We start from the raw sequence: 63,316 nt of genomic DNA on the forward strand, positions 1-63,316 counted from the left end.
ATTTGTTTGAAGAATTCTGACTCTTGTCTTTGAACATCCTTCTTTGAGAATCAAGCTCACCATATCGAGTGGGTCATCGCCTCTGATTCGGGATACTTCTGAATTTGAAGGTACATGGCTAGAGGAAAATAAATCCTCTTGCCTTTTGATAGGTACAGTGTCTCTGAACTGGAAGGTATGTGGCCAGAGGAAAATAAATCCTCTTGCCCCTTGATAGGACTTTAGTCCTTGATAAGAGCACCTGAAATTGTGCGCCCTAAATCTCTAAGATCCTTGAAAAGGGTTAGTTAAATCATGTTATGCTTATGATGTCATGATGTTATGCAAATGTGATGCATCAGGAAAAACGTAGGGTAATAAGGACAACGCGTCCTACAAGGAAAACCTGCAAGGAAACCAAAGGTTAGTATATTATGTGAATGTAGCTCATTAGGCACATCGTGGAATAGTGAGGGCAAACAAGTCCTTTAACTAAACCTACAAGGAAACAAAGGTTAGTAGCAATCGTAAACAAGTCACACAAGTGCCCTTAGGTTTAGAGGCTTGCATGAAGTTCGTACGTAAGTACCCTCCCCACTGAAGTTAAGTTGGTTCAACCTGTCCTATATAAAGATCGGGTTCTAGGGAGCTCATATCATTGACCTTTCTCGAAGGCGCTTATCTCAGTTCGGCGATCGAATCACCAACCGAGAAGGTCCTGAAAGTCCAGTCCATATGAGTGTAGCATCGAGTATCAACCAACTTCAGTCGGAACCAAAGCCAGCCACCTCGCTACTTTCTAATAGGCCAAAGTCAAGTTCAACTAGGGTTCTAGGGCAAATTAGTGCTTAATGACACCACGCAGCAGCCAAGTGTTTCCTCGAGTCGGATCCCAAGGAACACCAGGACAAACAAATGTGTCACACTAACGATGGCCACCAGATCAACCACATCAGTATACGCTGTGCAGTCTCCTTGGTCTCATGCCATTTACCTATGGTTCTCAGATCCGGGTTAGGATCTTTCACACAAGTAAACACCCAAAACAGCCTTTGAAATATAAAGCAAACAAATCAAACAATTTAAAGTGATCCTAAACTTTAAGGTAACCCCTCTTTTATTCGAAAGCATCCCCAGCAGAGTCGCCAGTTCTGTAATACGGTGAACTGACTTTTTATAATTGAAAATGTCGCGGTAAGCAAGAGTCGCCACCGACTTTTATTTTATCCAATTGGAAAGGCTAAAAGAACAGGAAAGACCTTTTAAAGATTTTGAGTTCGGGGGGTAAGTTATGCAAAGGGAAGGTGTAAGGCACCCTTTGTATCCATGGTTATCCATGGGCTCTTAATTGCTTAGCTCACTTTGTTTGAAATGTTTGATCTGTTTGAAAAGCAGTGTGCGAATAGTAAAAGATTTTGTTAAGGACTTTAGCTTGTAAATAAGCGTAGCCTTGTTTGAAATTGTTTTGAAATAGGAAGTGTGAAAAGTAAACCTTTGAAGAAGAACTTTAGCTTGTAAATAAGCGTAGTCTTTTGAAAAGTATTTGAAAATTAGCGGGAAAAGGAGTTTGAATTTGAATTTTGAATTGAGCAAGCAATTAATAGCAATCTTACCCTAAGTTAAAAAAATTGTTCTTTTAGCTTTTCGAGGCGAAAGGATCTATCCATACCATAAAGGGTAGGAAGTCTTTCAATTGGATGTTAAGGGTCATCGAGCTTTATCGTTCGCCACAAGACTGTCCCTTGCCATAAAGAGGGCAGGTAGTCTAAGGGAAGGATAGAATAGTCATTTTAACCTTTAGGCAACAGGCGAGGATACCTTAGCAATAGGACAATCATCTTTATTTTTCCGAGGCAGCATCGAGGGACAACATTGATGATAATGAACTTAAGGCAACATTTGTTTTGCTTTAGGTATCCTCGGAATCGAGGGACTTTGACTATTTAGTACACTTAAAGGCAACAAGGCAACAGGCAATAGGCAACAAAGGCAACCAGAGGGATTACCCTAAAGGTGTGTGGGTGCAACAATCACGTGGTTGTATTCGATTATTTTATCTTGTAATGTTGTGTGATCTATCGTTTGATTAATTAATTTTGTCACTCCCTAAATTACTAACCACGCAGTTAAAATAAAACAAAGGCAGAAATAAAATTTCCTACGCTATTACAATAAACACCTGCGGGGATGGGGGAAATTAAAAGGCGGAAAAATAAGAGGGGTCAATAATTAATTTTAAATATCTTCCTCGAACCCTGAAAATTAAAAGGAAAATAAATAAAAGTGAGTGCATTACAGATTCAATGGCTACAGAGGCAAACCCTATTAAAGGGCAGAATAAAATAAAATGATATTTAAACAAGAGAAATTAGAAAACTTATCTCTTTTGATCTGGTAGCGCGTGGCTGAAGGATTTTGGTTAACCCTGAAAAATGAAGAAGAGAAAGGGAAAGAATTGGGCGCGAAAATAAAAGCAAAATAGAATATAGTAAAAAAACATGGCGAAACCTTATGGCTAAAAAACCTAGACAAACCCAAAGATTAAAACCTAAGGGTAAAAACTTATAATTAATAGACAACTCTTGCATTATTGATATTAACCTACCGTTAATGGGAACAATTCACATAAAGGTTTTCCTTAGTTATCTACAATTTGTGAAATTCGAAGGCTAAGCCTAAAACTAATTACTAAATTATTTAACCTAATTAGTTTAAAAAAACAAAATTATTAAATCTAAAAACAATTTAAAATTAATAACCTAAATTAAAATTACTAACCCTAATCAACTTAAATTAAATTAATTAAAATTATCTTTATAAAAAAGAAAGGTTGAATCTTAAAAGAATTTTTAAAAAAAAAAAGTTTTGAACAAGGTTTTGTAGTGGAAAAGAAAATAAATAAAATCACTTAGAATAAAAGAGAATAAAAAAACTTAGCTTAATGATTCTGTGTGGTTGTCCATTGAGTACCCATGATAGTCCTCCAATCCTGGTGTGCTGGATCTGTCTTGCTTGAAATCTTATGGTTGAGCGCGGAGGTATATGGTGCACCTCATACAGTCGTACGTAGGGGATCTATAAGACCAATGTAACAAATAAACCAAATTCAATAAACAAGGTCAAACCGGGCCCACATATTGTTGACGGACGAATTGGAGGAGGAAAGAGAGAGTCGTTCCACAGATGGCCAATAGCAATGCGTGGAGACGCCACGCCATCTTTGACCGAGCCTGTAACCTTCAAACCACCGCCGGCAGCCGCACTTCTTCTCTTCCGGCGAGGATCCTTTCCTAAAAACTATGAAACCAAACCAAAACGAACGAGGAAACAATCCAGATCCACTAACCTGCGTGCTGCGAGTCCAATGGCATCGTTGTTTTATTCTGAAACTCGCTGTAGCTATGGTTTCCGGACTTGCCCGACCTTGAGACTCATCAATGGCAGGTCGTGATCTACGGCCTTAGACCTCTATGTGATACGTTAAACCTGCATTGTTTATTCTCAGGAACACGTTAGACTCATTATATCTCGTTAAAACATAACAACAAGTAGACATAAAATTTTTAACATGAATGATGGAGATGAATATGGCAAACAATGTTTCGGGCACTGCAGCCTTTGTTTCCAGGTCACTGTCCGTTCTTTGAGATCTCAGGGAGAGGCTGGGATAGTCGTGGATGTCTGCAACTTGATGTGCAAGCCCTTTTTTCATGCCTTAGCTTCTTGATAATCTTTACACTCTTGAACCCTAATCTCTTTCACCAATTTTCTCCCCCCCGTATTCTGATGGCTTTAGGTATATATTAGGAGCAAATTAGGTCAATTTTTGGGCTTGGACCTTTGCTTATTAGGTTCCTTGAAATTTTGAAGAAACCATAATATAAACCTTTCTATCTTGGGATTTTTCCTTCATGAACAAACTTATCACGTGTTTGGGCTTGTATGAGATGTTATTTGGGCTTCCAAATGACTGAAACCACAGCCATATGAATTGATTTGGTTATTTTTGTATTTTTAATTAATTTATCTTTCTTTTATTTGAAATAGAATTCAAACAAATGTCAAATAAAATAATAAATATGGGAATTGCTTTAGAGGTCCTCTTTTAGGTCATGGGAATGTTTGAAGTCCAAAACTTGGGCCCAAAAGTTTAGAAACCCAAGAACATGCAATTAGGGTTTCATGTGCTTCTTGATTTTTAGCCAACTTGTGCAACGCGTATCTCCCTCATTTTTAATCATATGAAGGTGTTCTCATACTTTTTAGAAAGCTTAAAGAGTCCTCTAAAGGATCCTATTGGTCTCATCTCAATTGAGTCTACCATGTCCAAGTGATGAGCTTTGAGGAAAAATGGCTTTTTCGCGATCCTTTAGAGGGACCTGTAATGTATTGGCTTATATCTTCCAAATGAAGAAATTCTGGACCTGGCATGTGAGAGGCAAAGTTGTAGAGAATTCAATTTCCTTCAAGATGAGCTTTGGATGGGTAATTTTTGATGTTCCATGTGAAAGTTAAGGCCGGTCAAAGTTTAGTTGACTTTTCCGATACAAAACCCTAATTTAGAAACTTTTGGAATTGTTGATTTATGATCTTTCCTTGATGAACCATGATCAATCCTTAATCAAATGGTGAATGGTACTTCAAAATGATGATTTTGACAAAAAATCGGAAGTTTTGACTTTGCTTTGACCACAGTTGACTTTTAGGTTAACTTAGTCGACCGTTGACTTCCTGAACAATTGAGTGACCAATTATTTGAGATGAGACTTGATATTTGTCATGGAGATTATGTGGGATATATTGAGCCATATGAGATGCCTTGGGGCCATTGATCCACTGTTTTTCCTCAAAACCTAGTTCTCTGGTCTTTGCTTAGGAGAGTGTGTCTAGGAGCTTTGTGTATTGATTTGTATTTGTATAAAAGAAAATGTATGGGCAAATTTTGGGGTATGACAATGATTATAGCCGCTGGACATGGGTAAAGTTCTTAAAACACAAGGGTGAGTCTCATTCAGTGTTCTTTGAATTCTGCACTCAGATCCAAACTGAGAAGGAGTGTAAAATCATAAAGGTCAGAAGTGATCATGGTGGTGAATTTGAGAACAAATTCTTTGAGGAGTTCTTCAAAGAAAATGGTATTGCCCATGATTTCTCTTGTCCTAGAACTCCACAACAAAATGGAGTTGTAGAACGAAAGAATAGGATTCTACAAGAAATGGCCAGAACCATGATCAACGAAACCAATATGGCTAAGCACTTCTGGGCAGAAGCAATAAACACTGCATGTTATATTCAGAATAGAATCTCTATAAGACCTATTCTAAATAAGACTCCTTATGAATTGTGGAAGAACAGAAAGCCCAACATTTCATATTTTCATCCTTTTGGATGTGTTTGTTTTATTCTGAACACTAAAGATCATCTTGGTAAGTTTGATTCTAAGGCACAAAAGTGTTTCCTTCTTGGATATTCTGAACGCTCTAAAGGCTACAGAGTATACAATACTGAAACATTGATTGTAGAAGAATCAATCAATATCAGGTTTGATGATAAGCTTGGTCTTGAAAAGCCAAAGCAGTTTGAGAATTTTGCAGATTTTAATGTTGATATATCAGAAGAAGTAGAACCAAGAAGCAAAGCTGCAGAAGCTGATAGTCTCAGAAGCAATGGATCAGAAGATCAAGTTGCTGCATCTTTAGAGAATCTCAGGATTTCTGAAGAGCCAACAATCAGAAGATCATCTAGATTCACATCTGCTCACTCAGAAGATGTCATTATTGGAAAGAAATATGATCCTATCAGAACAAGATCATTTCTAAAGAATGACAATCAGGAGTAGTGATCAGAATTAGAAGGCGTAAAGCTTTTTCAGAAAAATACAGCTGTATCTAGCTTTCCAGATGGTAACACGTGTCTACCCTATTTGGACAAACATGCGTGCAGTTGAGGAGGCGCCTTTCCTAGGTAACTGTTCTATCACTTCATTTGTCATAATTTCTCTCTCCTCTTGTCACGTAACATTAAATGCCATTCATCATTTCTTTTATTTTTTATTTTATATTCTTCAAACGTTTCAGTTTTTCCCTCTTTCATTTCTCTCTCTTTGCGTTCAGTTTTTCATCGTTCACCATATTTCTCTGTCTTTCTGCATTTCTGCATAAACCCTAGTTTACTCATCTTTCACCTAGCATTCATCATGAACCCATCTTCAAGTAACTCTCGGTCTGAAGAAATGTCTTCATCTCAACTGGTTCTCAACAAGTTTGACTTTGTTCCTCTGAAAACTTGCTCTTTGTCTCCATCGGAATTGGAAGTACTGTGTGAGTCCCCTGTGGACTTTGTTGACTTGGCTGCATATGCTTTCAAGCCAGAAGCTAGGTTTATAGCTCAAGGATGGGCTAACTATTTGGGTAGATTGGTTGGACCAGTCTTTCCCGCTCTTGTGAAAGATTTCTGGGCACACGCAACCGTCACTCCAACCGCCATTCTCTCTTTCGTGCTAGGGCATGAAGTGGTGATCACTGAAGCTCTGATCAGAAAACTGTACAATCTTGATGATGAAGAAGGTGAAACTGGTCCTCTTGCTGGAAGGGTTGATTGGAACAAAGTTGAGAAACTTATCTCAACCGTCACTGGTATTAACTCCAACATGACTGGCACGTTGAGACCTCTATTTCAGGTGTGGGCTGAGATCATCATGGGTTCTCTTCACCATAGAAAGAAGTCTCTCTCCTCCACTTTCATCAATCCAGATCAGAAGTATACTCTCTATTGTATTGGAAAGAGCATTAAACTTAATATTTCCAACATACTCTTTGAAAACTTGAAGCTGGCTATTGAAGAGTCTAGGGATGAGTATCGGGAGCAGTATCCTCATCTTCCGAAGAATATTATTCCTTTCGGCAGAATGATCTCAGATATTCTGATTGAAAGTGATTTGCTGGAATCTCTTAAGACTTGTGGAACTCCTTCTTTCTTCAGAATTGATCAAGGCAATGTCTTCTCTGGCTTTGATCTTTTAAGAATGAAACTGGTGAAGGAAATAATTTATGTTCAAACTGTTCTCTCTGATATCCCTATCAGAAGAGTCCCTGTTCAAGGCTTCTCAACCATGTTTCAAGCTGAACTGGTTAAAACTGTTAAGCACTATCTGGAAGATTATGTGAAGACGCAAGCTTTCGTTGATCCTGCATGGATACGTGGAAGAGTGCTTCCCTCTCAGACTGATCTTCGGAAGAAGGATCGGAAGAAGAGAGAGAAGAAACTGAAAAGAAAAGCAGCAGAAGATGCTGAGAAAGAAGCTAAAAAGAAGAAGGTCACCTTTGACCCTCTTAAGGTGGATCCTTCCAGAGCTAAGAAGACAGGTATTTACTCCAGGCAGGAATACATCCCAACCCCCTCAGAATCTCCCTCATTCATTCTGCTGTCTCCTACTGAAACATCAACTCCCATCACACCCCCACAAATTAACCTGCAACCACCCTCACCCCCTATAATTCTGAACCCTACTCCCTCAACTACTATACTTCCCACAAATATTCCATCCTCATCACACCAAACTACAGATATTCCATCCTCATCTTCTAACCCTCTTCCTTCTGACCCTTGTCTCTCATATCCCATACCTACCAGGACCCCCAATCCATACTCCTGTCTTTACCCTGATTACAGCTTCACCTTTCGCCCTCCTGCACCTGCTACTCCTGTCTTTCTTGAGCTCTTACACTATCGTGTGAACCGTTGGTTAGAGCTTCTGGAAACTGCCTACCGCCATAATCTGGATGAGCGTTCTCTTCGCAACCTCTGGAGAGCTCTTAGACAGAGTTTCCAAGTTGAAGCTATGAATGTGCAGAGAAGATTCACTGCTGAAGCACGTGGTGCTCCTGGACTCTTGTTAGAATTTGATGATGGCAGATATCGTCATGTCATCAGAAACAGAAGAATTCTTGAGGAAAGGATGCCTGAAGATGAGTTAACTGGGAATCCCTGCAGAACTCTTGTGGTCTGGCAACCAAAGTTCATGGTTCTGACTGGTGACTTTCAGGGGCTGTTCAATTGGTTCAGAATAAACCCTTCTGAAAGTGCTCCTGATATGGACTTTCCAGTAGTGGTCTATCCTGCAGCTGCAGCTGGTCCTCCTTCTCCAACAAATCTTGCAACCATTCTTCAAGCCCTGGAAGATGGAAATTCTGAGTTCCCAGAACCAGAATATGCTGAAGCTATTTCTGAGTCTGACTCAGATGTAAAGATGGAAGATGCTGAAGAGATTGACTGTTCTCGTTCAGAAGATCATCCTGCTGAGAATGTGGTGGTACATTCTGATGATCTCCCTGAAGAGACTACCATGGAAGCAGCAGTGGAGAATGCTATGCCAGTCAACAGAAGTCTGGAAGTTTCTTCTTCTGGTGAACCCTCCTATCTGGTGCGGACTTTGGAGGCCATGCAGAAGAATCAAAACGACCTGGCTTCTCGTCTGAATAGGCAAGATGAGACCAATGCAGAGTTCAGAGCCTTCATGGCAAGGCAGACTGAGAGCAACAATGGGATTCATGAGACACTAGCCAAGATTTTGTCAATGCTAGGGTCTTAGTCTTTGTGTCTTAGTTGTTTTCTGCTTGTTTGTTGCATCTGTTTTTTGTATAACTCTTGTACTTCTGCTTATTTTATCAATGACTATTTGTTTCTCTTTCCATTTGTCTTGTGCTTACATCTGAATCTTTTACATTCTTTTTGATGTTATGACAAAAAGGGGGAGAAATAGTGATAAATGATTTGATTTATATTAGCAGTTGCCGGGAAGAAAGCCCCCACATTACTAACAGAAGCTGCAAGCTTCATATGTTTCTAAGTTGTGTTGTTGCAGGAATTGAAGATTCAAGATCAATAAGCAACAAGATGAATCAAGTTCTTGGATTCTTGAGGCAAGCTGAGTGCTATGAAGCTTCAGAATCAGAAGCAAGAAGGAAGAATGTTCAGATATTCTGATGATAGAATATGTTCTGATACATTCTATATGGCTTATATGGCTCTGATACATATTATGTGTTCTGAAACATATTTTATGTTCTGATTCATTCATGCTGACTTTTGTCATTTAGTTTTGTTCTGTAACATTTCAGGATGTAGAGATGCTCTGATGATGCTCTGGTACATTTAACAATGTTCTGATACAATCTAGCATGAAGTGATGTAAGAAGAAATTCAAGCTCTGAAGCTGTCCGATGGAAGCAGAAATCAGAAGCTGTGAATGTTCTGAGGATCAAAGAAATTCAAGTTCTGAAGCTGTCCGATGGAAGCAGGAATCAGAAGTTGTGAATGTTCTGAGGATCTAAAGAAATTCAATGTTCTGAAGTTGTCCTATGGAAGCAGAAATCAGAAGCAGTGAATGTTCTGAAGTTCAAGCATATGTGAACGTCTCTACTGAAATACTCAGGGAAGTCTTTTATTTATAAAATTCTTCTAGTATTAATTTCAGGGGGAGATTATTCATCTCAGGGGGAGATTGTTAATCTCAGGGGGAGACACATTCACATTATGTTTATATGCTTATGCTATAACTGTGCAATTGTCTTTTGCCGTCTGTTATTCTGATTGCAAATTCATATCATTTATATATGTTTTTGTCATCATCAAAAAGGGGGAGATTGTTAGAACAAGAATTGTTCTGATCAATAATCTTAGTTTTGATGATAACAATGTATATGAATTTTGCTCAAGATAATGTGGTACTCTAATCCTATGAAATTTCCCTTTCAGGAAATATATAAAGAGTATGCACAAATCAGCGCTAAGAAGCTTTGACTCAGAAGGTTCAGTATGCAACTTCAGCACATGGTCTGGCAAGACATCAGAAGTTGGTCAAGCAGAATCAGAACATGGTCTATTAGAAGCATCAGAAGAACTTGAGTTCAGAAGCAGAAGCACTGAAGTCATGGAATCACGCTCAGAAGCATATCAAGATCAGAAGATCAGAAGATGGTCTGCACCAAGCTGTTTGTACTCTGATGATTTTCAACGTAGTATTTACAAAGAACAAATCAGAATCAAGTACTAGATGGCAGGCTACGCTGACTGACAAAAGGAACGTTAGAAGCTATTAAAGGCAATGTCAGTAGTCACAGCAAAAGCAAGGCGCGAGGTAGTTGACAAAACATTGAACCATTAAATGCAATGCTGTACGGAATACGCAAAGCATTAAATGCTCCCAACGGTCATCTTCTCAAACGCCTATATTAATGAAGTTCTGATGAGAAGCAAGGTTACCAATTCTTAACAATTTCTGTGAATATTAACTTGCTGAAACGCTGTTCAACTCAAAGCTCAGAAACTTCATCTTCAACCTCACTACATTACTGTTGTAATACTTTAGTGAGTCTAAGCTTAAATCTATAAGAGAAATATCACAGTTTGTGATTATAGCTTTTCAGAAGCAATTGTAATACTCTTAGAATTGATTACATTAATTTGTAAGTAACTAGAGTGATCAAGTGTTGATCAGGATACTCTAGGAAGTCTTAGCTTGTGTCTAAGCAGTTGTAATTAGAGTGATCACGTGGTGGTCAGGATACTCTAAGAAAGTCTTAGCTTGTGTCTAAGCATTTGTTCCTAGAGTGATCAGGTTGTGATCAGAAAACTCTAGAAGACTTAGAAGTTGTCTAAGTGGAAAACCATTGTAATCTCGTGTGATTAGTGGATTAAATCCTCAGTTGAGGTAAATCACCTTGTATAGGGTGGACTGGAGTAGTTTAGTTAACAATGAACAAGGATAAAATTACTTGTGCAAATTATTTTTATCTTACGAGTTTTGAAACTACACTTATTCAAACCCCCCCTTTCTAAGTGTTTTTCTATCCTTCAGATTTCACCACAATGTCATCTATGTAGATTTGCATGAAAGTTTCTATAAAATCATGGAATATAGAATTCATTGCTCTTTGATAAGTTGCTCTAGCATTTTTTAGACCAAAAGGCATTACAACCCATTCGTAGGTGCCTATGGCCCCTGGGCAACGAAAAGCTGTTTTAGACACATCTTCTTCTGCAATGAAGATTTGGTTATACCTAGAATATCCATCCAACATACTTAGATATTCGAAGCCTGCGGCTGAATCTACTAACATTTCTGCCACAGGCATGGGATATTCATCCTTAGGCGTTGTTGCATTAAGATCACGAAAATCTATGCATACTCTTAATGAACCGTTCTTTTTAATAACCGACACAATATTAGCAATCCATTCGACATACCTCGTAGTTCTGATGAACTTGCATCGTAGAAGTCTTTCGACCTCTGCTTTGATCTTCGAATGAATTTCTGGTGCGAACCTTCTAGGAGTTTGCTTGATGGGCTTTTTTCCTTCCTTTATGGGCAACTTTAATTCGACCAAATATCGCCCTAAACCAGGCATCTCGTCGTAATCCCATGCGAAGCAATCTTTGTTCTCCTTCAACAACGTGATGACTTTTGCCTTCAAAGTTGGCTCTAGTTTCGCACTGATGTATGTTACCCTCCTCTGATCTCCATCTCCGAGATTTACTTCTTCGAGTGGGTCTTGGGCTAACATTTTGATATTTGCCCCCATTGGGTCTTTCTCGAATCCCAAAGGCTCTTCGTCGTAGATTGCATCCAACCTTTGACTCATCTCCTCTCCTGAGATTTCTTTGGCTTAAACTGGATCTTCGAGGAACTGGGGGGTAGGATGTATTCCAGAATCCCTCGTTTCTGCTTCACTTTGAACCGTACTGACCGTCATGTGTGATAACTCGGCTTCGAGAGTCGTGTTTCTTTTGTTCTCGGCTATGTAAGCCGAAATCTTTTCGAAAAAAGATGCTTCAGACATGACCAACATCGTCATCCCAGCCTGTTGGCCGTATTGTTGGTGAATGCTCCAACGGTGAGGTATCTTCTGGACCGTCTATTATCTCTCTATTCCATTGGAATCCATTAGGATGTAAAGACAAATAGTATAAAGCATTTCTGTTTGGAGTGTATATATTTTCAGCAGCATGGCAAGGTCCTATGTTCGCCAAATTCCTGTCGAAACTAGTTTTATTGACCTGATTGACTTCAGCCATGTAGTAACTTTGATCTCCTTCGATGTTCTCTACTATGCCATCTTCTCTCCAAATGGTTAGTCTTTGATGCATCATCGAAGGTACAGCCGCCACTCCATGGATCCACTCTCTTCCAAGCAAAAGATTGTAATTAGCCTTTGCTGGTATCACCATGAACATCGTTGGCCTGGTGACGGAACCCACAGTTAAATTCACTTGGATTACTCCTAAGGTTTGCCCTATCTTTCCTTCGTAGTTGGATAGAACCATGTTATGTGGTCTTATATCAGTATCGAACATACCGATTCTCTTCAACATGTATTGAGGCATTAGGTTCACTGCTGCTCCCCCATCTACTAAGACTTTGTTAATGCCAACATTCTCAATCTTGGCTCTTATGTAGAGTGGTTTCAAATGATTCCTCATAGCTTCATCAGGCCTTTCGAAGAAAGCGTTCTGCTCTTCGACTGCCCCATTGTTCAGCACATAATAACACACAGGTCTGTGTCTTGCCATCTCTTCCTCATCAGCTTCCTCACAATCCCCAACTTTAGTTTCTTGGTTAAACTCATGAGGGAGTACTGACACATCATTGCAATTTAAGTTTATCGACGATACTCCGTCTGAGTCGAAATCGTTTGTCATCCCATCGTCTTCCTTCCAAGGGCTGGAATGCATTTTTTCTTCTTCTTTCTCATTTTCATAATCGAACAGCTTACGCTCCACTTGAGGTTTATTTGTCCTTGCCCCCTGCATTGGGATTTGATTGCTACTTGATTCTCCAGTCTCCCTTGGTTTGTATTCCCTTTGGGCTTTCTTCATCCTCTGGTGCCTTCTCCATTGTGATCTGGACATAGGATTTTTGCCTTTGTAGTTCTCCAACCTGTACATCTCTCGATTGGAAGTCTGGAATTGCTTCCTATATGCCATTGCAGTTCTTCCTCCTTGGTCCCAACTTCGCCATTTGTTGGTTCTGGCACCAGCTTGCATCCATCTATCCCTGGGTATGTCGGCAGGAACTTTGAACGCGACCCTTCAAGCTCTAGGGTGTGGGTTGTCAGGCCTCCTCGATGGGGTCCTGATATCGAACCCATACAAGTTGGGGCGAAGTCCTTGAGTTTCCCGACCCACATAGAGATACACCCTTTCGAATGATCTTTCTAGTAATTCATCATAAACTGCTCTACACCTAGGGCACAATGCAATCTCAGAGTTATCGTTGTGACATCTGACCAAGAAACCCACCAAGCTTTCTTCAGTCCTTGGGTACACCTTGAGCAATAAGTTTCCTCCTCTCCAAGGCTGCTCCATTCTTTCTCGCAGGGCCCTCTCGAAATTGGCTTGAACCCTTCGATTCAGCATAACTGAACATCTTGGGCACATCAACATTTTTCCACCATTTTTCACATGAAAATCCCAGAGATAATCCTTCAGACTGTTCCCTCTTGGTGGGATTTCAATATTTCCTTTCTCCCTTATCAGCCACTTTTCTAGTTCTTCTATTTCAGATAAAGGCCGTCTAACATTGACCATGTTAACAACTGCCGGAGGAGCCTCGGAAATTCGTATCTGCTGAAGCTTCACTGTGAGGTCTTCAGTGACCTCACTTGTTTTTCCTTTCAGATCTTCAGTCATCTTAGCATCAAAGGATTCTTCAGCATCAGTATTGAAGATGGAATTGGTATTTAGGCTTTCAGTAGCCTGCTTTCCACCTGAATTTATCTCCGATTCAGCAGCATCAATTTCAGATACTTCCACCATGTTGACGTCAAATGGTTCACACAAGTTAGTGTCAGCCACACTCAAAGGATCTGTGTCAACCTTCATATGGTTCTTGGTTTTGTCAGCAAATTTCAGACGTCCATCCTTGATAGCATTCTGAATTAAATCCCTGAAAAGAAAACATTGTGAAGTTTTATGGCCTAAAAAACCGTGATATTTGCAAAAACGTCGCTTCTTCCGTTGTTCTAAGGGAGGAACTTTTGAATTGGGAGGTACTATCATCTGGCCATCTTTTACTAATAAATCAAATATTTCGTCACATTTAGTGACATCAAATGTATAAGTTTTCTTAGGAAATCTATCGCTTTTATCATTCTCTACTGGATTTTTTCCATTAGAAGGGGAGAGCAATTTGCAAGAATATGGTGGCGCCTCTTTTAACTCAGCAAGATCTATTTCGACCTCTTCCATACTGTATGAATCTTCGAAAGGTTCGCCATCAACGTCGTCTGCTTCGACGTATGCTACTCTCTCCTTCGTATAACTTTTACTTGCTCTGGCCTTTTCTGCTTTTAATCGTTCGACTTGTCGAACCCTGTCTGCCAATTGGGCCATATCTTTTAGGTATTGAGTATCCAGTTTCTTTCGAATTGAATAATCTAGGCCACCTGCATCCATTTCAACTAATTCGTGCTCCGGGACAGTCGTGAAGCATCTTGACTTCAATAAACGGAACCTGTTTAAGTAATCATCTATAGATTCCGTGAACTTCCTCTTGATGCTAGCCAATTCTTTCAGACTTATCTTGGTTTGACCCATGTAGAATTGTTCATGGAATAATCTCTCCAAGTGTGCCCATGCATCTATGGAATTTGGGGCAAAGTAGTGAACCAAACAAAAGCATTTTTTGTTAGCGAACTAGGGAAGTATTTAATCCTTAAATCTTCGTTCCCTGCTAGATCCCCTGCTTCCGTCAGATACCTGGCTATGTGCTCCACGGTAGACTCATTGGTGTCCCCTGAAAATTTAGTAAATTTTGGTATTTTGGTACCCCTTGGCAATTCCGTTTGCATGATATATTCTGCTATTGGGGATGTATAATTTGGGCGTCGAAGCCCGGTATTAAGGCCATTGTTAGTCATTATTCTCTCTATCATGGCAGTGAGATTGTTCTCTGTTGCCAAATTGTCTCTCCTAACCCTATGGACCACTTCGTCAGGATGTTCGTTTCTTCTTACCATCACCAGATTAGGCTGTTGCTGGGCAACTGCTTGTTGGCCAACGTTAGTCGTTTGCCTTCGAGTTTCTAAGTCTATCACTTGGTTTTGCTCGACTGGTGTTGGTCTAGATGGTGGTGTTGTGGCTCAAACTTGTTCTAGAATGGGTTCCCCTTCCTGATAAGTTGATTGGTTGTTCCTTCGTCTATTTTGTGGAACTCCTAAAAAATCTGCCATTCGATTTATTTGAGATGATATTTTTTGGAAAGTTTCCACATTATCCTGGTTAGTCCTAGCAATGTTTGTCGCTAACGGATTCATGATGGAGCCCAATTCTTTGGCAAGAGTTCCTAACATATCATGGTTCCTTGCATCCATTTCCTGTGGGAATGCTGCTTGACTATTTATGGTAAAAGGGGGTATTTGGGCAGAGAAGCCAGTATTCTGTGCGCTTCGACCTATCGAACTGACATTCGACAAAAATGTTGTCGGGTTAGTTGTAGTGTATGTAGGCCCTCGTAATCCTGTCATATATGTGATCAGTTGTTTTTACACGTTTATTTACCGTTGATTTTAGCCATCTTTGCTTTATATTGTCAAGCGTTTTACTTCATTCTTCTACATTTTATGCTTTGGTTGTGTATTTTACTGTTTGCAGGCTCAAAGGAATAAATCGAGACAAATCAATGCGAAAAAGTACAAAAAAGGGAGTTTCGAAGGAAGTGAAAAATCATGCTACATGAGGCTCGACACAACCACATGTGTCACCTGAAACTGGCCGTGTTAGGATGAAGCGTGGCCAAGAAAATGCAACAGAGATGAAAGTCAGGGGGCTAATACGGCCCGTGTTAGCAAGTGCGAGATCTAGAAATTTTCAGCATGTTTCTCATTGTGACAGGCGTGTAGTATTTTGATCATAACTAGAGCTTCGTAACTCCGATTGACGCGGTTCCGGTGGCAAATGTTCGCTAACGAAAAGGGCTACAACTTTGATGAAGAACTCAAAGCCAAATTCTGAAGTTATGGTATGACACGGGCCGTGTTACCTGACACGGGCACCCGTGTCAGGAGGCCTGGGAGAAAAAAAATCAAGTTTTAAGATGACAGAAGTCTGACACGGGTGCCCATGTTGTCTGACACGGCCCGTGTCTGCATGTGACGCTGATTTTATGATTTTTTCATATTTTTTCCATGGGTTAAGCTGTGGGGGCGTTTTGGGTACTTCCAACCAACCTAAGTGAGTCTGCACTATTTAGAAGAGTTTTAACGATGAATTAGGGGACTTTTTGGCAAGGAGAAGATAAGATTGAAGATTGGAGAAAACAAGGGTTTGGGAGAGAAGAAGGTCTTCATGAACGGAAGCGATTGAAGATCAACTTTCATCTCAATTCTTGTAATGTATCTATTTTATATTTTGTTTTCTGTGAACAATATGAGTAACTAAACCCTAATGCTAGGGGGTGTCCCTGATTTGATTCTGTAATGATTTTGAATTCCTGAGTTCATCAATAGATTTGTTTTCTTATTTAATTTAATTGTACAAGGTTTTTATGCTTTCTTTGTCGGACCAACAAGATTGATTTACGGTTAACAACCAGCTGGACAGCGGTTGTTAAGGTTTTTGTACGATTAGACTATAGTAGATATCACCTAGGACTAGGGATACCCTATAGTTACCGGTTAACTCTTGATAACATAAAGGCTTGATTTCATCATAATTCTCTAAGGACTTAGGATTTAGGATGAATGTTCAAAGGTTTTCCCACTAAGGACTTAGGGGAAAATAATCTAAAGGGCGGTAATTAAAGGTTATGAACTTGTTGAAGAGATCTAAATCCAAGGTTATTACAGGAACAATCACACACTTTACCCTAGCATAATACTCATATTTGTCAAAAAGTCAATTTACTTTTCTGCTTATTTTAATTATTTTTAGTCACAATTTGCAAACAAAACTCCAAATATAGTTTTTGTTTAATTGAACCATTATTTAAACTCGATATTAACGTGCAGTCCTTGAGATCGACATTCGGGAATTTCCATATTATTACTACAGAGGCAAAATAGTACACTTGCTATTTTACCGATCAAGTTTTTGGCGCCGTTGCCGGGGACTGCCAAAATATAGAGTTTTAATTTTTGTTCAATTGAAATTTTGTTGCTCGTCAACTAAAATTTTGTTTTAAATTTTTGTTTATTTGAATTTGATTTTATTATAAAAAAAGAAAAAAAAAGTCAGATTATTTTTGCTTCATGAATTCTTCTATACTTTGCTACTAACAAATTCTGTGAGTTTTGTAGCTATGTATTGTTTTGATACATTGCCACCTGTATCTCCTGCATGTTGGTTGCCTGATTCAGGAGTCACCTTGGAAGAGACGACTAAAATTTTTAAAGCATATAAAAGAGAGGTAAGAATCCTTATGAATGAATGTAAGGAAGCTAACTTTTATCCAGATAGGTTTATTTGGAGAAAGTTAGATTTGGAAGAAGAATATGTGGAACCAGATGAAGAGGATGCAGTAAGAATAGAAGAATTTGAGGTAAAAAAGAAATATGGGGAAGAAAAAATAAGGAAAGTTGAAGATGATCGAGTTTTGGATAAAACCACAAATTTAACAATTTGTGAAGATGTGGTCACCCAACAAGAAAATCTTCATCAAAAGAGTATCCCCAAGAACTATTTTTATAACAAGGCAGATGAAAGACAAGAAATTAACAAAGTATTGGAAGACATTTATGCCTTGTTCAATAAAATCAAACTAAAAAGGATTTGGCAGCAACATCATCAGTACTTTAAGTTCATGGGATTGCTACCAAACAAAAGAAAGAAAAAAGTTGATGTGTTCTTTGTGTCATATATGCCACCCTAACAAGGGGAATGGACCGTCGAGCCATGCGACGTTAAACGAAGCACTTCGTGGGAGGCAACCCACGCTTTCAATAACGTAATTTCTTTTTGTGTTTATTTTGTTTTTCAGGAAATAAAAGGGGCATTTCGGGTGAAAGCTAGAAAGCGTCAGCTGAAGTGCAGTACCCTCTGTGAGTCACCCCTCTCGGGCTTGTTCTTAAACATTGCGGACAATGTTTAGTTCAAGTTTGGGGGAGGATTTACTCTTGCATTTTTCTTTTATGTTGTTATTATGATGTGTAAACCCATACATTGAATTCTTCCCAAATTTGACCGAAATTTTTATTGTTCATAAGAGTTTATGATCTAAATAGCAATCGGGAATAGTATATAGAGATGAAGGGATGGTTGGTTGAGCGCAGGAAGTTCGGAATAATGTGACAGAAAGGGGGTTTGTTTGAACACCCTTGGTTCCCTAAAAAGTGAGACGAGTCTAACATGTAGATTTGTACCATAGTGCTTGAATCTTGAGAAGTACTCCTTGAGTAGTTTATTTTGACAGTCTGGCATAATTTAGATTCACATGCATGTATGATTGGTTGAGAATAAAAATAAAGTTGGCACCAGATGATGAAAAGGCGGTAAAAGGCAACCGACTCGCTAAGTTGGGTAACCCTCACCCGGTTATTCAGCCCAAAGGAGGTTGATCCCCAAACGTCGTCCAAATAAGGACAATATATAACTGCAAAGTTTGAAAATTTCATCGGTAAATAAAAGTAGCAAATGCTGCTCATTTGGTGTCGGGAAAAAAATGAATTCTTGACTAGTCTTGTGCATGTGATGATCATCATAAATTCCCATTGCCTTAATTTGATTGTCCTAATGAAAAAGAAGGAAAATCGGAAAGAGACTTAAGTACAAAGCATAGTTAGAGAGGTATCCTAAAGGGGAACTCAGGGTTTAAATGTTCTTGCAGAAACTCTTCGCGTCATGTGAATGCCGGACTAACAGTCTCTTGATCAAAAGGAACAGAAATCTCACGTATGAGTACCGGTATGCTGTGATGTTCATTTTCTCTTGTAATTGTCGCTTGAGGTCAAGCAACGGTTTAAGTTTGGGGGAGTTTGATCAGTTGTTTTTACACGTTTATTTACCGTTGATTTTAGCCATCTTTGCTTTATATTGTCAAGCGTTTTACTTCATTCTTCTACATTTTATGCTTTGGTTGTGTATTTTACTATTTGCAGGCTCAAAGGAATAAATCGAGACAAATCAATGCGAAAAAGTACAAAAAGGGGAGTTTCGAAGGAAGTGAAAAATCATGCTACATGAGGCTCGACACAACCACATGTGTAACCTGAAACTGGCCGTGTTAGGATGAAGCGTGGCCAAGAAAATGCAAGAGAGATGAAAGTCAGGGGGCTGATACGGCCCGTGTTAGCAAGTGCGAGATCTAGAAATTTTCAGCATGTTTCTCATTGTGACAGGCGTGTAGTATTTTGATCATAACTAGAGCTTCGTAACTCCGATTGACGCGGTTCCGGTGGCAAAATTTCGCTAACAAAAAAGGCTACAACTTTGATAAAGAACTCAAAGCCAAATTCTGAAGTTATGGTATGACACGGGCCGTGTTACCTGACACAGGCACCCGTGTCAGGAGGCCTGGGAGAAAAAAATCAAGTTTTAAGATGACAGAAGTCTGACACGGGTGCCCGTGTTGTCTGACACGGCCCGTGTCTGCATGTGACGCTGATTTTATGATTTTTTCATATTTTTTCCATGGGTTAAGCTGTGGGGGCATTTTGGGTACTTCCAACCAACCTAAGTGAGTCTGCACTATTTAGAAGAGTTTTAACGATGAATTAGGGGACTTTTTGGCAAGGAGAAGACAAGATTGAAGATTGGAGAAAACAAGGGTTTGGGAGAGAAGAAGGTCTTCATGAACGGAAGCGATTGAAGATCAACTTTCATCTCAATTCTTGTAATGTATCTATTTTATATTTTGTTTTCTTTGAACAATATGAGTAACTAAACCCTAATGCTAGGGGGTGTCCCTGATTTGATTTTGTAATGATTTTGAATTCCTGAGTTCATCAATAGATTTGTTTTCTTATTTAATTTAATTGTACAAGGTTTTTATGCTTTCTTTGTCGGACCAACAAGATTGATTTACGGTTAACAACCAGCTGGACAGCGGTTGTTAAGGTTTTTGTACGATTAGACTATAGTAGATATCACCTAGGACTAGGGATACCCTATAGTTACCGGTTAACTCTTGATAACATAAAGGCTTGATTTCATCATAATTCTCTAAGGACTTAGGATTTAGGATGAATGTTCAAAGGTTTTCCCACTAAGGACTTAGGGGAAAATAATCTAAAGGGCGGTAATTAAAGGTTATGAACTTGTTGAAGAGATCTAAATCCAAGGTTATTACAGGAACAATCACACACTTTACCCTAGCATAATACTCATATTTGTCAAAAAGCCAATTTACTTTTCTGCTTATTTTAATTATCAAAACTCCAAATATAGTTTTTGTTTAATTGAACCATTGTTTAAACTCGATATTAACGTGCAGTCCTTGAGATCGATATTCGGGGAATTTCCCTATTATTACTACAGAGGCAAAATAGTACACTTGCTATTTTACCGATCAATATGAATATGGCATTCCATATGGATTGTTGGGTCTCCAACCTTCGAAAGTCGATGATGGTCCTGGGGAAAATAACTGACTTGCAGCGTTTGTCGAGAAAGGTGGTATCTCGCTTGCGCTAATGAATGGGGGCGCGGTAGTCGAACTCGAAACTGGTATAGTCCATGTTGTCCCTGTAGTATTTTCGGGCATCGCCTGGGAACTACCTATGGGTTCAGATCCTGTCGAAACTGGTATAGCCTGCGCCTCTTGAGTAGAAGTCGAAACGTGCGTAGAATTTGTCGCTACTGTTCCTGACCCTTGTGGGGGATCTTGGTTTCCCCCTCCACTGGCCGCATTGACCATTTTCTTGTTGTACCTTCGTTTAGGAATTGGTTGTGCACTGTTGGTTAATTTACCGTTCCTAAGGTTCATACAAGGTCTTGATATTTTCTAGACAAAACAAAACAATCAATTAAAACAATCTGTTTGACACTGTCCCACCGGGCGTGCCAATTTGTTTACGGTGATTTCCGGTAAACAACCGCTAGTCTTCCAAACTATAATAAATATGATTTGGTTACTCGCAGGATCGACTAGATTGATCCTAGGACATAGTCAAAAAGGTTGTTATTCATGATAGTTCGAATTATGTCTATGGTTGGCTTGTCTCGAAATAAGAAATACTTAATCAAAGAATAAAGATTAGTAATCACCTTGTTATACACGTAAATATAACATCAGCGAAGGGTAAGATAAAGATAAAATATAAGACAAAACGGTAAAGTGCAAGAATCTTAAAGTGTAGAAACTTAAATGCTTCGAAACTAAATAGAATGAAAATAAAGAGTGCAGAAACGTAAATGACAGAAAGTAAACGAAATGCAGTAATATCAAAAGGTACTTGAATAAAGAAAGATACAAATGTATTTAAAATGGTGTTGGTGTCATACGTACATTTCTCAGCGAAACTCGTTCTCTTAACACTTGATACTTGAGCAATATGTGAGTGATTTGTACAAAATGAACACACATAATCCTAATACTAAGACCCTTATTTATACTAATTTCGACCCTAACGGTCCTACACTAGTCTGATGCCACGTTACTCACGAGAATCCTTGGGATGCCATCTGTCTTTGTGCAGTTATATAAACTACTTCGAAATTCAAATCCTCCCGCCTGAATCCTCTTTCGACGTGTGGCAACGTAATCAGAATCGAGAATGCCACGAAAATACGCTAAGCTTCAGTACTTTACATATTTCGTAATAACGTTTAAGTCCCAAAAGATGATTCTTTTCAAATTTAGCTTCAGTGCTAACTGTCTCCGTTCCAACTTAAACCATTATTCTCGAACATGGCCATCAGTAGCCATTTTTCTGATCTCAAAGATGGTCATCAGTAACCATCTTCCTTCGAATTTCAAACCTTCGAAGGATATTCTTCCCAAACAAAATCTTCAGCTAACACATACACAAGCATACAAATAATTCCCATCATAGAATTATTCCACCAATTGCACAACATACAACCAACATGACTTCATCACATCAAGGCAACACAACGTCATCATTAAAACAGTCCCAAACCATACATGAACATGAAACAATACAAGAACAAGTCATGTAATTCATCGCCTCATTCTACACATATATAATTCCACACAAATGCATACAAATAGCAGTTATTATTCCCAAACATCCAACTTATATGAAACAAGGTAACATTCATATATCATACCAATTCACACTCACATACATGATTCAATGCAATATATTTAATTACCAAAACATATTCCTAACCATTTATTCACCTGAAGTTACATAAGGTATATCATGCAATCCATCTCCTTCTCATCAAACATGCATAAAAAAATTATTATGCATTCTTCACCAAGTGCATCCAAATGTATCTCATATATGTTAATTAATCAAGTAATAACACATAACAAGCATTTAAAAGTGGTAAGCATACATAGCATACCCCAAATAAATGAGAAAATAAAACAGTTCTGCACTCAGTTCGTGCCGTCACCCTACATTCGCGTCGCGAAACACAAGTCAGTAGCCAACGTTTCAAAACTGACTCTATTCGCGCCGCCACCACATGTTCGCGCCGCGAACACAGGTCAGAAGCATTTTTTTGCACGAGTTTAGCATAACCCCTTTCTCATCCCAACATCCAAATCCATGTTCCAGCTCAAAATTGCACACGAAATTAACATACATATCATATATACAACTCATTAATCACAAAACCTCATTAATCATGCAAATCTATGAATTTCACCCAAATCCAAAAATTTAGGTTTTCACATTCTTTCCACCAAACATGCTATAATTCAAAACTCACACATAGAATCATGGTAAGAAGCATTATAACATATCATTTCCATCAATTACAAGCACAAACACAAGCAATTAGATTGAAATCTCAAGAAATAAGAAAAATCCCCAAATTTCAATTTCATTTCCCAACACACACAACATTACCCAATCATACTCATTAAGATAACAAGGATTCTCCCCCTTACCTCAATCTAGATGGAAACTTTTGTCCTCCCTCTTCAAGAATCCAATCCCTTAGCCTCCTCTCTATTCTTGCCTCTTCTATTCTCTTTTTTACAAATGATTAGGTTTCTCTCCTAACCCTTACTAACTCTATTCTTATCATTTGGGCTTAACCCAACTCACTCACTCATTCTAACCAAATTAAGCCCATTACTAGATCATTGCTAATTCTAACACCCAAGTCTCATTATTTAAACACACAAATATTCAAATGATGCAAATATTCATCAAAACACACAAATTAATTAATTATCACATAATATACTAATTAATTAAATAAACATCAAATAAAATAATACAGACACGAAAAACGGGCTGTTACACAAGCCGCCCAGTCCGAATCACACCAACCTTCCAATGTCAACTCACTATCTGCACGAAGCAAAATACCCTGACCGGGAGTCCCTTTCAAATAAAGAACGACTCGAGGGGCCGCCTCCCAATGCTCCATGCGAGGTTCTTGCATAAATTGAGACAATTTCTAACTCTCAAATACGGGAGGTAATTTCATGTACACCTCTTCATCTAGATTACCGTGCAAGAAGGCATTATGGACATCCATCTGGTGCAATGCCCAATTTTTTAAAGCTGTTATTGCTAAGAAGACACGCACCATAGTCATTTTGGCCACCGGGGCGAATGTTTCATTGTAATCAATACCCTCCAGTTGGTGATTGTACAATACTACCAATCTTGATTTGAGGCGCTCAATATCCCCATTTGATAAATATTTGGTTTTGTACACCCATCGACTACCAAGAGCACGTTTTCCCGGCGGGAGATGTTCCAAAGTCCATGTTCCATTGTCCTCAAGAGCCTGGATTTCCTCCGTCATTGATTGTCTCCACCCGTCTTACTTCATAGCCTCTTTGAAGGATTTAGGATAATTGCCCTTGATAACAGCTGCAAGAAATCTCCGATAATTTACAGAATAATTGTCACAATTTATATAATGTGCTAAAGGATAAGGAGTACCTTGGGGGAGATCGGAGGAGGAAGAGGATGAGGATGTACTATTAACAAAAATCGTATGTGTCATAAAGTTCTGATACAAGGTGTTCGGGAATTTTTCTTGAAACCCGCGATCCATTTCCTGCTCATGGACTGCTGGAGCTGCTGATGTAGACGAAGGCCCAACAGCTTGATCAGATGCTGGTACAGGTTGTTCTTGATTCGGCCCAGCCGCCGCTGGTGAGGTCTCAGGAGATGGTGGGTCTGATGTTTGAACGTTGGGTTGGGTTTGTTGCTGACCCAAGAATTCTCCAACCTTAATTTCATTCTCCAAAATTAATTCAGCAGAATCCTCATGAATTTCTTGATCAACATGTTGATTATCTGTGGTGTTTACATCTTCCGGACACCCACACGGGATCACCTCCTCAAAGAATTTTACATCTCGTGAAACAATAAATTATTTTGTATCCAAATCAAACAATCTTCAACCCTTTTTACCGAACGGATATCCAACAAAGACACATTTTTGACTTCGACTAGCGAATTTATCTCCCTTAGTTTTCTGATTATGTGCATAACACAAGCACCCAAAGGTTCGAACAACATCAAAACAGGAGGGTTTATCAAAAAGTATTTCAAAAGGTGTTTTATTCAGTAAAAGAGGAGTAGGGGTACGGTTGATTAAGTGAGCAGTAGCAAGAACACATTCCCCCCAAAAATAGATAGGCAATTTTGCTTGAAAACGCAATGCCCGACCAACATTCAAGATATGTTTATGCTTCCTCTCAACTCTCCCATTTTGTTACGGAGTACCCACACAAGAAGTTTGAAATAAAATTCTGGTTGCATAAAAATATTCAAGCAAACAATTAAACTCAGACCCGTTATCACTTTAAACAACTTTAATTGTTTGAGAGAATTGTCTATCAACCATTGTAACAAAAGCCATAAACATTTGAAATACTTCTAATTTATCGACTAACAAATAAATCCAAACCGCTCTCGAAAAATCATCAACTATTGTCAAAAAATAACAAGCTCCACACGAGGAAACATGTCTATACGGTCCCCACAAATCACAATGTATTTTCTCAAAAATTCAAGAAGCTTTATTATTACTTAAATGAAATTTATCTCTAGGATGCTTAACACGCATACACACTTCACATCCCTTATCCAAATGATCTTTATTACTACTGACATGAGGAATCATCTTAACTACTTTTTCCGAAGGATGCCCAAGCCGACGATGCCACAACTCCAAGTTTGATGTAGCTTTAGCAGTAGACACGAATTTCGGTTTGCTAAAGTAGTACAATCCATCTCTCTTAATTCCCGTTCCAATCAGCTCATTCGTTTGGTCCTCTATAGCACAAATATGAGAATCAAATTGGACAATACTTTGTAAATCACCATTAAGTTAAGAGACAGACAGTAAATTGCAACTCAAATTTGGAACATAAAGGACTCCGATGAGAGTAATCTTGTCCGATAAACGAACAGATCCCACCAAAGTGGAAACTACTTTTTCACCATTCGGCAAACCAATCGGGCATTCAAAATTTTGTGTGTCAAATAACCAAGAGCTTTCTCCTGTAACGTGGTGAGTTGCTCCGGTATCAATAATCCAAGACGATGCATCAAACTTACCATTCAATCTATTATCGGGGATTTGAGCATTACTAATAAGACCTGATATAGCCTTCCATTGCTCGGGTGTGAACAATTGCCCCAACTTCGAAGGAGACGAACTTGCAGCAGCATTAACACGCACTTGGTCACGTTCCTGCCCCATTGTGGGAGTCTTACTGCTCTCGGGCCAGCCATCTGGATAGCCCACAAGCTCAAAACAACGGGTCTCCGGATGGCCCTTCTTCTTGCAATGACTACAGACCAAGTTCGCCCAGCAACTCGAGGCTTCATGACCTATTTTCTTGCACAGAGAACACACTGGCCTGGCTGAACCTCGTCCCCGACCATGGTCAGCCCCTGCCCCTGCTCGTACAGCGAACCCAATTGCCTCAGATGGTTTGGACTCGACTTCTTGCTTCGATGTACGCACACGTTCATCTTGTGTAACCAACCGGTATGCTCTATCAAGACTCGGAAGAGGGTCTTGTGATAATATGTTTGTCCGTAAGGAAGAATAAAATTCAGGATACAATCCCATTAAAAAATCATGTAGGCGCGCTTGTGCTCGACGCTCCTTGTGCAATTCCCCGCCGAACACGAAGTACAACAAAAACACGAGATCAAGGGCTTGTGTCGATCAAGTTTCTGCCACAAAGTATGCAACTTGCCGTAGTATACAGAAACTTACATTAACTTGGTTTGTTCGCACTTTGCGATTGAAGAACGCGATTATTGAATGCGAGGACCATTAGTTTGTGCGAAACGCTGCTTTAGGTGATCCCAAAAGGGTTTAGCCTCTCTGAATTTGGATAAGGATGTCTTCAAATCGGGGTCTATCGTATTCGTGATCCACGATATGAGCATCGCATTAATCGTCGTCCAATCAGACTTCGTGCAAGGGGTGACGATTTATTGATCGAGTCATCCAAAAATTCGAATTTCCTTCGAGCTTCTCATTCCATTTATATGTTGGCTGCCCAAGATTCATAATTATCTACTGTTAGGCGGGTGGGTGTGATGAAATCTCCCGGTCGGTCTTGTGATCCGAGGTAATATGGTGAATTAGGTTCAATCTTAGGTGTTGTTGGTGGTGGTGGGGTTTCACCGCCAGCCATATCAAATTTTTCTTGAGAAGAACGTTCTTAAGCTCTGATTTCATGAAGAATTGGTAAATTGGCTTGTTTATTATTAATCACAGTTAACCATATTTATAATACCAGTACATCAAATATCATATCTTTAGAGATCTGAAAATTAGGAAACAACTAGACAAATATATAAAGATACATTCTAGCAATTATTTTTCTAAATATTTCTTTTCCTAAATTTATCTCAATACATATTTGACCGTGTAAAATATTTTATGGTTATTTTTTTGGTACACTCTTGTAACATCTCGTTAACTATATGTAAAATTTGATTTATTCAATTCGACATATAATTACTTAATTTGTCATTAAAATTACACTTAATTCAACTATATAAGTTTATTATATCTCACAATATAAATTAAATTAACATGGGTTCAACTGAATTATCTCTTTTATATATAGTTAATTAGATGTAATGCATAAGTACCAACTAAAAAATGAACGAATGTTTAGTTAAAAATTGGCGTTAGAGTTCAACAAAATAAAGGTGTATAAATAAAATAATATTTAGCTCTTAATTCTATAATTTTCACTAAATTCTGGATGATGTTTTTGGCATCATTCTCAACATCTAGATGTATATTTTTTCTATCACATGACTTTTGAGATTTTACATTATCATTATACAAATTATTTAATCAAAATACGATAGCTGCTATATTTTTCTTGTGGTATTTTTGTCAAAGCGGCATGATAGGGAATAATTGACAACCACCTTTCAACTTTATCCTTAGTGTTGGAATATAGTAAATGTAATATACTCCAACTACTTTAATAGTTAGAATGGTGGTTAGAGTTAGATATATTAATGAACTCATTCTAATAAATACAAGATCTTGTGAAATCTCTCTCTCTCTCTCCATTTATCATAGTCCATTCATTATGGTATCATTAGTCTAACAAGAGACTCCTTCCGATACTAATTCACCATCTTATTTATTGTTCTCTCACTGCAAGTTCAGCTTCTTTGAAGCTCTCATCCGTTGTTCAAACATTTCTACAAATTTATTTTTTCATCAAAGATTAAGTTATTTCAGTGCAAGACACATAATATGTGGTTTGATCTTCGCAAACACTCTAATAGGAAAAATGTTGAATTCTAGCTCGATAAACACGTTTGCTCCAAAGCTATTAACCAAACACCAAAAAAATAACTTCATCTTGTGGAGTCAACAGGTTGAAGGAGTTGTTTTTCATACAAGTTTCACAAGGTGCTGGAGAATCCTCACATTCCTCTCATGTTCAAAATTAATAATTAATAATGATAGATTAGTTAATGTTGTTTCTAAAGATTACGAGTCTTGGATTGTACAAGACCAAGTATTATTTATTTGGCTTCTATCAACGATCAATAAAACCGTGCTACCATGTGTGCTCTCGTGTAAACATGCATATGAAGTATGGGGCAAGGTGTTGTCGCTGCAAGAAAATTAATATTAAATTATTGATTAACTTAACTCGCAAATAAAATAGAGTCGCCACCGATCTTTATTGTTTTCAAAGGAATGGAAAAAAGAACGAATAAAAATCCACAGAAGTTTTAAAACAAAACTAGTAAAACAAAGAGAAAGGGGTATGGAAGGTATTAACACCCCTCATATTTATAGTACTCTACAGGAACCTCTTTTTAAATATGTTTCAGTGTGTTTACAGTGATTTCTGGTAAACAACCGCTAGTCCTTCAAACTTTTATATGTTTGGTAACTTATAAGATCGACTAGATTGATCCTAGGACATGTGTCTAACTTACAGGATTATGTATACTAGAAATCACGTTAAATTTCCATTTTTCATCCATTATATGGTATCCGCGTAATTTAAAGGACACTCACATTTCCTCAATCCCATGTCATTTCATTTCAACTTCCTAATCCTTTGGTGGTACGTGCCACGTTTTTCGCATATCATTGATACAAATGCTTGTCTTCTATCTGAACCACTGTCAGACCTTCCGATTACAACATCAAACCCCAATTTTCCAGCCTCCCTACGAACCCAATGTAGCATATGTTCACGAACAATAAACACTTCTTTATTTGTAAATTGTGCACGAACATCTATATCGACAACAATCGGTTGAGCACTCGATTTAATATCATAATTTGCTTCGTTTTGTTTAACATAGTCATTCGCTTCATTAAATTTAACATCATGCTTCACTTCGATCGATTTAACATTCATACTCAAAATAGCTTTGGAAAATATATCCAGGTGCAACATATTTATTACCACCAATAACAGAAAAACAATGTTAAAATTCAAACTAACTGGACCCTCCAGATATGCACATTTGGACCACACCAAACTTTGTTCGGAGATGCATATCCGGATTCAACATTCATTTTTCATCTCAAACACAAGATTAACGCAAGGAATGAAGGATAAAATGAACGATTTTTACTGGCAATTACAGCTTGTTTTGTTTTCTTTGAAGTTATGAAATGCAATAACGATGTTTGGGTGTTGAAAAGTTGATTGAGAATGAGAGAAAGTTTTTTAAGTTTTACAATGAAGTTACTCTTTTAGCATGAAGAACAAAATCATGCAATGTGGTATTTTATCAACTTTCTTATTGGACATTTTCGGAGATTCATCTCCAAAAATATCACTAACTTGTTATTTAAATCAATTGTGTGAATAGAAAAACCCCATAAATGAGTGTAGGAGATATTTTGAAGATGCATTTCCGAATACACCCAAACAGTATACAGAAATGCATCTTCAAGTCATATTTTTTAAAAACTAGAGTGTAACTCAGAAGAAAAAGATATGGGCGTGATTTTTGGTGCGTCCGAATATGCATCTTCAAGCACATAAAGGCAATTTCATATTTTCAAAGGTGTGGTATACACATATAAGGGTGGAAAGAGTATTTTCACATTAAAAAAACATTGCTCCTTCAGCGTCGAAGGCTGCTTTTGGAGACTAGACCAAAGTCCAATCCACATCAAATTGGGTCAACCAAATCTTAGGAAGTAGGATGGATCAGGAGATTGATACGCCCTAGTCTCACTAAATTTGGATGATTGACCTCTATACATCGTCACATGACAAAACTTACAAGATCTTCTAACATATGTTTCTAGAGACAAATGTCCTAGAGAATATTCTAAGGCCTCTAAACCATAGACATATTCTATAAATTGAAAAAAAAATCATATTATTGTTAGTTGGAAATTTCGACGACATGGAAATGTTGAGTTAAAAGAATGATTGTTGAAAGAAGAGTTAGTTCGAAAAGGAATTTAAGTTTATTTCGTGAAGATTTCGATTGGCAGACTCATGGGAGGTCTAATTTCGTAAAGTATTGACGAAAAGTCTTGTTTTTATGAATAAATGGGACTTCAAAGAGAAAAACTTCGACAGTCACGTTGGTTGATTTGGCGCTTCGAAAGGATGGAGTTTTCAAATTTAAAAGATTGATCTTATCCAAAAGGACACGTGGAAGCCTGAGGATTCGAAGGACATGCAAACAATGAACGTGGCATTTTGTTAGAAAAAGACCGTTATGGTCGAATTAGTATAAATTAAAATCTTAGCATTAGGATTTTGTGTGTTCAAATTCTGTACAAACACTCAATATCACTCGAAATAACAACGTTTATCGAGAAAAGAGTTTTTTGAGAATGTACATATGATTCACCAAATTTTATTCAATTGTCAATTTATCTTTACAAAAGTCATTTTAATTCCATTTACGTTTAAGTCAAAGTCTCTTTATTTTCCATGTATTTACTTCCCATAGTGTTACAATTACTTACAAATTAACCATAACATTCGATAAGATGAACATTCAAAAGACATAGATCACCAAACTAAACACATCATCCTAGGATGAATCTAGTCGATCATGTGAGTAACCAAACATCTTTGTTTTGAAAGACTATCGTTTGTTTACCCAATTACAGAGTAACCAATTATGATACACACAATTCAAAATTTTAAACATGCATTATTAGTTATATTGAGTTGATTGTGTGTTTGTAGGTACACGGTCCCCTCATAAAAAATAAAATCAACAATTATTGTCTAGTATTTAGTATCGCTTTCTTCCTTCGTGTCCAACCAGATCAAGAGGAAAAGAAGAGTAGAAAATCTTCAAACTTACTTCTTTCTTCACTGAACTGAATTTGAAATTCGAAAGAAAAAAAAAAGAAAGAAAAAAAAAACAAATGAGATATTCGAATTGTGTTTTAGGAGATGTAAATAGATGATTTTGAAAGATTGGAGGAAGGGGCTGAGTGTGAGAAGCCGTAAGAAGAAACTCGATTTATTAGAGACTATGAGTCAGATCTGTTGAATAAAATTTATATTTCATAAAATATGTGTGGATTGTGGATATATATTTTATCATTGTCTAACATTGTAACAAAATATTGAACCATATGATGCATCCCATTTTGCAGTCTCATAGTCTCATAACCTTAGACATGGTAACAAAATATTGAACCATATGATGCATCCCATTTTGCAGTCTCATACTATCATAACCTAATAGCATATTTGGATTGATTTTTAGAAGATCAAGACTCAATTCTAAAAGTGTAGAATTGATTTTAAGTGATTTTGAAGTGTTTGTTTTATCAAAAGTATAATTAATTTTGCCTTTAGAATTGATTCTACTTGGAGTTAGAATTTGTAGTTTCTACCTCCAGAATTGATTCGGGGTAATTTTTACACTAAAATTTATTGTTCAATTCACTTTTACACAAATGTATCCAAACATAAATCAATTCTACTAAACTCAATTATGTTAAAATCAATTCTAACAAACTCAATTCTGTTAGAATCAATTCTCTTCACCGCCTATCCAAACACACCCTTAACAAAAGTCTATTTTATCAATGGAATTTTTTTAGAGTCTATACAATTTTTTATTTTATTTTGAGTCTATACAATGTTTTCTTCAATTAATAGACCTCAAATATTTCTAGTCAACAAAGTCGGTCATTGCTGTTGAATATGATACTAACAGAGAAATTAAAACATGCTGTAAAATAATATATTTATGAAAAAAAACTTATTTTTAACATACATTTTTACCTTACAATTAAATGATACTAAGGTAGTGTTTGGCCCAACTTTTTATCTACTTTTCTTCTTATAAGGAGATGGAGGGCCAAACACATTTTTCATAAAGCTCTTATGAAAAAAAGTAGCTTTTTTTTCAAGGCAAAAAATTAAATAAAAGGAGCTTGTAAAAAAGGCGGTGAAACCAACTTTTTCAGAGCTTAAAACATGTGGCCGCGGTTCGAATCCCAACGAAAGCATTTTCTTTAAAAAAATTGCGCTAGTGCAGTAAATGACAATTTTTCAATTTTTTCTACGGTTCATAACATCTAGAGTTATGTTTTATTTTATTTTTTTCTTCTGTCTGTCTACAACATCATTTTTGTAGATACTAGTTTTGTCCAACTTTGTATTCGTTTTGTATATTATATCTTATTTTATTGTATAATGATTTTCAATAATAATATTATTAAACTATACTATATATATATATATATATATATATATATATATATATATATATATATATATATATATATATATATATATATATATATATATATATATATATATATATATATATATATATATATATATATATATATATATATATATATATATATATATATATATATATATATAATGAAAAAAATAAAATTAAAAATAACTCTAAAGTTTATTAAATAATCATAACCAAACAACTTTAACTTAATTTTAAAAGCTCTTATTTTTAACTTTAACTTTAAAGTAACTTTTAAGACTTAAAAAAGTCGGGCCAAACGAACTCTAATAGAGTCACCCATGTTATCGAACAAATAAATGATTTTATAACAACTAATAAAGGTACAACCTATACAACAGTATACACTCAGAAAACCAAACAGAATGATCAACATGTAGCACACACCGGAGTTGGCAGTACCCTAACCCTCAAAGAGCTTCCAGTATTGAGGCCACCAAGCAAAACTAAACTTGGCCAGCATAATAAGACTACATACTTTGTGAGAGTTTCATTATCTTGCTTAGGCTTCCATATGTATCCCCCTCACACAGGCATTGATTATGTGGGGGCAGTCTCCTCAAAAGGTTTGAGATAAAGCACCGAGAGACTAATGTAAAGACTTTGCCGTATTTATACTCAGCAAATTAATCCTAGAGAGAATAATCATCGAGGAAAAATATATAATATTGAGTCCAACAATGCACGTACGTTTACTAAGGAAGCATAGGCCTTTACATTCTCATAGGGCTTCACTAAATTGTAACTTAATTGCAAAAGTCTTTTTCAATATAGAATCTTAATTTCATTGTTGGTCACACATTCCAGAACAAATATGGATTTATCAATAAGCATGCACGACTACACTTTGACAAATTCCAACAAAACAGTTTCAGCATAAATGAAAGAAATGAGAAACAAAGAATGAAACAAATCCTTGTATATTAGAAAGAGGCTAAGCTAACACCTAACACTAAAGCAAGTTTATCATCATCAAAGGAAAACCTCTAACTAATATTATGCTAGAAGAACAAAGTCATCACCTCCCAATCGCATTTGTGGATGATGAACATTTACATAGAGGGTGACTCCATGCACAGTTTCTGCCCACCAACATATCAGGCAAGAAGGATATCATATATTATAGGACAGAGCTTTTGTCATACCAGGCAAGAAGGATATCAGTATTTTAGGGCATAGCTCTTATCATGTATATCATATCATTTCCAGGAGTTGTGGAGTTTTTGCAGCAGAAAAAAAAAAAGATCTGAGTAGTTCAGGTCAATGAGATAATTTAACAATAAAGGGCGTACTACTAGAATGATAGATGAATTAGAAATCACATCACATACACATGCCAAGAGAATGGCTCATTAAATTTTATAAATTTCAATAAGAAATATGACACATAATACACATGAAAAAATGCACAAGAATGTCCTAAGATGGTTGGTACGCATGAGGTATATGCATCTCTCAATGGCTCAACTAATCCTACTAAATCTATCTTACAAAAGAACGGGTAAGTGGTACAAACATGGAACAAGTCAATATCCAACACCTTATAAAGCATCAAAACCAATCAAATAATATAATTTTTCCAGGGTAATAGCAGCAAAAGAGTGATCTGAAGCTAATTTCGAAGTTGAGAGAAGGTAAATATCTACCAGGGAATCCTCATCGTAAGTTTTTTATACCCTACTCAATACGAGAATTCATGACCCCGAAGTGAAATATATTTCTTGGTCCAGATTGCAATGTCCTCGGCACAAACCTGGGCCTGAGGGCTTTTGAGAAGTACATCAAGTGTTGCAAATTCGTGCACTGCATCTTTATACTCGAGAACAGGTGCGTCAACATTCACCCTCCGGAGCTCCTCTGAGTAAGCAATGGCACGATCCCTCATCCAGTCATGCTCTGCCACCACTGTCAATGTTGGAGGCATCGACTTTAAAGGAGGAGACCGACCTGAGACCAGGGGATTAGCTGCTGGATGGTCCAAACTAAATTCTTCCTCGGGTAGGAAAAGTTTCCAAGCAAGCATGCACATAGCCTTGTCATAAAAGTAGGAGTTTGCCAATTTTATTTCAGAACGCGTGGGAACGCTGCCAACAAAAAATGGATACATCAAGACCTGGGCTACCACCTTGACAGGGTCGAAAAGCTTGCCTCCCTCTACAGCTTTTCGAGCCACGTAGTCTGCAATATTTGCACCACAACTCACTCCAAGAAGAACACATCTGTTTCAATATTAAAGAAATAAAAAAAGGTCAATTACAACTGGAACAAAAAGGAAGCATGACAGCGAGAAATGACAAATAATATAACGGCGTCTATGTAAAAGTGTGATTCTGCAACTTATGATGGTATTATAGTTTTTAATTCACACAAAAAAGGGCCCTGTTAGAGGAGAGACTCTTAGGTATTCCAAGACTTAGAGAGTATCACACCAGTCCACTAAGAATGTAACATGCAACACCATATACCCAACAATGCATGTTGGAACAAAAAAGAACACTATAAAGTTGATTTGAACAGTTATAGTTATAGAACTAATAGAGTATTAACCTGCAAGAAAATAGGGAAGAATACTCTGGAAACAGGAAAGTACAACACTACAGCAGACATTTGAGGCACAGCCTACGTCCCAAATGCTCTAAGGCCACAACTATTTACCAAATGACAAGATGATTTCCCTCTAAACCCTTCCTCTTATTTATATACACTCATTACTCACTGTTTCCCCCAAACTAACCAATCCATTAACTGGCTAGCTAATCAAGGTTACCTATCAATATCATAGTATGTTACACCACATGCCCAAACAAAAGTCTTAATTCACCTAATCACTTAAACAATAGCAAAATATGCATTCCAATAATAAGCAGCTTATTATTTGTAAACCACTACTTCAAAAATAAATTGATATGAACTCGTTGCACAGTACAGAGAAACAATATCAATAGTGGAAAAACAAGTTGTATTAATGCTGAAAATAAAAAGACAACTCCAGAACAATGAATATCATGTTGTACACAGAGTTGAGCTCCTCCTATTGAGAACAATGTACTATGCCCGTAACGAACCCCGAAAAAAATTTCCAAGATACTCCTTCCTTCTCTCTTCTATGTTCCCATATAACTGTATCCCCTAAGCTTGATAACACTCTCTCCTCACCCCCATGCCACATTAGCATTTCCTTCTTTCTCTCTTACTTTTTCTGTAATGAATTTCCCAAATTGTTGGCTTGGGTCCTAACAAAAAATTATAATATTTGATCATCAACATTATTAAATATTCCCTAACAAAACTTTGAAGTATAAACATTTGGGATGTTAAACAAAGGCATCCTAGAAATCAGCTTAGTATAGAAGATAATGTGGGGATACCGTGTCCAGATACAGGGGAGACAAGATTAAAGATAACACAATATTCTTAGCCATATCTATAAGATAAAGAAGAGCATCGGAAAAAAAAAACAATTAAAAGTAAACCAGAAAACTCCAAAAATGGTTATAGAATCAACTAAAATAAAAGAGAGAATAAAAAAAAATTAATGGGAAGCATGTCATTATTCTTCTTTGTGGGCCCCTACTATGGGCCTACTACATATAGTAATTTCTTAGACAATATTGTTAAATAGCCGGTATAACAGCACTATACCGGCGTAGTGTGGCAGAATTTAGACAAACCACCATATTTAGTACAAAATTTTGGCAAATAGCCGCTCTAGCACTATTGCATAGCAATCCTCTATTTTCCGCTATCCGCAATTGAAAACACTCTACTTACCCTTTTGTCAATAAAATGGATAGAGTAGAATAAGGCCTTACGGGATGCATTTAAATTACTTAACTCGATTAAAAGGACACACTGATCATAAAACGCATAATAGTGCCAATGGATGCTATTAAATTAGGATAGAGACATCTTGTGGGCACAGCTAAAAAACAGCATAAACATACTAAATAGAAGGAAATAAAATTTTAAAAAGGCACTTCACAGGCATAGTATGGATGATGCTTCCTTCTAAAAAAACTGGAAATTTGATACCCCGACCATAAATCAATAACGAGTCTAGTAAACAAACTATCAGATAAAAACAAGAAAGAAAGAACTACGGATATGCTAGTTCATTTCTTCCATCTACATTTTTGTAACAAGAAAATGCAATGAAACTCGATTTTAGCACAGAAAGGGTTAGATTAAGACCACATGAAAATTTGCACATCAGTAGAAACAAGATAATAGGTTAAATAGCAAACAATTTGCCCGACAAATCAGAAAATGCCGAAATATGTGGCTTATCAAATAAATAAAACAAAATGCCAAAGATTACTCACATAATAGGCTGTTAGTTGTTTATCAGACAGCACCTCTATTCAATCAATTCATGTCACACAACAGAAAAATTGGATTTCAACTAAATTTAGCATCCATCATAATCATAATCAGAGTTTCGCTCTTCAGTATACTCCCCTCCCCACCTCTTTCCCAAAACTCAAAGATCCCTTGACCTACCTTATTATAGTAGGTTCTCTAATGAATCACTATATATCTACAAGAGAAAATAATAATAGAAGGCATTTCACTCACAAACAAGCAAAGTATAAAAAAAAAAGTTGTGAAATAGTGGATATAGTGGCACTATAGAGTAGCAGAACTTAACAAACCAGTAAAGTTTTGTGACAAATGATTTCGTAGAAAATGTTGCCAAATTCAAATAGCAGATATAACAATTAAGCCTCGCAGAATTAGAACAAACTGCTACTCTTATTGACAATACGAGCAAGAAAAAGACTACTCGTCAATCTTAAATTCTAAATCTTGAAATTATTAACGAGATAATAATGCAAACAACACAGGCTAAGGATCATGATTCATGACAGTTAACATAAAAATAATGGAATAGAGCAATGAAATAGTGAAAACCTTGTTGGATCTCCATGACTAGCCAACCAAGGCTCAACAACTGAAGCACCAAAAGAATTAACAATATGCCTATGATTATCTTTGTTAAACTCGCCACCGCCACCACCACCACCACCATGGCTTCCTCCACCAACCCCCATAGATTTACTACACTCGGCCAAATTCGCCTGCTTCGCCAACCAATTCAACACCTTCAACCCATCCTCAAACGCAGCCGGATACCTACTCTCCGGCGCCAACCTATACCCAACTGCAACCACAATCACATCACAAAGCTTGGCGATCCGCCGGCAAAACAAATCATTCGCCACCGAATCATTACTCCCACTAACCCAACCACCCCCATGAAACTGCAACATCACCGGCAGTTTCCTCCGTCGATTATCCAACGCCGGCGAGTAACCACGGTACAATCCAGCGCCGTTTTCAACACCAGCGCCCATCAAATTCAAACCCTCAACACCGTTACTATTCCTCCCTCGGAGCTCTTCCCTGAACGGAGGACCATAGCTACTTCTTCGGAAAGTGGTAGATCCAGTGCCAGGTTCGGGATCTTGTTGTTTAGGGTTGGAGTTAGGTTTGGAATGAGGGTCGGGAGGGGAAAGAGCGGATTGAGGAAGGAAGATTCGGATAGAGAGAGAAGTGAAAGGATCGATGTGAATGTCTTTGGTGGCGACGCCGTCGGTAAAGGAAGGGTTAGAGTTAGCGACGGATTCTTCGGGTCGAGAAGTGATACCAAAGGAGTTGGAGTTATTATCGGGTTGGGCTTGGATTCGGTTTTGTAAACGGTGCTTCAAGAGGAACTTGAAGAATACGCTGTAGAGTTTTACAGCCACACTTGGCATTTCTCAGGGAAGCAACTCCAGTTTTGAAGTTTGGATTGGATATTTATTTGAATAATGATAATAATATGGGTTTTTTTGTTGTTGTTCAAGTTTAGAAGATTGGGAATAGGGTTTATGGAAAAGAGAAATTGGTTGAAGAAGATGATGGAGTGAGGTGAGAGAGATGCGTTCGTTGGATTTGGATGATTTGCTTTAGATGCAGCTTTTAGCTGGGATGCCGGTGGCTCTAGTTGGCTTTTTGGAATTTCAATTATTCAATAATATAAACAATTTCTAGTAAAAACAATGATATCATTGATTTAAAATAATAAGTAATGCTAACTTCGACTCTAAAGGCAGAAGTTAAAAAAAAAACTTATATGTAAGTTTTTTATGTATAATTATTTTCTTTTTTTTGTATTGATTGCATAATTATTTTATGTAATACAAGTTAGTAATGTAGTATAAATTAAATTTTTATTTATATATTTAATTAAGAACAAAAACTGTTCATTACACTTTTTATATATTTAAATAATTTCTTTTTTTCTTTGTTAGATTTAAATTGGAAGAAATGAAAAGAATTATTTTATAGAAAAATATTTGCTTAGTTGGTAAGAAGTTGAAAAAAAAATCCAAATAACCATGTTTAATAATTTATTTACACCAAAAATCATCTTTTCGGAAAAATTACCGGTATGACCAGGTTTCAGAGGTGGCGTCCACATAGGAGCCACCTCAGGTGGCGCCAACCCCCAATTTCTCCTAACCTATGCGCCACCCAGGGTGGCATCAATGTACATTTTTTGATTTTTAGCCACCTAGGGTGGCGCCTATGTACATTTCCCTTTTTTTTTTTATTTTTTTTTTTGTTTTTTTTTTTAATTGTTTATATACTAATTTTTTTTTAATTTTTTTTTGTTTTTTTTTTTTAATTGTTTATATACTAATTTTTTTTTAATTTTTTTTATTTATTAATAAAATTGTTTTTAACATAAATAAATAAGTTATATTTTAGTTTTTTATTTATTAATAAAATTGTTTTAACAATTAAATAAATAATGAAACACCACATGTCATTTATTCCAAACATTACAAGTACAAGAAATGCAGAAACAAACTTAGAAATACGGTCATACAGTTCAAACATTACAAATACGGTACAAATAAGATAAATAATAAAACATGGATATTATGCTATTCACGACCCCTCCGACCATGACCCCTCCGACCCGGCGCCGGACCATGACCCCTCTCACCGCCAGTTCCGCAATCTGGAACTGTTCGAATCCGGTTGGAAGGATCTCGACGAGCCACTTCTCCACGACCCCCCCTATTCCTTGGTTGTTCTTGTTGTGTCTGGGTAGGCGGTCCTCGGATTAGCCCCTCCATGCGCTCATTGGACATGTATTCTTGTATGTTGCTGTCAAATAGTCGGGTCCCCATGCCCTCAAAGATTTGTCTTGGCGGTGGAGTTGCGTCACATGGTCGGTAAAACCCAGCGCTTGATTGACCTTGAAAAAATGGCATTGTTTGCTGGGGTGTGGTGTACCCATATTGTTGGTGTTGTGGAAATTGGGGTGTGGGGTATCCATGTTGTTGGTACTGTGGCGATTGAGTGGTCATTTGCTCGTTTGGGTCGTAATTGTCATCTAGACCCATGTCGGGGCTGGGTTGCCTATTGTAGCTGGAGGGGCCGGCGTCGCCGTGTTGTTGGGTGAAGGCCCATGATTGTTGCTGGATGGGTTGCCTAGTGGAGGAGGAGGGGCCGGCGTCATAGTGTTGTTGGGTGAAGCCCCACGATTGTTGTTGGACGGGTAGCCTAGTGGATTGTTCGGCGTCACGGAGTTGTTGGGTGAAGCCCCATGATTGTTGTTGGAAGGGTTGACTTTGGTAGGGCGTTGTTGGTGTTGTTTGAAATTTTCCTCATGGTCAGGTTGCTCGGATGTTTGGCGTTGTCGGCGTTGTTGGCGTTGTTGTCGTTGTTGGGGTGGTTCTTGGGGTGGTTGTTGGGGTGGTTGTTGTGCGTATTGTTGGGGTGGTTGTTGTGCGTATTGTTGGGGTGGTTGTTGTGCGTGTTGTTGTTGGCGGGGGTCGTGTAGGTAGTAGGGGTCTGACACATACATATCGGGGGTTGTGACTGTTCTATACCAAGCAAGGTATCTCGCGGTTGGAAACATGGGGAGTTGAGCTACAGGGAATTGTAACAGACGGCTGCGACGCTGCCTCCACATCTCACAAAATTCAGGTGCGAATGTACGATAATCTGCGTGGTCCCATTGATTGTTAACTCTTTTAATATGCCAGCGACCCAAATCAGTGGGGGGGTCCGGGATTGGTTGATGCATGCCAAACTGCAGTCTCACACGGTCAGATTGGTGCATCTCAATGATGTTGAACCTTATTATCGGTACTACTGCAGTCCAAACTTCCCGGTCACTCTCGTTTGGCTCATGGTCCAGCAACAAGTATGGTCTCCAATTAAACTGCGTGAGAGAAAAAATAACATATTATTAAAAAGCATGATGAATTGTAATACATCTATATGATCATATAAAAGTTTAGGGATAATACATCTTCAGCTCGGAGGTGATCAATTAGGTCCCGATATAAAACAACACTCCCCCTCGGATTCTTACTGTAATCCAATTTAGGACCACAGAACCTAAAAAAAAAAGAGCAAAAATGTTATTTCAGATTTTTATGAAAAATATAGTTAGCATTCAAGGAATAGCGTTGAAAAAGAGAAAAAGACGTACCTTGTTGCATAAGGGAACGTGTAGTTGTTCCTGCCTACCGGGGACAGCGTCGGCATTCTCCACCAACCCCATACTTGTAGGAGGAACGCACATCCATAGAAGGTGCACTTCTCGGCAACCGCGTTCTTACAAAGAGACTGGTATAACATCGCCAAAACGGCGGACCCCCAACTATATTTCCTAATCTTGCTAATACTGTCAAATTTACTTAAATAGAAAAAGTTGACAGTGTTACCTGTCGACTCCGGGAATAAAAGTTTACCAAACATCAACATTATATAAACCTTAGTCATTAACCAAACATGCTCCTCAGTAAAGTTGTCCATCATGACGAGTTCATCATAGTAATCTCTAAGGGAGACCAGACTGATACCCTGGCCTCTTGAACCTTGAGTAGGCACAACTAGATCTCTTCCCAACACTCTCTCACACATTGAATTAGCATGTTGAACAGATCCATTAACAGCCTTGCCATCAATGGGCAGACCAAGTAACATATAAACATCCTCTAGAGTAATAGTACACTCACCTATTGGAAGATGAAACGTGTGGGTTTCAGGCCTCCATCGCTCTTGCAAGGCAAGGATGAATTTTCTGTCTATGGTGTTGTTGTTAACTTTTATGATATGTCCGAAGCCACATGCTTGGAGATTCGGAATAATCCTCTCGTCGGGTTCAACATAAGCGTGAGAACGTGTACGGAATCGATCAACAGCCTAAGAACAACAAATAAATCGATTAAACTGGATATCACATACGCATAGATGTTTAGAAATAAATAAGTATAAACTTACATAGGTCGCCAAATTCGCTCTAGTTCCTCTGTGTGTTTCACCCATGGTAAGAAGTTGTTGTTGAGCCATTTTCAAGAACTCTTTAAGTTTTCTGCGGATTTGAAAATGCAAAGTGTTTTTTTGAAGAAGAAGAATATATGTTGGTGAAAAGAAAGCAAGTCTATAAGAGTATTTATAGAGGGTTGGTGGTTGCTGATGTTAAGTGCATGAGGGCCAAGTGGTGAGCATGCATGTGATACATATATCAAAGTGATAAAGATGGGTTCACATGCATTCTGTGTTGAATTGAAATGACCATGCATTCCCGTGTTTTGTGCTGACTTTGTCTAAGCATGCATGCATTAATTGTTTCTGGCAGAATAGACTAGGCCTGCATCCCGTGTTCGGTGCTGAATTGTCTAGGCATGCATGCATACAGTATTTCGATGCAGGTAAATCACATGCTGGCGGATCAGATTAGGGTTTTGGCAGTGGGGACCACTAGACAAAATTAGGGCAAAAAAAAACAAAAAAAAAAAGAAATAACACTAATGCGCCACCCCAGGTGGCGCCATGCTGGGAAAAATTGGTCTAATGCGCCACCCCAGGTGGCGCCTACATGCTACTATTATTTTTTTTTTTTGAAAATTTAGGGTTAGGGTTTGGTTAGGGTTTTGTTAGGGTTTTCTATGTTTTTTTTTGAAAATTTAGGGTTAGGGTTTGGTTAGGGTTTTCTGTGTCACCGAAAATAATTAGCATACAGTCTTCGCATGTGATTGTACAGTGTACACTGTTCAGTATGGTTGTGTCTGGTCAAGTCGACTGTAGTTCACCAGTGTCAAGCACACCTCAAATCAACTCAGGCATTCATTTTCCGTCAACTTTATTCGCATGTGATTGTACAGTATGGTTGTGTCTGGTCAAGTCGACTGTGCAACAGTTCAGCACTGTCATGCACACCTCAAATCAATTGTTAAACAGTCTGGTGTGCAGCAGTGTCATTTATTCATCAAATCAACTCAGTACGCATGTGATTGTATAGTTTTCGCCTTCATAATTGTCATCACTCAATGTTCGTCTACATAAAGGAAACCTATAACGTGTAAACTAACACAACACATTACACATCTGATTACATATTTGAAATAAAACTCTCTACCCACTCAACAATGGCCCCTCCACAATACATTATCAACGCTCATATTTTTGGCGAGACCTATGACAACGAAGAAGTTGGTTTTCTGTTTAGAAACACTGAGGTTAAACGATTTTGTTTAAGCAGAAAAGCAAATTTCAGTTACTTCAAAGGGAGATTAGAGACGAAGCTTGCAATGGGTGGTGTATCCCAGATTTTTTACCAATATCAATTTCTTCGTGGGGACAACCCGGTCAAGTTTATCCAAGTTGAGATCAAAGACGATGAAGACATGCAGAATATGTTTGCCAATCATGAGTATTCTGGTTACGAATGCATAGAACTGTATGTTACTCTACCCGAAGTTCAACCCACACAGATGGTTGAGTCACAGGTCATTGATGCACTTGGAGACGAGCAAGCAGAGGTCGACGTTGTGGATGAAGAAGAAGAAGCACCGGAAATAGAAGTTGATGACCTGGTAAACGAGGAATGTGAGGATGAACCGGAAGTTGTTGTACCACGAGATCAAGTGCATATGCCTCCAGTGCACATGAGGAACCTGAATTTTGATGGGGATGACGAACCATCGACTGATATTTTCTATGACCCATACACCCAAACAGATCAACGGTTAAAAGTAGGAGACAGATTTCGTTCTAAGGAGGCATGTATCATGGCGATAAAAAGATTTCATATGGCAAACAATGTTGATTTTAGAGTTGATCGCGCCAATGTCGAAAGGTACAAAATTTACTGTAGTAACACTGATTGTGGATTCAGGTTGCATGCATCATACAGGAAGAGAAGTGACTCATGGGTTATAGGATATATTTCCCAAGATCACACATGTGTTAACACAAACGTTTCACAAGATCACCGTAAGCTCAGTTATGACATCATTTGTCAAGAAATCCTGCCTCTAGTTGAAAAAGATCCATCGTTAAAGGTGAAAACAATAATCTCTCATATCGTTGCAACGTACAACTACACTCCGTCTTATAGAAAGGCGTGGCTGGCGAAGACCAAGGCGATCGAAGTTGTGTATGGAAATTGGGAGGATTCGTATAAACGACTCCCACATTTCTTATATGCGCTTCAAATGTATGCTCCTGGGACTGTTACTATTTTAGAGACCCTTCCGGCGCAATCTCCAGACGGAACATCACTTCAAGGAAATGTGATATTCCACAGGCTCTTCTGGGCTTTCCGCCCATGTGTACAAGGATTTTCATATTGCAAACCAATTCTTCAAATAGATGGTACTTGGTTGTACGGAAAATATAAAGGCACCATGTTGATGGTTGTGGCTCAAGACGGAAATAGTAACATCTTTCCTGTTGCTTTCGCTCTTGTGGAAGGAGAAACTGCTGGAGGCTGGGGTTTCTTTCTCAGAAATCTTCGGACACACGTTGCCCCCCAACCTGGACTTTGCTTGATTTCAGACAGACATGCTGCCATCGAGAGTGCGTACAACAATCCAGCAAACGGGTGGCAAAACCCTACATCAACGCATGTTTACTGTATTCGACACATTGCACAAAATTTCATGCGGGAGATAAAGGACAGGGCTCTTCGGAAGACTCTTGTCAATGCCGGATATGCGTTGACTCAACCGACGTTCCATTATTATCGCCAAGAAATTGTAGCGGCAAATCCAGATGCAGGTAGATGGGTTGACAGTCTTGCTAGAGAGAAATGGACCAGATCATACGACAACGGGAAGCGATGGGGGCACATGACTACGAATCTTGTGGAGTCTATGAACGGGGTGTTTAAGGGCATCAGACACCTTCCGATTACTGCCTTGGTGGAAGCAACATACTATAGGATGGCTTCTCTTTTCGCAAAAAGAGGTGAGCGTTGGAATGCAGTTATACAATCCGGACAATTATGGAGCGAAACATGCGTCAAATTCATGAAAGAGCAATCTGCCAAAGCCAACAGCCACATTGTGACATCTTTCGATCGATTCAACCGGACCTTCAGTGTTAAGGAAACGATTGACCATAACGAGGGCCTTCCGAGACAACAATACAGGGTTCTTATAGATGAAGGGTGGTGCGATTGTGGAAAGTTTCAAGCCTTTCGGATGCCATGCTCTCATGTAATTGCAGCATGTTCGTATGCGCATCAAGATCCATTAGCACTTTTATCTCCCATTTACAAGACAGATACCTTGCTCGGGGTGTACAACAACTCATTTCAAGTGATGGCAAAGGAGGATTATTGGCCTACGTATGAAGGGGACGTGGTTTGGCATAATGATAACATGCGGAGAAAGAAAAGAGGCCGCCCGAACAGCACCCGGATCACAACCGAGATGGATCATGAGAAAATGGTACGAAAGTGTAGCATATGTCGTGAAGTCGGGCACAATAGAAATACCTGTCCTAACCGTGGATCAAATTCCACCAACAATTAGTTGTATGTCATATGTATTTTTATTGACAATGTTTTTCTATTTGTATTAGTATTCGTATTTGTATTTGTATTTGTATTTGTATTTCTATTTGTTATGTATTTGTATTATCCTTTATTAAATCAACTAGTTATGTCTTTGTCTCGTAGTGAAATTGTCTTCATGGCCCATACTGCCACTCTTTATTTTGGACAGTCAGTCAAATACGCATGCTTTCGTCTAGTCCCATCAAGTCAGTCATTGATCAGTGTGTCTGCATTTATCATACATGTTAGGCGTGCTTGTAAACAGTACGCAACATCATTAATTTTTTCTACCCACTACTATTATAAATTAGGGGCTCCTATGGTTGAGTTTACACACAGATACACAAACTCCAAATACCAAACAATCACACAAACACAACCATGCCTCGCCGGACAACCACTAGGCCAGATGGATGTCACCGGACAACAGAGTTGCCGCCCCGGAGATCAACATGGCGTGCCGAACCTGAGCCGGAGTATCGCAGAAGGAACGGACATGTCATATTCTCCGCCGTCAAACCTCCCATGCCGGTTATATTTTGGAATATCTCTTCCGTCGAGCAACTCAAGAGGACTCTCCTGAGATTTTTAGAGGGGGAGTACGATGTGACACCCCATGTTTTCCCTTAATTAATTTAAATTGAAATTAAATTATTTATTGGATTTATTTGGCATTTTATTGGATTTATTAGAGAATTATGGAAAATGAGGCTAATGGGCCAGTGTCGCAAGTAGCAATTGGGGGGTGTGTCAGTCGCAAAGCCTTTTACTAAACTAAGGTTATATTTTCCATAAAATACAAAAGAGGAAGATTTTGTGAAAAGGGAACCAAAAAGGAGAAGAGAAGATTGAACGTGAAATTGGGAGAAGAGCAAGTGCGAAGAGCAAGAGCATCCAAGAATTCGACATCGAGGTAAGGGGGGATTCTTCTCATTAACCTCTATTATGGGTATTATGAATGATTCGATTGAATTCGTATGTTAGGATTCTGAATTGGATTATGTGTCGGTGTTTGGGGTTTTGGGGTTTATAGAACTTTGGTTCAATTTATGTTGTGAATGATGTTTGGTGTTGAATAATGATGTTAAAGCATGATTAGAAGTATGTGTAAATGTGTATTTTCATGTTTGTTGGTGCTGTTTGATGTTGCAATACGTTGTGGTACGTTCTGGTATGGATTGGAATTGTCGCAGGTGCTGAAAAATGGAGTTTTGGGGTTTCTGGTACGAGGTAACCGGTTACCTGGGGAGTGGTAACCGATTACCTGAGGTTACGTCACTGAAATGGCCTATTCGTTGTGAAGTAACCGGTTACTTGAGTTGGGGAAACCGGTTACCACTGTTAGAAATTGTGTTCTGTGGTTCTGCTGGGAGGCAGTAACCGGTTACTGGTTTTGAAGTAACCGGTTACCGCTGTTACGAATAGACTTGTTGGTTACTCCGTAAGGTAGTAACCGGTTACTTGAATTGGAGTAACCGGTTACCACTGAAGCTTTTTGGAAAAATACTTATTTTAAATATCCGTAACTTTTAAACCGTTAATCCTTTTTGTACGCCGTTTCGAGTACCTGGTAGATGAATTAATTCCCTATTTTATGATGTATATTAGGGGATTATAATTTTAAAAATCATTTTTGTTGGTTTTGTGGATTGTATTTGGTGGTAGATTGAGTAACAGTACGAACATGCTATGCGGTGTTTAGCTAGTATGATTGCTGAGGTGATAATATATTGTTGTGTTAAATGTATTATGTCGTGGTGAATATCAAACGGTTGTGATATTATTATGCTTGTATGTTGTGGATAAATGATTATGAATCGTAGTGGTTGTGATTGATGATTAATATACATGTATTGTTGATGTAAAATGTATGTTGAGATGGTTGAAAAATAGCATACCTATGTGTGGCTATTGTCGTTGCATTGGTTGATGATTATGATTATTCAGTTGATTGGTGTTGATGATTAGCATGCTGTATGTGATGCATGCATTTCATAATCATGTTGTGGGCTGTATCCCTTATGGTGGTGGGACAGCGGTAGCTAATTCCCATTGTGTGGAATTAGTGAGAGAAGTAGCCGAATCTTTATGGTGGTGGATCGGTGAGATGGGTTATCCCATGTTTGGTACCACATGCATTTAGTTGCATTGCATTAGGTTGTTGTGTATAATTATAACATGAATGGAAGTTGTCCAATGTTATAATTTGTGTGCATTGATATGGATGATTGTATTGATGAATGTTGCTATGCTATCTGAATATAATTGATTTGGGTGAATAATGTATGGATGAAGTTGTATTGTTTATATTCCTATAACATTTGTTAATGCGAATGAAACTCACCCTTACTTTGATGATTTCAGATTGAAGTAGCGGCTTAAGCGATCGGTGAGGATGACTCGTAGAGTTTATCCAGTTATGTTGGGTCGTGTCAGTGTCATGCTCTGGTCTTGTAACACTGGGGGAACGTCTGTTTTAGTATTTGATTGATGGATTATTTCTTACGTGGAATAATGTTTTATTTGTTTGGATCGGTGAATTTGGATATAAATCCCGATGTTTTATGTTTATTCAGTTTGAGAAAAATTCCGCTGTGTTAACATAATTACTGAATAATGTGATTTGAAGTTCCTCATAAGGCATGGCATAACTTAATGTTTTAAATATTTTGAAGTTGTAATACCCTTTTTATGTTTTACTCTGAATTTTTAATTGATATTCCGCGGGGTTTTAGAAGGGTGTTACAATAGTGGTATCAGAGCAGGTCGGTCCGTCCGGCCAATTGTCGAGTCAGTTGAGTTGCACGACAGTTGAATACTGTCGGCATAATATCCCTTGGTACGCGACATGTGAGTGAATCACTGTCGATACTTGGTTGTTTGTTGCGGAAGTTGGTTTGAAACAAGTGGGGGAGAAGCTTCGCTTCTCGGTTATGCATCGGTTGTAAGATGATTGGTTCAGTAGACTGTTGTTGGCAAGAGTGCAAGCGTTGTTGGAGTTGTTGTTTTCCGAATCGAAGGTGACTTGAAATTAAGACTTGACTGGTAATTAAGTTGGAACATCTTGAAAGAAGATGATTAGAAGTAATTGATGATTAGTTGTAGGAGAGGGAAATTAAGAAGTTGCAATGTATCAGCTCTGCTGAGAGGCTGCGAAGTTGTCAGTTGAGTGGCCTTGCGTTTCGGAAGAGGTTCAGCTGCAAGTTGCAAAGAGGATTGTTGTCGTAATGTTTCAGAAACCGCACTTCGGTGATGGGATATGTTGCTCAAGTTATAAGAATGTTTGGAAGTGAAGAGATATGATAAGGGGCTGTTTGGAATGTGATCGAGTTGAAGAGAATGAGTTTTGGAGTGAGATTTTCGTAAGCAAAACGCAGGAAAATTGCTGAATAGCTGCAGAACTTCGAAAATTCATAACTGGAGCTCTGAACATCCGATTTGAGTTCCGTTTGAAGCGGAAGAAAGCTATTGAGATGAACTTTGTTATAAAAATGGTTGCAGCCGCTGTAACATATTTAATTGTGACAGAGTGATGTTAGAAAGAGGCGAGGTTGCGGTTACACATGTTCTTAGAACTAGACTTGTTTGTTGGTACGGCACGAGATGTCAGTGTCAGAGTTGAACGGATTGAAGGAATAATTAAAAGGTTTGTTGAGAAGCAACTTTAGGAAGTAAATGTACCAATTGAGGAGTTTTGGATATATCATATAGAGTGTCGCTGCATGATGTCGATGTTGCATTTCAGGTGACGTTGGAAAATTCATATCTTGAGTTTCGAGTATCGGATTACTGTGCCGTTTGAACCTACAAAAAAGGTGAGATGATGTTCTACCTTATGGGAGAGTTATAAATACAGTAGAGTGATCCTATGAGGAGAGACTCCGAAGTTGGTTAAGGAAGCGTGAAACTTGTTGAATAGGAATGCCTACTACTGCAATTGTTTGAAATTGAAGTTGAGTAGAACATGTTGTTGATAAATAAGTTGATGAACTGTTCGGTAATAAAGATGATTTGAGTGCCGATGGATTTTAGTGAGAAGTGAATTAGTAGTAAAGGTGAAATAAACTTTAGAACGGTTGGAGTCGTATTTGTGATGCCAAAGTAACGACAATTATAAAAGAAGAATTGTAGAGAATTTCTAACATCTATTGGTGCGAGGAAGACTTGTTGAGATTTCGAGTGGAATGATATTGGGATGTGAAAGACGTCACAGGATTGGGAGTAAAACTACGAGTTATGAATGTTGTCGCGGTCTTTTGCTAAGACGAGGATTTTGATTTGGAACGAGATGAATAGTAATGTACGAGTATATTAGCGATTATGAAGTTGGGAAGTACTTAACAAGTCTGTAATGCTAAGTGACTATGAAACGGATTGTGTGAAATGTTTGGACGTTGGTGTCTCACCGATAAGAGCCAATAGGAGGGAAGTGTGCGAGTTGTAAAGACTCAAAGTGAATTATTGGACTATGACGATGTTAATGAGTTTGGGTGCAAACTCGGAAAGGACACTATTATGTAGTAACGACAGTTTATGCTTAAATATGGTTGTCGGCCATCTATTGACAAATTGAGGACTTGATCACCCTTAATCTCTTGTTGGTAGTAGGTGAAATCATATCGATAAGATAAGCTTGTTTTGTTACCTTAATGGTATAAGATGTGATGAATACTAAGCCGTGAGAATAATCACTCATCATGTTGTGTGAACTTATGAAGAGATGGATATGAAAGAGTGCAATATAATGGACAATGACTTAAGACGGGTAATCAGGGTCGCACAGCGAAAGTGTAATGTGGAGTAGTGTTATGAGTACTACTCGTGGGCAGTGAGGAATTAATATGTTGGGAGCCTGCGTAGAGAATATGTATTGATCTATATGTTGGATTTAGAATCTAGTGGATGCGAGGATGTCATGTCGAAGAATTATGACTCTTTTGAATAATTCCGAGATGATGAGTATGTTATTGTGGTTGTACGTAGTTAACGAGTATGTATTCGGCGAAGTGAAGACGATGAGTTGATACTATATGATGCTATAACAATTTTGTGCTGTTGTAAAGCGTTATTTTAGATTTCCAAATATAATGAAGAACTATACTTTAGGAAGGATGAAGTTGATTTAATTCTTAAAGAAGAGTGGGACTCAGTTTGAGCTATTTTATAAGCAATGATATCTCGAGGCTGATGAGTGTGATTATAATTACTTGTGTGCATTCGTTCTGATAGTTGGAATGTTTAATAGATAGAGTAAATCAGGATTTTGTTTTGAATGCGAGTAAGTATTGATGAGTGGTGGATTAGTACCATGGGTGATAAAGAATTATTCTTGAACGAACGAGTAAAGAAGGCCAAAGTTGGGTATAACTCAAAAATCTAATTGGTAATGATGGTTGTAATGGATAATCAGAATAGTGCAGCAAAAGCGGAGTGTAACGTGTTAGATAATTACTGGTGTGACTTAAGAGGAGTCAGATAGTTGAAATTCAATAGTATGAAGAATACGATTATTGAGTTTTCTTGAAAGAAGCAGTTGGTGAAAAGTGTAAGTATTATTTCATCGTTCAAATGAAAAAGTATGTTTAAGAATGGTACGTTCGGTAGATGGAATGTATTACTGCAGTGTTGATCAGGTGTGATCATGCTATGGGTAAGGAATTATTTTGCACAACGTGTACCACGGGAATCTATATAAGTGTTTAATGAAAACCTTGTTCACAGATGCAGATAAGTTAATGTCCTAATGAAAGTGATATTAAGTAGTAGGATATTGAGAAGGGCGGATAGGATGGTGGGAAGGTTCTTGTCCTAAATAAGGTTGTGATCTCGCTTTCTAGGATGGGATCCTAGTGCGTATGTATAACCTTCTAAGATGGAGAGGTAAGAGCAATGTTATACATCCTGCTGACGTGGGTGGAATTCTCTTTCAGTTTGAGGATGAATTTGATTCTAAGGTAGTACGATGAAGAATAGTTTACAACTGTGATTACGTGTTGGGTGACCATTCATGTCTTATTCAATTATTGGGTGCATTGTGTGAGTTGTACCTCAATGTCCCATTGTTGTTAAAATTTTGAAGGTATAACGAGTGGTACATCTTTGGATGGTCAAATATGACGTAAGAGTTGGAATTTGAATGCATGGGACATGCTTTCTGTTGGTTATATCAGATGAATTTTGAGGATCAAAAGTAGGAAGTTGAAGTAATTGTGCGGTAAATAGATAGCATTGGTCAGAGTAGCTTGGGGAGAACCATCAAGTGGCAATGTTAATTGGGAGCTGGAGAATCATATGAAGGATTCTTATACGAGCTGGTTGCTTGAGGTATGTTTTCGAGGACGAAAACTCTTTTAGTGGGGGAGAGTTGTGACACCCCATGTTTTCCCTTAATTAATTTAAATTGAAATTAAATTATTTATTGGATTTATTTGGCATTTTATTGGATTTATTAGAGAATTATGGAAAATGAGGCTAATGGGCCAGTGTCGCAAGTAGCAATTGGGGGGTGTGTCAGTCGCAAAGCCTTTTACTAAACTAAGGTTATATTTTCCATAAAATACAAAAGAGGAAGATTTTGTGAAAAGGGAACCAAAAAGGAGAAGAGAAGATTGAACGTGAAATTGGGAGAAGAGCAAGTGCGAAGAGCAAGAGCATCCAAGAATTCGACATCGAGGTAAGGGGGGATTCTTCTCATTAACCTCTATTATGGGTATTATGAATGATTCGATTGAATTCGTATGTTAGGATTCTGAATTGGATTATGTGTCGGTGTTTGGGGTTTTGGGGTTTATAGAACTTTGGTTCAATTTATGTTGTGAATGATGTTTGGTGTTGAATAATGATGTTAAAGCATGATTAGAAGTATGTGTAAATGTGTATTTTCATGTTTGTTGGTGCTGTTTGATGTTGCAATACGTTGTGGTACGTTCTGGTATGGATTGGAATTGTCGCAGGTGCTGAAAAATGGAGTTTTGGGGTTTCTGGTACGAGGTAACCGGTTACCTGGGGAGTGGTAACCGATTACCTGAGGTTACGTCACTGAAATGGCCTATTCGTTGTGAAGTAACCGGTTACTTGAGTTGGGGAAACCGGTTACCACTGTTAGAAATTGTGTTCTGTGGTTCTGCTGGGAGGCAGTAACCGGTTACTGGTTTTGAAGTAACCGGTTACCGCTGTTACGAATAGACTTGTTGGTTACTCCGTAAGGTAGTAACCGGTTACTTGAATTGGAGTAACCGGTTACCACTGAAGCTTTTTGGAAAAATACTTATTTTAAATATCCGTAACTTTTAAACCGTTAATCCTTTTTGTACGCCGTTTCGAGTACCTGGTAGATGAATTAATTCCCTATTTTATGATGTATATTAGGGGATTATAATTTTAAAAATCATTTTTGTTGGTTTTGTGGATTGTATTTGGTGGTAGATTGAGTAACAGTACGAACATGCTATGCGGTGTTTAGCTAGTATGATTGCTGAGGTGATAATATATTGTTGTGTTAAATGTATTATGTCGTGGTGAATATCAAACGGTTGTGATATTATTATGCTTGTATGTTGTGGATAAATGATTATGAATCGTAGTGGTTGTGATTGATGATTAATATACATGTATTGTTGATGTAAAATGTATGTTGAGATGGTTGAAAAATAGCATACCTATGTGTGGCTATTGTCGTTGCATTGGTTGATGATTATGATTATTCAGTTGATTGGTGTTGATGATTAGCATGCTGTATGTGATGCATGCATTTCATAATCATGTTGTGGGCTGTATCCCTTATGGTGGTGGGACAGCGGTAGCTAATTCCCATTGTGTGGAATTAGTGAGAGAAGTAGCCGAATCTTTATGGTGGTGGATCGGTGAGATGGGTTATCCCATGTTTGGTACCACATGCATTTAGTTGCATTGCATTAGGTTGTTGTGTATAATTATAACATGAATGGAAGTTGTCCAATGTTATAATTTGTGTGCATTGATATGGATGATTGTATTGATGAATGTTGCTATGCTATCTGAATATAATTGATTTGGGTGAATAATGTATGGATGAAGTTGTATTGTTTATATTCCTATAACATTTGTTAATGCGAATGAAACTCACCCTTACTTTGATGATTTCAGATTGAAGTAGCGGCTTAAGCGATCGGTGAGGATGACTCGTAGAGTTTATCCAGTTATGTTGGGTCGTGTCAGTGTCATGCTCTGGTCTTGTAACACTGGGGGAACGTCTGTTTTAGTATTTGATTGATGGATTATTTCTTACGTGGAATAATGTTTTATTTGTTTGGATCGGTGAATTTGGATATAAATCCCGATGTTTTATGTTTATTCAGTTTGAGAAAAATTCCGCTGTGTTAACATAATTACTGAATAATGTGATTTGAAGTTCCTCATAAGGCATGGCATAACTTAATGTTTTAAATATTTTGAAGTTGTAATACCCTTTTTATGTTTTACTCTGAATTTTTAATTGATATTCCGCGGGGTTTTAGAAGGGTGTTACATACGAGGCCGGCGAACAGATAAGAAGCATCAAGAGGCTTAAAACAAGGGCCGATCCTGTGACTGGAGCAACGATAAGTTTCTGGCATAAGGTGGAATACGACATTGATGCCATTCAAATGATGCATGGACCTAATGACATTGTTTTAACCGTGGTGATTTCTTAGATGTTTTACTTTATCTTTTCTGTTGGTTATTTTCTTTGTATCATTTGAATGATCAATGAACTACTCTTTTCCGTGGACACTCGACTTAGCCGATTCACTGAACTTAGCCGATTCACTGAACTTATATATTTATGTTAAAACAATTTTGTTAATAAATTAAAAAAATTAAAAAAAAAATAGTATATAAACAACAAAAAAAAAACAAAAAAAAAAACAAAAAAAAAAAACCATATACACATAGGCGCCACCCTAGGTGGCTAAAAAGGGAAAAATATGCATTGATGCCACCCTGGGTGGCGCATAAGTTAAGAGGTTTTGGTCTTTGGCGCCACCTGAGGTGGCTCCTATGTGGAGACCACCTCTGAAACCTGGTCATATGCGTAATTTTACCGAAAACATGGTTTTTGGTGTAAATAAATTATTAAACATGGTTATTTGGATTTTTTTTCTAAGAAGTTTGTTCATATTTCTAAAATACGGTCATAAATTTAAATGTCTAAAGACAAATACATCTCTAAAGACAAATACATAAATAGATATGGATTGTCTCATGCTTTTCCTCTCATGCTTCCATGCTGCTTTAATCCTAGCCATTGATTTGCTATATTTTATTGTCTCTTATCACTATTGTTTTTTATATGGGTGCATCCACCTTTGGATTACAAATGGGAGGGATGGCTGGTCCATTTATGGTGTGTTTGGTTCGAGGTAGATGGAGGGGAGGGGAGGGGAGGGAAGGGAATATTTTTAATTAAATGTGTTTGGTTCAAATTTTACGAGGGGAGGGGAGGGGAGCAAAACCCCTCCAAAACACACTTTTTGCGTTCCTCCAAATCGGAAGGATTTGGAGGGGAGGGGGAATCTCAACTTTAATATTTTAAAAATTATTATAATTACTATAATATCCTCAGTTTAATTTTAATATTTTAAAATTATTCATTTTCTTTTGTATTATTGTTCTCTTCTGTGTGATTTTTCTCGATTGCTTCTATCAACTTATTATAATTATTCTCCACCTTCAAATTATTTTGAAATTTTTGTCCTTAATATAAATCATAATCATTTCACTTTTTTGATTTTTTTTATAACTCTTTTATGTTTATTTATGTTTTTTTTTTAATTTTGTTATGTATCCTATTATATTTTCTTTTATATCAAATTTTAAAATTTTCATTTTAATTTATTTATTTTATTAAAAAATTTAAAACATTTATATTTAATAATAAATTATTTTATGTATTTTATGTGTTAAATAATTCATTACGATTTCAAAGTTGTTATCAACATATAGTTTAATTTGTTTTTGAACATTTTATTTGAATTAAGGGAACTCAATTTTTTAACGTTATCTAGTAAATTATAACTTTTTAGTCACTCAATATTAGAAATTTTACTAACAAAAAAATATGTATAGATTTTTCACATTTGAATATCATATTGTATCACTTATATAAGATAATAAGGATAAAAATGTAAATTATTAATAAAACCCCTCCCCTCCCCTCCTGAACCAAACATACTTTTAATTAAAATCCCTCCCTTCCCCTCCCCTCGTTTGAACCAAACATCCATCTGATTAAAAAAATTCTCTCCCCTCCCCTCCCCTTCTATCCCCTCCATTAAAATCCCTCCGCTCCCCTCCCCCTCATTTGAACCAAACACACCCTAAAATAGGAGAGGATCCAAATTCATAAATATAGGTATAAGCAATTTTTTAACTTTAATGTCTAACAACTACTTTGATACTAGTAAATTTTCTTGAAATATACACTCATATATAATTGGTAAAGTTTACAACTACTTTGATACTAGTAAATTTTCTTGAAATATACAATCATATATAATTGGTAAACTATACAGTACATAGTACATGGAGAAAGAGGTAATGATAATTTGCATTTATTAAAGATGAGTATATCTCTAAGGTATTTATACAAGTGTTATAAAGTGATTGAGACCTAAAATACATCTTTAAAATATAAGAAAAAGATAAAACTCGGATTTGTAACCAGTTAACACAAATTGTTAATCGGTTACGGCGAACAAATACAAAAATACAGCTGTAACCGATTAACGTATTTGGTTAATTTGTTAACGCAACTCCAAAACTGTTTTTCTTGCTTTCAAAAAGTGTTTTTCTACCAGCTGTAATTGGTTACACCTCTGTGTTAACCGGTTACTACACTTGAGTTATTGATTTTCACTCAACACACCACCTTAATTCAAGTGCTTCAAGTCCTCCATGTCCATCTTCAACCTTTTGAACACATTATTTGTGACTCCTTTAGTCAATAAGTCAGCAACTTAGTCCTTACTTTTATAATATATCAATCTTAACTTGCATTCACTAACAAGCTCCCTCAAGTAGTGAAACCTCATCTCAGTGTGCTTGCTCCTCCCATGTGAAATTGGGTTCTTAGCAAGATTAATAGTTGGAACATTATCAACCAAGAGTGTGACAGCCTCACCCTCATTGTTGCCCAACTCTTTCAATAGATTCATTAGCCACCCGACTTGGCACGCACATAACAAATCAGCAATATACTCGGCCTCAGAAGACGAGAGTGCAACTACCGGTTCCTTCTTCAAACACCATGAGATTTGTGTTCCACCGAACATAAAGATGTGTCTAGTTGTAGACTTTCGATCATATTTATCTTCACACCAGTTGGAATTGGTAAAATCAAGCAAATTGCATTTTTTTGCTTGTATCCATTGTGGGAAAGACAATTTCGCAACCAATAGACTGTTTGACGTATCTTAGGATTCTTTTGACTGCTGCCAAGTGAGACACCTTTGATCTCTCCATGAATCTACTCGCAATAGTGACATTAAATGCCAAATTTGGCTGTGTATTGCATAAGTAACCTAACGCTCCAATCAACCTTATATATTGAGTTAGGTCTATGTTCTGCTCCTCTCCATTCTTGGACAGTTGTGACCTTTGTTCAGTTGGTGTAATGGCATCATTACAATGCTCCATATCACACTTCTTCAATATCTAAAGAGCATATCTCCTTTGGTGCATAAGTAGTCCCCTTTTAAACTTGTGGAACTTATGCCAAGGAAGTATATCATAATACCAATTACCAAGGTCGCTCACCCTTGATCTTAGAAATACTCTTCTTGTTGCTTCTCGTGATCAACAAATCGTCTACGTATATACAAAGAATGATCACACCTTCACTTGTATTCGTCTTCACATAAACCCCATGTCTGGACACACATTGTTTGAAACCAACCTCAACTAAGAAACCATATATCCTTTTGTTCCAAGCTCTCGGAGCTTGCTTCAAACCATATATCCTCAACTTGTAGAATCTCCCCTCTTGGTTTTTTACAACAAAACCGAGGGGTTGTTCTACATACACTTCTTCTTCAAGCGAGTCGTTCAAAAATACGAACTTCACATCCATTTGATAGATAGACCAACTGTTGATATTTGCAATACCAACAACTAGCCTTATGGTTTCAATCCTAACAACTGGTGCAAATACCTCATTAAAGCTATACCTTCTCTTTGTAAAAATCTCTTTGCAACTAATTGAGCCTTATGCTTGATTATCTTGCCTTTGGGATTTGCCTTCACCTTTGCTTTATCATCCCCTGCATATGCCTCTTCCAAGATTTTCTACGCTTCCTTTGCTGATTTACAATCGTCAACTTTCTCAAAGTTGTCACCATCCACACATTGATGGATCAAGAGCAACGCTTTGTAATTTTTCTTATTTTCTTCCTTGTACACAGTCTTTTGTGCATCCGTTGCACCTTCGACAAGGGGATTCACCTCATTCTTAATCATTTCAAGAACTTCTTGTTAGCTAAACAATATCTTAATTTTCTTGTACCATTTATCGTAATTCTTCGCATAAGGGGTTGGTAGATTTGTGGGGACTCTATCATTGGAGACAAAATTCATGTTTCACAACGAATGCTTATGGATCACAACCAGACACTTGATGCCAAATGTTAGAACATACAATCACACAATTTATGAACTATCGAGTATATGGAGAGAGAGGTAGTAAGAGAGAGAGAGAGAGAGAGAGAGAGAGAGAGAGAGAGAGAGAGAGAGAGAATTGAGGGTGAGAATGATAATTTGTATTAAATAAAAATGACGATGCCTATAAGGCATTTATATAAGTGCTACAAAGTGATTGGGACCTAAAACACAATCTTAAAATATAAGAAAAAGATAAAATTTGAGGCTGTAACAGGTTACAACAGGCAAACACAAAAATACACAAACAATTGTAACTGATTAACATATTTGGTTAACCGGTTAACTCAACTTCAAAATTATTTTTCTTGCTTCCAAAAGTACTTTTCTATCCGTTGTAACCGGTTATACCCCGTGTTAACTAGTTAAAACACTTAAATTATTAATTTCCACTCAACAAATTGTATTTTGTACTCCATCTCGATTGATTTTTCTTTATTAAAAAAATATTTTTTTAAATAAAATGGATGAATATGTAATTTTAAAATATGTTCCCAACAAATGTTTTCAAATTTTGATGTTTTGAAATAAGTTAGACGATAAAACAATGTTTCATCATTTAAAATAACTAAGATAGAGAAATAAATTATAGACACAGAAAATATATAGTATAATTTAATAGAAATACTATATATTCTATCTCTCAATTTGTGTCTAAAATAACAATCTATATTAATTATTCAATATATTTTTTAAGAAAATTTATAAATAAAATAAAATTAATTACTACAATAAATATTATATTTCATAATAAAAATTTCTCAGCCAAATAACAACTAAGATATAAATTATAGATGCATTATATTTTATTTCATTTTTATAAATAAAATCAAAGGGAATATTATATGTTCATCATAAAAAAAGCACTTCATTTGATTTTATTTATTAAACAATTTTTTTTTTTAATTTATTGAATATGTAATGTACTTAATATATTTTAAAAAATATTAATTATTCTATATATTTTAAAAGGGTTCAATGGATATGGGTAAAACAGTTTTACACTGTCATCCAATAGGAAACAAACAATTTGCCATGTCATTAAAAATTTTTAAAGATAAAAGTGTGATGGAATTGGATGCATGGTTGTGATTGATTGACAATGTAAAACTATTTTACACTGTCAGTGCATCAACCTTTTTCTCATTTTAAAAAGAAATTATAAATAAAATTGGATTATATCGCTACAATAATCATATATTTTATGACAACAAAAATTCTCAGCCAAATAACAACTAAGCTATAAATTATAGACACATTACATTTTAATTTTTTTTAATAGAAATACTATATATTCTATTCTCTCAATTTGAGCTGAAAATCAAGGAAACAAGTTTTGATCAACCACCTTTAAGTATCAACAATTGTATTTAGGGTCTGTTTGGTAAAAATAGTGGTTGACTGATAAGTTAGCTGATAGCTTATAGCTTATGCCTGATAGTTGATGACTGATGACTTATAGCTTATAGCGGATGATTGAGACTGATAACTTATAAGCTCATTAAAGTGTTTGGTAAAATTAGCGGTTCAATTAACTTATAAATGTAAAATGACATAAAATATATTTAATATATAATTAGTTTAATTTTAAATTAAAATAAATTATAAGGGTTAAAAATGGATTTTAATTGAAATAATAAGGATAAAAAAGGAAGAAAAAGTAATAAGCTATAAGACATAAGCTAAAACGTTATTTGAAATAGCGTCTGAAAAATAAGCTATAAGCTAGTAAAATAAGCTATAAGCTCGTGATGAAAAGACCGTTACCAAACGGGTCTAATTATCATATGAGCTTATAAGACATAAGACATAAGCTATAAGCTCGAAAAGTTGTCTTTCCAAACAGAGCCTTAAGCACATTTTATTCTATTTTGTTTATATTTATGACCTATATCCCTCAATTGAGTTGTTAATCAAGGGGAGAGTTCTAATTAATTCCCTTCGAATATGTATTTTAACTCTTTTATTTATTTTTTATTTATGACCTATATATTTATTTATAAGGAAAAAAAACTCTCATCCACTTGTAAAGTAACAATGGTCAAGACATTGTCAACTCATCAACCCTCATGACATATGAGTGATATACATGAAACTCGCACAAACCAATTAGAACTTAAATACTCCAATGATTTATCTTGGATGTAAAGTGATAAAATACAAAATTTAATGTAATGAAAACACTAATAATAAAAAGACTTAATTGCATCTTTGGTCTTCCTATTATCTCTTTTTCTCCATTTTGGTCCTCATATTAAAAATTGGTTTTTATAGTCTCCTTTGTTATTTTTAGGATTTTAGTATCCAAAAAATGAGTGTCGTGTCATTAGAAAATGCTCTCACATTTGAAGGAGGACTAAAATCCTCAAAATAAAGAGACTACAAAAACCGATCTTTAAAATGGGCGACAAAAAAAAAAGATAATAGGGGGGTCAAAGTTGCACTTAAACCTAATAAAAATATTGAATGAAGTACATCAAATATTTTAATGTAATGTATTTTCTCTTGTAATTGTTAAAACTATTTTCTTAAATGCATGTTTGCTTTGATGTTAATTTTAAGTATATAACTAAGCAATGTTAATTACTAGTTGTTCTTGTTATTGTTAGAAATATTTAAACTCAACAATAACTTTAAATAATTCACTTGACACAACAACAATAACATTCATGTTTTCCTAACAACATTAAACATTTTTAACAAGTACGTTTTGAAGAAAATAATTTTAACATTTACAAAAATAAGAGATTATATTAAAGAATCAATCTTGGTTAAAATATTTTTTATTTATTTTTGCAATACATCCTAGAGAATGGTTTTGTTGTTGATTTTACCTCGATGAAAAAGTCAATTGAGATGAAAAATTGTTTATTTCACCTCAATGAAAAAACCAACTATAAAAAAAAGTGAAACATTCCACTCTTCTTTACTTCATACGCTAAATTAAGATAAATGTCATTTTTCAATTAAGGTAAAAAACTTTTCTCGTAGTAATGTATTCATTGTATTGTTTGTTTTTGAGGAAAAAAGATCTAAATCTAAATTTGTTTTTATTAGGTACCAAAACATGTTTTATTATTCTTAAATAAGGTTAAAATCAAATGACATTAAGGTATCAAATTTAATAACATGACACCTTGGATACTTCTTTACTGCATATTTGTCTAACTAAATTCATCGTTGAATTGAACGTTATTATCATATATAATATGGATATAAAAAGGCTTAATACAAGTTTTAGTCCATTAACTTAATTTAATGTCCCGCTTTAGTCCCTTAACTAAAAAACGTTAAAAGTTAGTCTCTTAACTTCACTTCTGTTATTTTATTTGGTGTCTTCCGTCAATTTTAGGCAAAAAAAAAATGTTAAAGTATGGTGTCGTGGATGTACAACAAGGCTCAAGGTCCAAATGTAACTCAATATTTGTACTATAAAATAGAGTTTCCATTTATTGTAGCCTTATTGTCACCATCTTTATGACACATACTTAAGTGGAAACCCTACTTTATAATACAAATACTTAGTCACATTTGAATTTTGAGCCTTGTTGTATATGCACGTCAATAGAACTTAACATTTTTTGCCAGAAATTGACGGAAGAGACCAAATAAAATAACTAAAGTGAAGTTAAAAGATTAACTTGTAACGATTTTTAGTTTATGGACTAAAGCAGAACACTAAATTAAATTAGGGGACTTGGGGACTATATATATATATATATATATATATATATATATATATATATATATATATATATATATATATATATATATATATATATATATATATATATATATATATATATATATATATATATATATATATATATATATATATATATATAATTTAGCATCAATCGAAAATCATTTGACATGTCAACGAGAATCATAAAAACTAACGTCTTACAAAATTTTATCAACATGGTTAATTTCGATCATTCTATTTAATATATCAATTAATTTTTAATTGATTTTAAATTTTATAGACATGATCTATAAAATAATAACTTTCAATAAATTTTGTTATACAAATATATAATAAAGAATTATTAAAAATTATCATATTAACTAAATTTGATATTTTAGTATCATTAAATTCCGACTCTTATTAGTAATTAACTCCAATAAGAACATTATAACATTTGTTAGTACAAGGTTTCTCCTTGCACATATTATAGAAAGGAAACAATACAAATACAAGGACATATTCTTAGAGTGTTAGTGCATAAATGATCCAATCAAAATGCCTTGCTCAAAAGCCGATAGTTTATGAAAGCTGTTTCTGATTTTATATATATTTAGTTTATTTATAATTTCTTTTTATATTCATGAGGAGGTGAATATACATACTAGTGCATTATTTAATTAACAAAGGGGTCAAAAAGAGTTTTTTTTAATAAACAAGTTGATAGTATCTTCATTTTTGTAAATAGATAAATATATCTTTAAAATTGTTAATATATCATTTAATATGTTACTTGTATATTGATTATATATCAATCCTGGTTCACTATAAACTAATTAGTCTATAAAATTTAAGTTATTTTAAAAACAAAATTGTTAATAATCATAAATTTGAAAATATTAACTATTCACAAATTATTTTTAAGAAGACATAAATTTTATTCACAAATAAAAGTCTGAAATGATAAATTAATGTAATATCAAATATAGATTATCACGTTAAGAATAGATGAATTTGCGACGATTTATTAATTTAACTTTACATAATAAAATTTTGATAGTTAAGTTATTAGACAAAAGAAAAATATAGAAACTCATATTAAGTTAATATGTTATGATAATAAGATCTCTAAAGATAAAAATTAATAAATTGACTATTTTAATTAACATTATACAATTTTAAAGATATATTTATTTTTTTAAAACATATATACTATTTTGAATTATATTTACCATTTTAAGGAGGATTTTCCTATTTTTTCAAATTGCATTGAATTTTCTGAAAATATTTTCCACATTACATTTAGTTTAAGGAATTTGCAAAATTTTCATTATGAAATGTGCACGTTTTCAACGTCCTCTAAATTTATATTTTAAGCTTCTAAGATAAAATACTATAAATAAAATTTGACTTGTCATGAAAGTCAAATTGTGGAATTAGTGAATCCTTTGTGGAGACCAAAGAATTTGGTTGATTTGAAATTTGTAGGAACAATTCAAACATTCCTTCATTTAAGTATTTGAATTTACAACTCTAGAAATATGTATGAAAATTCGTTGAATGTTTGAAAGTTGAAACAGCCGTCAAATTTCGAAATTAGTCCATCATTTTTATTTTCATATTTATGTAGACTATACAAACAAAGAGAATTGTTCAAACTTTGTTTTCTAAATTAAGGTGTACCCTCAATAAACAATTGCACACTCTTTAAGTTTTGTTGGTTATGATGTCATCATGCATCTAATCAATGGATGATATGTCATTTTTATAGTTATTTAATTTAAATTATTTTTACCTTTAGATACTGTA

The 63,316-nt window shown here is 36.5% G+C and overlaps 3 protein-coding genes across 3 annotated transcripts; 1 reads left to right on the top strand and 2 right to left on the bottom strand.

Moving 5' to 3' along the window:
- Positions 1–33,592: 33,592 nt before the first annotated feature.
- LOC131609099 (probable carboxylesterase 11) lies at positions 33,593–38,327 on the bottom strand. The gene is made up of 2 exons (XM_058880748.1): positions 37,212–38,327; positions 33,593–34,519 (listed from the first exon to the last, which is right to left on the bottom strand). The coding sequence occupies exons 1-2, from the start codon at positions 38,054–38,056 to the stop codon at positions 33,982–33,984; spliced, it is 1,383 nt and encodes a 460-aa protein (XP_058736731.1). The 5' UTR covers positions 38,057–38,327; the 3' UTR covers positions 33,593–33,981.
- Positions 38,328–40,278: 1,951 nt separating this feature from the next.
- On the bottom strand, positions 40,279–41,633 carry LOC131613518 (protein MAIN-LIKE 2-like). Its single transcript, XM_058885180.1, has 3 exons — positions 41,589–41,633; positions 40,795–41,510; positions 40,279–40,700 (listed from the first exon to the last, which is right to left on the bottom strand). Exons 1-3 carry the CDS (start codon positions 41,631–41,633, stop codon positions 40,577–40,579), a joined length of 885 nt encoding a protein of 294 aa, XP_058741163.1. The 3' UTR covers positions 40,279–40,576.
- A 1,103-nt stretch (positions 41,634–42,736) lies between these two features.
- Positions 42,737–46,384, top strand: LOC131613519 (uncharacterized). The gene is made up of 3 exons (XM_058885181.1): positions 42,737–44,172; positions 44,272–44,558; positions 46,344–46,384. Exons 1-3 carry the CDS (start codon positions 42,737–42,739, stop codon positions 46,382–46,384), a joined length of 1,764 nt encoding a protein of 587 aa, XP_058741164.1.
- Positions 46,385–63,316: the final 16,932 nt, after the last annotated feature.

Source organism: Vicia villosa, linkage group LG6, assembly GCF_029867415.1.
Source record: "Vicia villosa cultivar HV-30 ecotype Madison, WI linkage group LG6, Vvil1.0, whole genome shotgun sequence".
Lineage (NCBI taxonomy): Eukaryota > Viridiplantae > Streptophyta > Magnoliopsida > Fabales > Fabaceae > Vicia > Vicia villosa.

Excerpts from the sequence above, each read along its gene's own strand:
- LOC131609099 (XM_058880748.1), bottom strand. The coding sequence starts at position 38,056 with ATGCCAAGTGTGGCTGTAAAACTCTACAGCGTATTCTTCAAGTTCCTC. Across the intron at positions 34,520-37,211 it reads AGTCATGGAGATCCAACAAG|ATGTGTTCTTCTTGGAGTGA; the intron begins GTTTTCACTATT and ends ATATTGAAACAG.
- LOC131613518 (XM_058885180.1), bottom strand. The coding sequence starts at position 41,633 with ATGGGTGAAACACACAGAGGAACTAGAGCGAATTTGGCGACCTAT. Across the intron at positions 41,511-41,588 it reads GAGCGAATTTGGCGACCTAT|GCTGTTGATCGATTCCGTAC; the intron begins GTAAGTTTATAC and ends TGTTGTTCTTAG. Across the intron at positions 40,701-40,794 it reads ACGTTCCCTTATGCAACAAG|GTTCTGTGGTCCTAAATTGG; the intron begins GTACGTCTTTTT and ends TTTTTTTTTTAG.
- LOC131613519 (XM_058885181.1), top strand. The coding sequence starts at position 42,737 with ATGGCCCCTCCACAATACATTATCAACGCTCATATTTTTGGCGAGACC. Across the intron at positions 44,173-44,271 it reads CATGCTGCCATCGAGAGTGC|GGCTCTTCGGAAGACTCTTG; the intron begins GTACAACAATCC and ends GATAAAGGACAG. Across the intron at positions 44,559-46,343 it reads TTCTCTTTTCGCAAAAAGAG|GTGCTGAAAAATGGAGTTTT; the intron begins GTGAGCGTTGGA and ends GAATTGTCGCAG.